Source organism: Oryza glaberrima, chromosome 3 (genome assembly GCF_000147395.1).
Source record: "Oryza glaberrima chromosome 3, OglaRS2, whole genome shotgun sequence".
NCBI classification, from domain to species: Eukaryota; Viridiplantae; Streptophyta; class Magnoliopsida; order Poales; family Poaceae; genus Oryza; species Oryza glaberrima.
The window spans coordinates 29,089,530-29,161,227 of record NC_068328.1 but is presented as its reverse complement, the minus strand read 5'-3'; the positions used below and the strand labels follow the sequence as shown (position 1 = coordinate 29,161,227).

Sequence of the window (71,698 nt, the reverse complement as noted above, 5' to 3'; positions counted from 1 at the left end):
TTTTGTGATTGATAGTGGTGGAGCCAGCATCATCATGAAGCCCGGGCGACTAATAGTATTTTTCGGTGATCGATTAATTTTTATAGGTGTTAATGGCTATCAATAGAGGTGGCGGCAATGGCGGAGCCCAGGCGGCCGCCCGACCTACCCGGGAGGTGGATCCGTCACTGATGACTGACGACTGAACGAATACAAATTGACATCGACAAACAGAATTTTTACGAAATACCATCGCACGAGTGTTTTTCTCCTTTTTTTTTTCTCAAGCATTGTCGGTTGAGCGCTAATTGACTCACGTCAACCACATAAAAAAAAATCTTTTTACCCTTATAATATATGAAGCCCTTCCTAGTAATAATTATAAAGCCATATCGAACTTGTCTCTTAATTCAGCATTCCTTTACTTTAAATCTAAAATTCGTAATTAATAATTATAGAAGATTGTAACCTATAGAGATTCTTCTTGTAGTCTAAATAAATCTAACGTACTGTAGTTAGAGAGATAACTCGCATATTTTATACTACATCCGTCCTAAAATATAAACATTTTTAATCTAGATTCATAGCTAAAAATACTTACATTTTGGAACGGATGTAGTATATGATTAGCCCTATTTTTAATGGGTAAATAGAAAATAATAGCACTTATAACACGTGGCTCGACATCTTATTTTGCTAATCGACAAATCGTTTAAAAGCCACTCGATCGATTTGTTAGTTACTACTCCCTCCGTCCCATAATATAATAATCTAGGATAAGATGTGACATTTTATAAGTATAATAAATCTGGACAGGAAGCATGTCTGAATTCGTTGTGTTTCCTCATTCGATACTAGGTTGTTATATTATGGGACGGAGGGATTATTTCTCTCGGTGCGATCGACACGCATATATCTAGTCTTGTCAAAACGTATCTACACGTACATCACATGCTCATGAGACAAGCGCCAACAGCGATGCCGTTACTCCACCAAAGAGTAGTAATTTGCGGCGGTGCATGCATGGCGGCAGGTCAGTATTGCGGTCGCCGACAGCGATGCCGCAAGATATATCTCAGATGATTTACTATTGATATGATGCCGGATCAAACATAATCCTTGTGATGGCCGGCCGATCGAGCTAGCTAGGGATGCATGCATGGTTGTTGTAGTAGCTCTCGTTGGATGGATATATGCTCATCAAACCCACAACCCGATCACAGTGATCAGATAGATAATTAACCATCCAAATCTTAGATTCCTTTAATTTAAAACAGATAATAAATTATTTCAGGATGCCCCCGCAAAAAAAAAATTATTTTAGGATGCATTCTCTCCGTAAAAAAAAAGGTTGAATCCTAAATTTCAAATTTTTTTCTAAAATAAGTTGATTCCTACTCCATCTACCCCTAACAGGGTGTTTAAAGACTTGCATCCTTCATTAATATGGGAAAAAACGAGAAGAGAAGATAATGAGGTGGAAGGAGTAATACTGGTTCTATAGCTAGCTAAAACAAGAAAAAAAAATACTCCTCCATCCCATAATATAAGGGATTTTGAGTTTTTCCTTATACCGTTTGACCACTCGTCTTATTAAAAAAATTAAAATTATTATTTACTTTTTTGTGACTTACTTTATTATCCAAAGTATTTTAAGTGTAACTTTTCGTTTTTTATATTTGCACATTTTTTTTAATAAGACAAGTGGTCAAACAGAGTAAGCAAACACTCAAAATCCCTTATATTATGGGATGGAGGGAGTAAAGTTGTATTAAAATTTTGTTGGATTGAAATCAAATAACGAACTTGCTATTATTCCATTTGGTTTACAAAAAATGCAAACACTTCACTGTTAGGTTTTTTTCTAAAACAAATTCTGTTAAGCTCTACGGTAATGCAGTGCAAGTTAATTACTGTTTTTTAAATAATAGTATGGGCTATAATTATTGTATTCTTTTTCGAGAAGAAGAATCAAGTTTGTTCTCAAGGTTTAGAAATTTTCACCTATTAATCTCTACTATTATAAAAATTTAAAATATTTTTGTCGGCACTTTGATATGCCATCTGTGTTTGAATCTTTTTTAAATTCATTCTCTTTGAAAATACAGATAAGTGGGTTTCTAAGTTTCTTTGCTTTTATAATTAAATCCCATACCATTCTTACCCAAAAAAATCTTTACCCTTATCTAATCATAGGAACAATTTAGTAATCTTTTTCTCTCTACAAGTAAATATTTCTTTCGGCATCAAGTAAGTACTTTTGAATAATAAAATATTGTGACTGGCTATACTGTATGGAAACATACTGGAATTTAAAATGTGAAACCGATTCTAGTAGATTTGTTATAAAATACTCTACAATTGTACTTTGGCTGTTTTTTTTAGTAAATTGCATCGGAGGTACACGGACTTGTCAGGTAGGTGCAATCTAGTATATAAAATTGTAAAACACTCATTTTAGTACACGAACTTGTTTGGTGCGTGTGAACAAAGTCAAAATCACATAGAAAGGTTAATCTTGTTGATTTTGTTTTTATTTTAAACTCTATGTAAACATGTGTCTAAAAAGATAAACATATAATAAGGCATAATAATTACATAAAAAAATAAAAAACCGAGTAATGATGTAAGAGATAGAACCAAAGAACGATAAAGTGGAAACTAAGTTTACAAATATAACCTTTCTACTATGTATACGCGCATCATCTACTAATTTATACTCCATAATGTTCAACGTAGAAAAGTTGATCTTGTCGTGCCATTTCAACCCTAGTTTGCATGTATCGGACAAGTTTATGCATCAAAACGAGCATTTTACAAGTTTACGCACTAAATTGCACCCATCTGACATGTTTATGTACCGCTAATACAATTTACTCTTTTTTTATTAAAGCAATGATACAATAAAACAAGAAATATAATGTGTCCACAATTAATACGGATAAAAACAACGATGTAGCTCAATTTATTGGATTTTTGTGGTTCAACCTGTTTATCTGGATTAAAGTTATAGACTTATTAGTACTCGCGTTTGTATTTACGGCTAATTAATAAAAATAATAGATAACAAATCTATCTATAGCAAGATACTTATGCGTCTGTGCACTTGTAAGAATAAGTGTGCGCGAGGTACATGCATAGTATGCGTCTAAACTAGATTTCTCAAAAATAAAAGTAAATTTCATACTTTAGCTAAATTATTCAAAACTACATATTTAACACTAATTTTTTTAAAAAAATATTATAAAACTATAAATTTAGTAATAAAGTTATCACAAAACTATATATTTTGGAGTAGAAATCCTTAGTAATAGTGTTATGTTCGAGTTATAAGTGCGTAAATATTATGATTAAGTAGACACTACACATATAGTTTGTACTCCCTCCGTCCCAGAGGGTGTGTTTAGTTCCTGAAAAAAGTTAAAAGTTTGAAGAAAGTTGGGAGTTTGGAAAAAAAGTTGGAAGTTTATGTGTGTAGAAAAGTTTTTGATGTGATATGATGTGATAGAAAGTTGGTAATAGGGGGGAAACTAAACACGGCCAGAATATAAGAAATTTTAGAATTGAACACGGTTATTAAGAAAGTAGATAGAAGTGAATGGTAGAGAGTTGTGATTGGATGAATAGTGCAAATATGTGGGAAAAGTAAAAGATGGAGTGTTGTGATTAGTTGGGAAGAGAATGTTGGTGGAGAAGTTGTTATATTTTGGGACAAATCATAAGGGGCTAAAAGTTGTTATATTTTGAGACGGAGGGAGTAATAACTTTGTTACAAAATCTATAGTTTTGTAATAATCCATATTAAATATGTAGTTCTGTGAGAAATTTAGTGTTAAATATGTAATACATCATCTTAAATTTGTAGTTTTATTTATGATAAACAGATCAAAGTATAGGAATATGTACTAGTTCTTTTTGAAATTTTACCCACAAAATAATTACTACTGCTACTGAAAGAACGCATACTCCATCACGGTTCACTGCTATTAGTACTAGTAGTACTTCAGTTTCAGTCACCATTAATAAAAACAAGCCATTCAAAATTATTACACCAGCCATTACACCAGCTGTGGCCGGCTGCTTTTATCTGATTTGACAATGGACGTGACGGCTACCCGACCTCTCTTTTCCTACTAGCTCTCCCCTACCCTACCCCTCTTTCCTTCTAGTAGTAGCCTCTCCTACAGTCTACACACCCTCTCCTATGCAAAACGCAATCTCATCTCTGTGCAGCCACTCATCCGATATTTCCCCCCATTTCTTTTCCTCTCCACAGTTTCCCTCCTCCTTTAATTATTCCCCCCCACTTCGCCTAGCTTTACGAACCCCCACAAATCGTCGTTCTAACCAAAAGAAATCAGCAGGATTAGCCCTAGCTAAGTACTCCCAGTAGCTGTGATAAACTGATAATTAGCCTTCTCTTCTTCCTTGCTGAGCTGGTCGGTGTCGTGTACCAAGAAACCCTCATCAAGCACATACGCTAATGGAGGAGCTTGAAGGCCACCGGGGTGCAGGCCGGCTGCCTCCTTCTCCTCCGTTGCTGCCGTTTCCCAAGGTCTCCGTGCAAGTCTACACCGTTCCTAGCTCGTCCACCGCCGCCTCCGCCGCCGCTGCAGGCGGAGCTCGTCAGGTTGTTGCACCGGCGACGCGGGACGGCGGCGGCCGCGCCGCCGGAGTTCTTGACGACCCTGTCAAGGCCAGGATCGTCTCCCACCCTCGCTACCACCGCCTCCTCGCCGCCTTCCTCGACTGCCACAAGGCACGATGAACACATGCGCCGCGCATGTTCTTGATTTGTGTGTGTAGATCGGGGTTTTAAATCTCCCGCTAAACTGCCGCTATCTCCCACTATAACGGTTAGAGAATGGTTCTAACTATTTACTCTCATCATGTACAATTTAGCTGTTATAACTCCATTTAGCCCGTTATAGCTGTTCAAGAAGCTAACCGCTAAATGCACATTGGTGTAGACCATAGAGATCGATGGATGTATTTGCCCATGTTGCAAACTTGCAATTCGCATGCATGTTTCTAATTAACTTGTGATATGCCTGTAGGTTGGCTGCCCGGCGGAGGCGGCCGAGGAGATCGCGGCGGCGGCGCGGGTGCGGGAGGCGCGGCAGCGGGCGGCCGCGGCGGCGAGCCGCATGCCGCCGGCGCCGGAGGACCCGGAGCTCGACCAGTTCATGGTCTGCAGCATTATGAAAGAGCTCAAATTAGTAACTGTAGTGTACATGATTACATCAACTAGACATGACATGATGCACTGTGTAATTTAGTAACTACAGTACTATAAGATGGAATAGATGATTAGAGATCTTGTTAAGGGCGGCGTTTTACTTGGGTTAATCTGCTGTGTGGTTAATCATTAACGAATAATTAATGACGTGACGTGTTGGCATCAGGAGGATTACTGCAAGCTGCTCGTGGAGTGTAAGGAGGAGCTCAGCCGGCCGCTCCAGGAGGCCGAGGAGTTCCTCAGGACGGTGGAGTCAGAGCTCAACTCCATCAATTCTGGGCCACCCCTTACAGCTTTAATCTCAGGTATTTGTAACTTAACCCCTTTTTTTTTCACTCCTACCAAAAACACACTCGCACGTACCACCACATGCATATTACGTACACAAAATATGTCTCCTAACACACGTTCAAAAATAACGAGACCAATAATACAGGTCATGCAACTGTATATATACGTCATACAAATGTGTCTCTAACACACTTAAAGAGAACCCAGTAATAAACAATAACAATGACAGAACTAGAAATTAACAAAACCTAGAGCTGAGTAGGGCTCAACTAATGAAATATTATTTTTTTTTCTCATAAAAATATATAGTGGATTAAAAGAATTTAAACATGATTATGGAAGCAAGCCTAGGGCTCAAGCCCAAACTATCCTAGGCTTATCTCCGCCCTTGTAACGAACAACCCATTTCACTAAAATCCCATCTAAAATGTATGCCCGCATGAGTAATTGTGCGGTACTAATATTTAAACATGAGGAGGAAAAACCATACATCTATGACTTTTAAATCATGAGTGCACATCGAATGTGTTTTATCTTTGCTTTGTCTTTTTCCACTTTTTCTTTTTTAGGGCTCATTTGGTGTAATTTCTGCTTTGGGATTCTTGTCCAATGGAGTTAGAATTGTACCAAACATTCTCGAGATTTTAGATAATATAGAGTGTAGTTATCGCTTTGCCTATTAAAATTACACTACGAGGGTGGATTGGCATTCACGTCGCTCCTTAACTCCGCTGCAGTCTCAAAGTAGGACGTACCAAAGAGCCCCTTAGCTAGAGGACAACATGGCTACGAGATTATGCTTAATTATTATTTGGATTCAGCAAAATAGTCACTAGGGAGGTATACGTGGTGTAAATTACTACTCCGTACAATAGAAAGGAACAAAATATATGCTTTGTGATACGGGAATTTTACATGAATTAATTTATTTGTTACATTGTTGGAGAAATAATTGTACTCTTAAGACTAAGTACATAGAGGATATAGTTTACGTAGTATGTTTATGTCAAACAAAAGATATTGAAAACCTCAATAAACTTGTTAATTTGTGTCTTAATGCTAGTAATATCCATCTGTCCAAAAATGTAGGGCGTTCCTTTTCTCATGGTCTCTAACTCAATACTAGCATGAATAATAAATTAAGCTGTATCGGAAATGTATCGAGAAACTCGTAGGATTATACATACTCTTATATCTGTACTCTTATACTACTTCCGTCCCAAAATATAGTCACTTTTAGCTATAAATCTGAACACACAGTTGTCCAGATTTATAGCTAAAAATACTTATATTTCGAGACGGAGGGAGTATGTAACAATGGCCAAATAATTAGATATTGCCGGCAACATCCATATGGAACGGTTCGATCTCGAGATTGAACTTGATTATGCTCCACGTTATGGTGTTTTTTCTTCTTTAACCCCTGTTAGTTGTACTGTTGTAGGTATTATAATTTGGGCAGCCTAACTAGGCATAACCCATGCATTCCGTAGGATTATTATGCGATTTCTATCACAAACATGTAGCGTGATTGAGGTATATGTGGGTTCATGTGCTTCCCTACTGTACGTCTGCACCTACAAGTTCTAAAGATCACTAGTGTTCTGATTGCCTGTACCCACAGCGACCTATCACCTACGTCCTTGACACACGAGAGTTACAAAATCGATGTGTTGGGGGATGTACTTGGGTTGCGTAGTTAGTGAACAGTGTCGGCATTTGTCTAGCTAATTGCTAGCTAGTTATATATGAGCTATGATCTTGTTCATGACTTGTCTCGTCCACTGTTTCTTCCTTTGAAAGTTAGCTTTACTGAATTTTAATATATGTTGAGAAGCGGATAAGCCTTTTGGGGCAACTCTTATGGGTGGATTGGTTTGGAACTTTGGAAGTTTGGATACAAGGGAATGCCACTTTTATTTGGACATGACTGAATAACTGTAGCATTCTTCCTTCTTTTGGGCATCTCTCTAGATCTTCTCTCGCTAGCCACAAAGTACTCTTTTGCGGTAAAAAATATTTAACGTTTATTAGGACAAGGTTCAGTCAAAATTGTAAATTTCGTATCATCAAAAATTTCTCAAATGAATTTTTTTAAAACAAAAGAAATGATACATGTAGATTTGTTTTGAAAAGCACTATCATAATATTATAAACTTTTTAGATTGTATCGACTTAATCTAATATAAAATTAATTTATCGGAATTTTAAATTTTTGACCGAATCTTACCCTAAACGTTAAATATTTATGATCTTCAATGATCTAGTTGTGTAAATAATTGAAATTGGTAATACAAATAATACATATACGAAAGCATTCCCCTTGCTCAAACTCATCTAGTGTCCATACTATTAAATATGGTACCAACTATGAACAAGTTTAATAGAATAGCTAACAACTATCTATAAAATTGCCACAACATATATAACTAACCTAATAGCCCATTCATACAATAATTAACTACAGATATATGCCACAAGATTAACAATTGGCCTACCTTTCTCTCTCCCACAGCTTGTTGCAATTCTTGTTACTTACAGCTGACTACAAATTAGTAGTCCTAAACACAAATATGACGTGGTAACTCTAATAGTCTACTTACTGTCATGCTCGCTCTAACTAAAACAAAAGGTGTTGTGGACTTGTGGCAGCAAATTTAATGAGGTAAGAACGACAATGTTATAAATAGAACGCACGATAACTTTTTTGTACCCTGTTCTCTCTCATTTAGCTAGACATACTAGTATGCCATTTTAAACTTGGGCATGAATTGATTTGTCAAAATGACCCTGTTCCCTATTGTTACTACCTATTGAAAATGATACCAAATTATGCATGACAGAGATAGCTGCACTCCATTAGCAAGGGCGTATATATAGAGGAAAAGAGGGACATTCACTAGAATTTCTAGAGCGTCTTGTATATAAAATTTTATGGAATATGCAGTTTCATGTGACAGTTTGTTTATTTCCTTATGTTGTTCCATGCATCTTCTTAGAAGGTTTCACCTTCTGTTTTCCCAATAATATAGGCATGGGTAAAAGCAGTTGCATATGCAGAATCATGCTTTCGATCTAACCATTTTGTACAAACTAAACTAGTGTTCATCGTTCTTCTGGACATAAAAATCGAGCTGTAGTTGTTTGTGTTATCACTTGTGCTTTATTGTAATCCTAATTGAGAACCCTCTGTTCTCTTACAGTTGTGCCTTTAGCACATAGGGACTAGTTAGTTAGGCTATGTTTAGTTTCTGAAATTGGGGAGAAGTTTGGGAAAAGTTGTTAGTTTAGAAAAAAAGTTGGAAGTTTATGTGAGTAGTAAAGTTTTGGATGTGATGTGATGTGATGGAAAGTTGAGAGTTTGGGGGAAGTTTGGTGTGAACTAAACGGGGCCTTAGAGCAGATTTTATATTGAAGAACGTGTGCATACACAGTAGCGGGAATGTAATTGAACGCCGCAGATTTTATAACAATTTTATTTCATTGACTCGTGCACTTCCAAATATTTTGTTGCCTAGTAATTCCTGCATTTGTTTAAGCAAAATGGCAGGGGGGGCACCGAGTAGTATATAACAGAGAAAATGAGAACTAGCATTCCTAGATTATTATTACAATTACAGCTATACGAATCACATTGTGCATTGTAGAAACAATTCTTGGTGCAGAACTACTTAATTATTCGCGAATTCTTAATACCTTTGGCTTGACAATGGCATGCAGAATCCAAAGCCGGCCTCGATTCGTCGGACGACGACGAACACGAAGACGGCAGCGGTATGGAGATGATGGAGGCTGCGGAAGACGAGGACCTCGGCATCATCGACCCTCGCTCCGACGACAAAGCGCTGAAGAGGCACCTGCTGAGGAAGTACAGCGGCTACCTGGGAGGCCTGAGGAAGGAGCTGTCGAAGAAGAGGAAGAAAGGGAAGCTCCCCAAGGAGGCGAGGCAGAAGCTGCTCACCTGGTGGGAGCTCCATTACCGGTGGCCGTACCCGTCGGAGATGGAGAAGATCGCCCTCGCCGAGTCGACGGGGCTGGAGCAGAAGCAGATCAACAACTGGTTCATCAACCAGCGGAAGCGCCACTGGAAGCCCACGGAGGAGATGCAGTTCGCCGTCATGGAGGCCTACCACCACCAGAGCACCGATGCCGCGGCGGCGTTCTACGTCGACGTCGACGCCCGCCTCGTCGGAGCGACGGCGGCGGCTCCGGCAGCGGCCGTGTACACCGCCAGGCCGGATCATGGCGTGTGGCGCGCATAGCCGTTGCTCGATTCGCCCGTTGCCGCCATCTGGAATTAATCTGAACTGCCCTTGCCTGTTACATATAGTAGGGTTGTTGATGATGGTTTCATATGTTTTTCCCCAAAGGTAAAGTCAGCTTGGACATTGGACCAATCAAGAAATGAAATCTCAGCATGTACCATATGTAAAGTTCTGGTCGGGAATGAATCAGACAGACACACGCTCTTGTTACTGTATATATGCAGTGAAGACAAGCAACTGAACCTAAATCATGCACTTCTGATGTTAATATTTGGTTGTACAGATCTGTGTACATGAACAGTATAGCTTTACAAAAGATGGACGAATGTTGCAATAAGAGCTGAGAAGATCTGACGTCTAACCATACTGCCATAGTATGGATGTACAGAGAGGGTACACGCTACACAGGGGGCATGGTGCAGCTACCCTTTGGAATTAGGAAATGTCAGTGTAGTTCCTTCTGATGCCTTTGATGGCGTACCAATCAGAGTATCAGACAGATTGTGTGCAATTCAGGACTGTGTTTTCGGGTCAAGTGTTTCGCTCTCTCTTGGCTCCATTTTACTAGTGGTGAAAGGTTGAACAGACGATCGCAGACTTTCTGGACCTTCAGCGGCAATTCTCTTGCACAATGCATCACAGTTACTTATTACTTCGGTTAACCTGCCCTTCAACTCACCAACTTCCACCTGCAGTGGACGGACTGCAATGTTCGGTAGAGCGAAAATTAATTAATGACCAGTGCTGCCATTGCTATGCTGAAACCATTAAAAAGAGGTAATGGTGACCAAATTTCACTTCAGTAATTGTGCTATGAGTTCCCTCGTTTTTTTTAGAAAAATAATTTGCATATCGTTTGAGACTGAATTTAGCGTCGACATATCCAACAATGTGATGCATGGCCAATTGATTCCTTTTGCTACCAGCCTAAGAGAATGATATTGTTACCTTCAGCAAGGTTGTGAGAGGTTGATCTCATGGAAGTAACAGAATAATTGAACCGCTGGAGAAGCTTAATGGACAAAGCATCTGCTGTTTCTATCTTGTTTTCTATCTCTTCCTGCACCATACGTTAAATATAAGATCTCTCCCCAATAGCCACATGACCAAAAAAAGCATCAAATTACACATTGCTAACACCATAACACCATAACTCTTTAGCTATGTTCTGATTCATCCTTTCTGAATTTAGTCTTGGCCGTGTTTAGTTGTTTTGGCCAAATTTTTTTAACGTATACAGACACACATTTGAAGTATTAAACGTAGACTAATAATAAAACAAATTATAGATTCCGCCTGTAAACTGCGAGACGAATCTATTAAGCCTAATTAATCCGTTATTAGCAAATGTTTACTGTAGCACTACATTATCAAATCATGGCGTAATTAGGCTCAAAAGATTCGTCTCGCAATTTACATGCAAACTGTGTAATTGGTCTTTTTTTCGTCCACATTTAATGCTCCATGCATGTATCCAAATATTTGATGTGATGGAAAAGTTTGAAGTTTGAAGGGAACTAAACACAGCCCTTGATATTTGCCTTAAAATTCGTCAGTTAAGTTCTGTATCACACTTCATCAGGACACCCTAGATAACTACTTGAGGCACTAGATATTCATTATGATGCCAGGGGTTCCGTGAAGTCAACATTAACGGGTTGCTATAAATAATTGTTGGTTCAATGTATATCAGTGCTAAGATTTGCATTGGTCTGAAGTGTAAAGCACACATGCTATATGGTAAACCCTGATCGAAATACTATCTTTTCTACTTGTGACATTACTGATGAAAAATTTAGAAGACAAAAAATTAAGTTGCAGCAGCAGAAGGAATTTCACCGATTATTTGGCACTACAAAACATGTACCATTCCTTATGATCCTACCATTCTCTCTATCATGGTGAGTCCAAAATCAGCATAAGGATCTATCAACAGCATCAAGCAATGAGATATACCTGTGTTTCACTAATTTTCTTGGCCTTCTCTTCTTGCCATTCACGGTACAGAGAGAAAAGCTCGAACATCACATTTGGATTCAAGTTGCCTACAAATAATTACCAAAACAGATAAGCTATTATACAATTTATATCACACACTAAATACAATAACTATTGCTGCACAATTAGGAGCACAGATGGCCAATCAAACATACCCAAAACCAACAATTGCCACAAATTCTTCTGTGTAATACAGTAATTAACTCACCAGAGGTGGCGGAGGAGGAGGATGGCTTCCGGACGAGGATGTCGGTGAGGCTGCTCTCCGCCTCCGAGCTCGCCGCCGACTGGCCGCTCAACAGCGGCGGGGCCTTCAGAAACCCCAACCCCCACACCCAAACGAACGATTAGCGGCTGAAGAGGAAGCGGAGAGAGGAGGGGAAGAAGAGGAGGACGAGGTAGTCAGGTCCGTACGATGGTGAGTGACTTGATGAGGTGGAGGAGGGGGTCTCCGTCCCCGGCGTCGCGCCGGCCCTCGGACACCGTCGTGATCTCGTCCGCCCACGGCGGCCGCCGCTGCTGCTGCGGCCTGGAGAGGATAGACTCGGAAGCCCCCATGTGATGGGGGGAGGGGGGGAGCTCCTGCCGACGCCGCCGGAGAGACTACGGAGAGAGGAAGCCGACGGGGGATCGCCGGAGTCGCCGCCGCCGCCGGAGATGTGGTTGCTGCTGCAGAGGCAGAGCCGCCGCCTTTTCTCCGGGCCTCAGGGACAAGGTCAGGCCCTGACAAGTTGGGCCTCGTGTTCCTTGCTCTTGGGCTCAATTTTGTTGGGCCTTACGGCCCAAACCAAATGTCTCCAGAAACCGCTTCAGATCTGGCCCAATGCAATGGTGTCTGATGTTCTTTTTTCCATTTTTTTTTGGATTATGGAGCACGTTGTTTCGCTTATTCAGATGCTTTATTAGTAAATAAAATATTATTTATATATAAAATTTTTATATGTGTGTCCTTAACAACTCAAAAGCAGATGTTATAAAATAAATAACAATGAAAAACAAAAATCAAAATTAAGTTCTAAAATTTAAATTTTGACTTATAAAAATAAGCATAACCAAAACAACGAGCCTTTATCACTTTGAAGACACTCACCATGATGGGCGTGCACAGCACTTCACGCGAAACCTCCTTTTAAGCATGATCAACAGATGGAGGCCGCAAATAAATCTATAATCTCACTAAATTTCTACTTGGAAAAAATATTTTTTCGAGGCGTAAGAATAATTCTGCAAGCTAGGGAGTAAGATCGGAGTATGTTTTATTTTGTGGCCGTGGATATCAATTATCAAGCATAACTTCATGTACACGTACGTAGCTTCTCCCTCTTCTTTAGCTATAAACAAACAAAATTCTCCGCTCCGTTTATAGCAATCCCTACGTGTGGTTAGGAAGTTTTCTTGTAGATTTCCACTAGATGTTGGGTGTAGCCATTGGAATCCTACGTGTTTTTCATTCCCAGCGATCAATTTTTCCTGTCTACCTTTGTACTTGCAAATTAGCGTGAAATGTAAGCTCCAATAGGCAAAGAGAGCCTCTTTAGAGCATATAATTTTTTTTTTCTTGTTTAATAGGAATTAGATTGATATTTACGTGAACATTCAACCAGCTTAGTTCGAACATGAGATTCTAACGCACAATCTCATGAACACAGCACAACAGCAATATTGTCAACTTCATTGTTCAAGAAAGAGTAAAATGTTGTTTGGGCGAGGTTTTCTAACCAAAGTTTCATTTTTTTATTACCCTCGATCTAACTTTTAACATAAAACCATGTATTCTAATTTCGCCGAGGACTTTGGAAAAGAGTGACGGAGAGAAGATGGTTCAAAGTGCAAAATTATATGCATACAACATACAGCCCAATTTAGCTAGAATTTTTTTAGCAACTCGCACAACATAAGCGCCGCAGCCGCCACACTATTGTAGAAATGGCAACCGAACATGCCCTATATTGAGGAGGATAGTTGAAAGTGAAACATTTATTTTGAAAAATAACTGGAAACTTATCCTATGCATTAACTAATTTACTCCAAGAAACGATCAAACTTAAATTAACTAATCTAGACACAAGCACCCTAAACTAGATAGACCAATGGTAAAAGATGGCGTCGTCCTCTATCACCATTAAGAAGAAAAAAATAATGCAGATGGGGTTCCAAGATGGAGGAGAGAACTTTAGGGGACACATTAGCAAACATGAGGTGTATGGACAAAGTGTCATGTCAAAATAATCCACTTAGATTCTTCACCATCATCATGTCCCCCCAAACTTTATTCCAGTCCTCCTCTGTTCCCATCGACGTAGTACTATACATCCCGTCTTCTCACCTCATCTCTCTCTCTATCAGAGTTTCCCAAACCGCCGGGGCTTTACCTAGCTCCGGCGGTAAGCACGGTTACCACGCGGTAACTGTGAAAAACCGTTCGAAACCGTATAAAATGTATCAAAAATTTAAATTATTTTTTAAATTTATTTAAATTTAAGGAGGTTGCCGTGATTTTTCTATTACCGTACCCCGCGGTAAGGCATGTAACCGCGGTAACCGCGTGGTTACCAACGATAAGTCGAACCCTGCTCTATCATGTACATGTACGTGTGTGTGTATATATATATATCATGCGTACCGAAGTGTACTGCCACGGCCTACGTACGTACGTCGTCGTACGTACACCATACATATACATTTGACTGGAATATTATACCGTCGTTTTCCTCTTGTTTTCGTCCAGGTCGATTGACTGGACCGACCGACATAAACCGACAAATGGATGGAGTTACACCATCTTTGATTTCTAACTTCCTGATTAGTTTACGTTAAAATTGAAAGTTTGGTTAAAATTGTAACGATGTGATAGAAAAGTTGGAAGTTTGTATTTGTAGGAAAGTTTTGATGTGACAGAAAAGTTGGAAGTTTTAAAAAAAAAAATTGGAACTAAACAAGGGCTTCATGTGTTATATATGCACTTCAATTTGAGGTTGATTTGATTCTTTGGAGTATTGTGTATTTCAAACAAGCATATACTTCTAGTAAAAGTGGGCCCAGCTCTTAAACAGAATATCTATAGTGGAACGCATAAATTTGGAAAAAAAATAGAAAAAAAAACATAAGATTAGAATATCACGTGTTACTAAATACTATTCCACAAAAATCTATAAAACACAGAAATATAAAATGTCCCTTGTTTGGATGGTTAAAGAAAACTTCCGTAGGAATTTGGAGGATTGTATAGGGAGAGATCAGACTATCAGAGGCAAAGATTAGTTGCGTTATTAGACTTCTCGTTAGAAAAGGAAAAGATGTCTGAGCTTATTATCTAGTTTTCTATGAAATTGGTGTATAGGAATTCAATCCATAAGAACTTGGTGAGTACAAATCCTTTGTTACAAATGATGTATGTAGCAAAATTTTCTACGGATTTCAATCCTCCATTTCTCCTATGAAAATTATACAATCTAAGGAGGCCGTATTTACAAGTTCATGAAGAAACCATTATTAGAAAAACTCCCTCTGTTTCATATATATTTTTTTAGTCAAAGCGACTTATAATATGAAACGATGGGGTAATTGATTTAGTTAGCTGTTTGACGCGTTCGTAATTAAGACGCAAAGAGGCTATTTTTGTTCCATTGTTTTAGAAAATAAATTAATTTAGCATAAAATATACAAAACACTTTAAAACAAGCCTAAAAATGTACTGTTTTAGTGCATGTAACTTCTCAACGCATGGCATGTGCGAATTTACCAATTTTATTGGCTAGTTAGCAAACCAAATTACCCTTGTCAAATACTATTACTCTACCAAAAATTTGAGAATACCCATCTAACTTTGATACCAAACTAAAAGATGCATTTTCATCACTACTACAATCCAAACCCCTCCATCAATAAACACAACGGATTTTAGGTTTTTTTAGCGCAGTTTAAGATTTGGATAAAATTACTTTAATGTCCTTAAAAGTTTACTTGAGAAAAGATCACGCATAATACAACTACTAGTAGTGAATAATAAATACAATGGTTAGATTGAAAAAGAAGTCCTCCAAAACCCTTTGTATCTATAGATAGATGGGGTATATATCTCACTCCCTCCATCCTAGAAAGAGAAGATTTTTAGCGTTTAAATTTGTAGCTTGATTCCTAAGGTTTACAACCAATTAAGCTAAGACATATCGTCTGCATTTAATAAGAGCTAGAAAATAAAATGTATTAATGAGTAGGCAAAATTTGTTATATAACACTCAAAGTTTATGTTTTTTACTCTGGACATTGCAAAAACATGATATGGCTCGAGGATACCTAAAAGAATGATAATTTCCTAGAGAGCACCAGAACTATTATTTGGCTTGAGGAGTATCATTTTTAGCAAATAGAGAGAGACCTTAAAGAAAAGACAAATTTGCCCATCGAGCCAACGACATATAATTCAGCTAGGTCTGGTTCAAACCACACCTGAGCCCCACTCCATCTCCCGATCCCCCTTCAAATTAAACCCTACAATGACCCTTTGAACCAAACCCAACCATGTTACAGGTTTCTGACTGAGAAGCAATTTTGTTTTCTCTAATCGTTTCTCTCTATTTGACCTAAAAATAATAAAATAATATTGTGGTGCTTTTTTAGCAAATTATTAATTTTTAAAAGTCTCCTTGAGCCATTTCATGTTTTTTTTTTCCAAAAGTAAAGAACATAGCTTTAAGTGTTTTATAGCAAATTTTATCCAACAAATGGTATTACAGTAATTTCTGTGAAGTAGGAGTATTTGTGAGGCGGAGGAGCAACCATGCAAAGCTCTAGGCTTCCCCTGGCACACCAGTAGTAGTACTTAAAAACCGGGTTGCACAGTCTCCTACAAAATATCATCGCATACTCTACTACGCATGCACGCTGTTCAGGGAGGCGAGTAACTGTACTGTCATGTCTCTGTCGGAACTCGATCAAAGAACTCATCGAGTGCTACTTAATTAACTACTACTCCTATGGTAACTACTAGTGTCTGACCTTTCTCACGCCAATCAGGTCTTAACAATATAATACAAGTAGCAACTAATTAACAGATCAAATCGGCAACATATCCTATGCACACATGCCCTCACGTGTACACACGTGCACACCAACTAAAAAATATCACCAAAAAATCTAGAAAAAATCATACACATACTTTCAATTGTATTACACCTAGGGTTAAAATCTTAACGTCAAATTCATTATATTTTAGCCGTAACAAAAAAAACAAAAAATCTGACAGTTTTAAGGTTGCAATTTTGTCAGAATTTTATCTTTTTTGTTATTCTCTATGTAGAATGAATTTGAAGATGCGACTTTGCACGTAGATGTAATACTATTGAAAGTACATGTATGAATTTTCCTAGAATTTTTTGTGATAATTTTTAGTTGGTGTACATGGTGTGTACACGCGAGGGCCTGTGTGCATAGGATACGCTCCCGATCAAATCATGACCAATACTGATATATAATGCTCCTCCTTTATCTCCAAGGATTAAGACCTTTCTGCGTGCTTTGTTGATCCGATACAATAATTAACATGATCCTAAGACAGCTAAAGATGGAGTAGTACTAAAAAGATATCTCATTGTACTTAGTCACCTAAATCTCCCATTACTTAAAGACCACTAGCCCTCATGGATGGCGATAGCACAAGGATTACGTTAGTCGGAGGCCAACCTAGTTAATGAATTGTTTTATACTAAAGACTGCAAAATAGTTACTATGGATCACAAAAAACTACTTTTGGTGACATTTAGAATCCTGCAGGTTGATTAACAATTATTATTACTAACTAATCATTGCATGACATTTTCTCGGTTAACAATAATGTTACCATCGTCTAAGCAATAAGGTATTTAATTGATAATTAAAAAAGCTCATGCAATACATATTTTCATTTTTATTGTTTTATAGGCAATACATCATGCAATAGATATGTTGTATTGGAAATAGTATTGACATGATTTCATCATGAACTGTTAACCTAAATATAATCATACTCCTACTAATTACGCCATCATAGCATACATGAAATATTAATAAAAGCAAGGATAATAATATAGCCAGCTGCCGGCTCTGTACTAGTACCATGTCACCTATAGCCATCACTAATATAATAGACTGGCTGTTAGGTTAGCTGTTTATTTACCTCTATTGAAGATTCAGATATTTAACATTCACATGTATACCTAATCTCCTCGCATCTGGTTGGAAGAAATCAGTTTTTTCTTCTCGCATCCGGACGATAAACGAAACGCCCGCTCCATTCTTTTCCTTCCCTTCTCACTCCTCCACGTCAGATTTGGCTGACGCGAAACGTGCTAGCGCCGGCTGATTCGGATCTATTAAACCTGCTCTAATGGTACTTGCATCTGTGCTTGCGAGGATAAATTAGTTTGAGAGGACGTTTGATTAACTGTACTTCCATTTGGGCGCACGGGCGACCGGACAGATATGGTGCACGCGGCCTGTCATTGGATCTATTGGGGTGGAGTATAAGTATGAAGCTTAATCTTTACTGCTCCCTCCGTCCCATAATATAGCAACGTAAAACTGGATGGGATATTTTATAGTACAACGAATCTAGACAGGAGTGTGTCTAAATTTATTCTACTATGAAATGTCCCATCCAATCATAGGTTGCTATATTATAGGACAGAGGGAGTAGTAAATTTTGCTGTTTGACGTAGACTAATGACGTCTTGATAGATATAGGTGGTGTTTGGATCAGGGACTTAGCTTTAGTCCCTGTATTTAGACACTAATTTAGAGTATTAAATATAGACTACTTACAAAACTAATTATATAAATGAAAGCTAATTTGCGAGACAAATTTTTTAAGCCTAGTTAATCCATAATTAGAGAATGTTTACTGTAGCATCACATAGGCTAATCATGGATTAATTAGGCTCAATAGATTCATCTCGCGAATTAGTCCAAGATTATGGATGGGTTTTATTAATAGTCTACGTTTAATATTTATAATTAGTGTCCAAACATCCAATGTGATAAGTTTTAGTCCCATCTAAATAGCTAGCGCAGATATATAAGCGCCTAATCAAGCGAGTAATTGGTTCTCCTTTTAAGAGTAGGAACTTACCAAGAGACTCGGTTGTCCTTTTACTTGTGAGCTAGGCGGCTCTTATATTAATTTGTGAACAATTATGTAAACAATTTATACCTATTATAGAGTAGGGCATATATATATATATATATATATATATATATATATATATATATATATATATATATATATATATATATATATATATATATATATATATATATATATATATATATGTATATATGCTAGATTTATGGTAAATTTGCTATAGTACACTTAAAAAATTTATATAATTTGCTAGTAGATATCGTAAAAACGTGTCATGACTGAAAGACACCTAGAAAATTGATAATTTGCTACAGGACATTTTTGGCTCAATTGGATAGAGAAATTCTTAAAAAGACAATAATGTCCATATGATCAAAAACTTTTGAGCTAAGAATAGAGTGAAGATGAGACACGATGTATCCAGCTTGGCAGTCAGCCGACGAAATAATTAACTTTGGTGATTTTTATGTTATACTTCGTGGTTTTGACTGCCAATAAAATTACGGATTCTTGTAGTGAGTGATATAGTTGAAGTGATTGTAAATTTAGAGTTGCATAGGAGTAATTTTTAAATTTTGAGTTATATTGAAGCATGTGGTTTTAAGGACATTAATTCTTGTTTTTCTTAAGAATTTATATTTGTCTCTATTCCATGAGGCGGAGTATGCAAACATGCATGACTCAGGCCCTGTTTGTTTCAGTTTAAGATTATTATAATCTAGATTATTGAATCAGATTACTATAAACTGGATTATAATAAATCGATATAGAATAAGCTGTTAGTTGTTTGTTTCTCTGGATTATTAGATGTTATTCACCTAATAATATAGAAAAAGCATCTTTAGAGTGGATTATCAGATTATAGTAATTTGGCTTATAGATTATAATAATCTATCATAATAAGCTATCTGTTTGTTTCAACTTACTTCTAATAATCCAGATTATCATAATCCTAATCTGAATCAAACAGAGCCTCAATCGTACATGCATATAGAAATAGGGCCTGTTTAGATCCCACCCTAAAAATTTACACCCTGCCACATCGAACGTTTGCACACCTACATGAAGTAGAAAATATAGGTTAAAAATAGCTAATTGCACGGATTGCGACTACTCTGCGAGACGAATATTTTAAGCCTAATTACTACATGATTTGACAATGTGATGCTACAGTAAACATGTGCTAATAACGGATTAATTAGGCTTAATAAACTCGTCTCGTGGTTTACTGACAGATACTGTAATTAGTTTTTTTATTAGTGCCTAAGCATACCATGCGACACCCTATATAATATCCGATATAACACGCTAAAACTTTAACTGGATATAAACACACCCCATAGTGCCCTAATAGTAGAGTATGGTAGCCATGGTTCGCAGCTAAGCTACTCTGCGAATCCTTGTCGATCTTGCTGCATGTACGTACATGGAGGAGTAGCCATGCGTGACCAGACCTGTGCCAAGGAGCCGTAAGAGCAAGTTCAATAGTATAGCTAACTACTGCCTCTAATTTATCTATAATCAATCTAATAGCTCATTTATACAATATTTATATACTACATTATTAATATATGATCCCATTTGTCATACACACACTGTGTTTTGGAGTCCGTGCTACAGCTAGCTACAAATCTGTAGCCCGCTGCCCTTCTTTCTCCTCATTTATCTTCTTAAAATATATTTTCAGCTGGCTTATAGCCTGCTATTGTACCTGCTCTAAGTCCAAAAGAAGTCCTTGACAAGAAGCTTGTACCGGTGGCGTTTGTTTGACCATGGATAGAGTAGATGGATGTGCATATGCACTAGCTTGCGCATATATGCATGGGGAATGATCGATCTCCGGGTTATTTTAAGCTGGCAACACCGGCCTCCTTTCCTTCCCGAGAGATGATACTACTCCTACAAACCAGCAGGAAAGAGTCATGCACAGCCAGTCTTTGTCAGAAGGCCTCCACAACAACAAGTGAAATGATCCCTGCCTGCCTGCGAGCTGAGAGCACCTGCAGTCCCCAGCCTTCACCATCTTTTTTATACTACTTGCTACTAGGACTAGCTAGTGCTGGAGTAATGTTTGGTATACATGAGTGCATCAAGGAAATCATCAAAACTAAATCTCAACTCATGTAATACAATTCTTTCATCTCTTCATTTATAGGAGTATGTAATGAAAATTAATTTTGCTACTACACGAGTTTTATATGGGTTGTGCGTGAGAAAGGTAAGTATATATACACACACCGCAGCAAATAAAGCCGCATGCTGACCAGTACTGGGGATGCATGCATGACTAGAGAGGCTAGCAGTAAGCACTAGTGGCACTGCACAGATCCAGGACTTAACTTTAGTATCTATGTTTAGACACTAATTTAGTGTATTAAATATAGACTACCTACAAAACCAATTACATAAATAAAAGCTAATTTGAGAAACAAATTTTTTAAGCCAATTAATCTATCATTAGTGAATATTTACTGTAGCATCACATAGGCTAATCATGGATTAATTAGGCTCAATAGATTCGTCTCGCGAATTAGTTCAAGATTATGGATGGATTTTATTAATAATCTACGTTTAATATTTATAATTAGTATCTAAATATCTGGTATGATAGAGGCTTAAAAGTTTTTAGTCCCATCTAAAAAGGGTCTTAGGCAGCTGGAGCCTGGAGTACTACAAAGCACGGAGGAGCAGCAGCTGGGTCCAACTCCACTCCAAGTGATGATCGTCCGCGCGCGCTGCATGTGCTCGCGACGCAGGCTAGTAGAGGCTACGAAACCCAAGACTGGACTCGACTACCACCACCAGTCACCATTCACCACTGCTAAGCTAGCTGCCGCAGCGCGACGTCCCAGCTGTGCCTGGGTGTCGCGTCTACGGAGTACTAGGCTTGGCTAGACCGGCCCGCCGGCCCGGAACGGCAATACGGAGTACTCTCGATCATGCCCCAGCCTGGTTTACTGCTTCCCCCGACGTTATATTCTGTCTCGCTAGCTGCTGCATGCTGCCGAGCTGGGCGACCTCTCTCCTCTCCTGTCCAGCTCCCCGGGTTTTCGGGCGCAAAAATATTACTGTATCATACTCGTGTCATTGCTGCCGGCCCATCCCCATCCCCTCTGCCTCTGCTTTGCAGGGAGACGCGTACGTACGCGGCCGGGAGCACGGGATCCTCTCAGGGCTCAGATACAGTGCGATCACGACGCCTTGCTAGTTGCTGCTCCTGTGTCCCAATACGTAGCAAGCTAGACGGAGGGAGTATTTACGGTTTAAATAGTTATATAAAAGATTTTGTAAAGAGTAAATTGTACTTACGGTGTATCAACTTGGTAGGTGGGTGTAATTTAGTGTAAAAACTTGATTAATGAGCGTTCTAGTACAATAAATTGATAGATAAGTGTAATTTAGTAAAAAAAACTTTATAAGTGATCGTATAAATGCAATAACTTGCAAGATATGTACGATTTTGATACAACTTAATTATTTGGAGCACTTTTTTATACATATTAAATTTTTAAGTGCTTATTTAATTTTGACAATATACTAGCGTGGATTTGTATATAAGCGTATTTATATCTTTATACTAATATCTAATAACTAAAAGTCAATTAAACTGGATGTAGAAATTATTATACTTCGGTTGAGATTTGGGAAGGTGAAGAAAACAAAAATTCTTAAAGGTAATTGGATGTACCGTATAAATTAAATTCAATATTATAAAATAATATCCTTAGGATTGCTATGTAATGGCGTATCGACATCGTGAAAAGAAAACTCACCTAGCATATACTTAGCTAAGTTGATGTACCAAAATACTAAATTATCAAGTTATTGTACTAGAACACACCCACTTGTTAAGTTATTGCACTCGAACCTTCAATTCTCAAGCTCTTGCACTATATCGTATCCACTAGCCAAGTTCTTGTACCGTGGGTGCAATTTACTCTAAATTGTAAATTTTGAGTAGATTATGAATGAGTGCTTATATTTGCAGCACACCCGTATTCGGAATTGCAAAACATATGATCGATCTACATGAGGAAATATCATAAGGACGTGTATAGGGAAGCTAGTACTCTCTCCATCCATTAGGGTTGGGCAAAATGAATAAAAACCCGAAGGACAAACTAAAAATATCAAGATAGAGACCATCAAATTTGGTCCTAAAATTTATTTCGATCGATTTAGGTTCACTATTTTAGTCATGGTGGAACCAGCTCGGAGCTACACTAGGCTTCATTCTATTATCTTATTGTAGTTCTCCACAAGTTCAACTTTTTTTATGAAAAAATATATGAAGTTTGCATGGAGTTTGGATTCTAGGCTTAGGGCTTGAACCTTAGCTACCTAGGAATCCGCCTCTGCTCTTGATTAACCTAATTGATCGAAAGTACTATAAAAATATAGTAAAAATACACAAACCAATCCTTAATTAGATATATAAAAACCCATTGCCCTAACCTCACCTCTCGTAGTAATGCACCATAACTTCACCCAACCCTCCCATCCACCTCCATCATCGCCTATACCTCATCGTGGCTGTCAGCTGATGCTTGTGCTACGATCGTCCTATCGCGTTGTTCCCCACGCATATGTGCCCTCCCACTCCCACTGCTCTAAGCTGCTCGGCGGTGATACCTCGTCCATTAAACAACCTTGATGTATTAAGGTGGTCACAAGGTATAGATCAAGCGACGCCAAAGACGGGTGCACGTGCTGGCAACCGGCGGAAGCTACGACGTGAAGACCTGGAGCAGGCTATCCAACGTCGCGCTAACAATCGTGGCCTCGACACCTCTATTGCACCTCCACCTCACTTGGGTGACTTGGTTGGGTCACCATATTTGTAGGAGAACACGACAATACCGATGTTTTTGTGATTGTTTTATATATCTGAAATTATTACTCACAACTGAAACCATGAAATACAAACGATCTTTTTCTCTCCATGGTAATATTCCTACAATTTAAATTTAAGAACCTCGTTTATTTTTCTCATCTTACCTGTAACATCCCTCATTTAGTAAGGAATATTAAAGTCTTTTTTCTCCACCGGTGGTTAAGCTCTGAAAAAATGTCAAGGAATGCTTAGGGCAGTTATAGACTCACAGTACAAGACACCACTAGTAGTACCAGTCTCCTCAAAATTACTTATACTTGATTTCATTAGTAGGACAAAATTTGCTTGTGCTTGTCGTCAGCAGGTTTACCTTTTCGTCAATCAGTATCATCATTGGCTAAGGTTTGTTTTGGTTTGCTACACTATCAAAGGGTTTTGCCACTTCTAATTAATTTCTGATATAGTTACCTTGAGCTGTGTTTAGTCTGCTATCTATTAATTGATTTAAATTGTGAGATGGTAAAGTAATATTTCGAATTGTTAGCAAGAAACTAGGAAGGAAAACTACTGAAAAAAGTCATATATCATCATAAAAAAACATATATTACCTCATAACCTTACCGTAAAAGAAGAAAATATTTATACCATGAAATAAACCATAGATTTTGATATACTAAATGATAATGTCTATCATATTCAAACAAAAATCGCTTTGTTTTGGTTATATGTAAACTTACCTATTATCATCCTTTGTAAATATAATATGAGTGTTGTTTTTTTCTTTTATTGTACATCTAATTCACCTATACATGTTCATGGGTAATATATAAAGGAATACTTTATATTGTCAAAAAAAAATTGTACTAACTGTTAACACAATTTATATGAGAATAACATAATTAAAAAATATATAATATGGTTCCATATGACATTTTCGATTGTATGTATGTATGTATGTAAGTTTTTTTTTTTTGGCGAATGGTAGTCGCTCGTATGTACATATATACCTTTTCATGTTTTTTGGACAAATATTTCTCTCATAGGAGGTGGGGTTTGTGTATGTACATTCATAGGGTGGGTGTGCACACCTTCATATGACCGCTTATGATTGCCTTTTACATTGTTAGTTAAAGAAAATACTTTCAAGAAAATTGGTGAGGGTGGCATGAAGTAGCGTCATGGCAGCGTGGCTTCTTCGTCAACCTCACAAAGAGTGGTCACTACATATATGCATATTTTGAAAAAAAAAACCTTAGGACTACAAAGAAAGAGACAGAAAACTACCAGACGGGGTGGACCATATATGCACTCTTCTTTTTTTTTTGGCATCTCTTATGCATATACGTGCGAGAGGGATTAGTTGCTTCTTAGGAGCGAGGGCTTACATGAATCAATCTAATTTAATGGTTGAAAATAATAGATTCACCGGTTTAAGTGCACATCGATGGCTAATTGTTTTGTTTTCCCTTATTTTTTTTCTTAAATTGTCTCTTATTTATTAGAGCACCATATGGCATCTTATGAGTGTTTGTAGGAGCATAGGAACACTATTACTCATACTCACAATCTACTTGTAGTCAACTATTATTTATTATTTATTGTGATTTTGTGGCATCCTCGACTTACCTATGATTTATTGTTAATAGTTGCCCACTTAGTATCTTCCTTTATTTTTGGTGTTTGATGTCAACTAATTATTAAGTGCATTGTGTATGGATATATCATAAGCAATATAACTAACTTGACGATTGGTGACACTTGTTTGTATATAGAACTTATTACATAGGATTTAGCGGGGACATACGATTGATATATTATGTACTATTCATGATTCACAAAGTATATTATATAGTACATATTTACTTTTAGTATATAAGTAATAAATTTATGGTTAAAGTTCTAAAGTATTTATCGGATTGGCTACTCCGTTATTTATCGTGACCACGTTTACCGAATTGCTAAATGGTGTGTATTTTACAAAGTATTTTTTATTATAGAAGTTTTCTAAAAAAATAAAATCCATTTTCAAGTTTGTAATATTTAATACTCGATTAATCTTGTGCTAATGACTTGTGTCTTTTCGCGTGCCCAGGATAAGCTAAGTCAATGAGCCAGATTGAACGAAAGCAAAGTAGCAGAAAAAGGATATTGATATGGTGTCAAAAGAATATATTTGATATTCAAATTTTAAATAATATATGAATAGAGTAAACACATAATACACGAAAATACATTTATGATAAATTTAGTAACATCCTTTTGCCATATCAGTATTTTTTACAGTTCGGAATGAGTAATTTTTGAAAATTCTACCCACAGTCGAAGTTGTTTTTATTTTGTAAAATGTAAGTCTAATTTAACTATCACATAATCTATACTTTTAATTTATTTATATTTTTATGGATGTTTCGATGACATGCGCCTAATTTGAGTATTACTCGAAGTAGCATATATTTTTTACAACTTAAAGCATAGTTAATATGGGTTTAAATTATTAGTTTGGTTTTCCATTAATCTAAATGAGAAGAAAAAATAAAGAGGTGGGATCCGACGTGTGTATGTACCATACATAGGAACATATTTTTTCTTAAGTAGGAATGCCTGTGTGTATGTACTGTACGTATGTACATACTTTTCTTAAGGAGGAATACCAACGTACCTACCTGCATGTATATTTGCCAGTAGTGACATTACGATGTGGGCCTTTTTACAGATAAATTTAATTAGTAATTTTTAAGATAGATCAAATGGTTGAAAATAATAGATCCATCAAATTAAATGAAATCGATGGTCGAATGTTTTGCTTTTTTCTTGTAATTTCTATGACTTATTAGAGCACCACATGACGATCTAGGAGCATTTACAGGGTACTATGTGGTGGATTAGAAGGGTTTGTAGGAAGTTTATCCTCTTGATTACTTTTTATCCCTTTTCTCTTTATGAAAATATTTGCAACAATAATTTTTAAATAACCACAACGTTCTAAATTATATATTTATTTGTAACAATATATTTTAGGTCGTCATAATTTTTAACTTTTAAATCGTACGTTCATTTTTTATCTATTTGGACCATTGTGTTATTTATGATAAAATCACAATTGGAATTTTGACGTATGTTATCTACTTTACTTGTAAAATGTATATTCTTCTAATTTCTATTTACTATCCCTTGAATGACATTCAAACATGTATGAAAAATTATAAAAAGAAAGTGACTATATATTATTTCATCTTGTACCACTTCACTGGCATATATAAATAAAATAGAAAGACACTATATACTGTTATTGTTAGATCAACTTTTTAAAGCATAAAAAATAAGAAGAATGCTCGCGCAGCTGAAAACGTATATTTTTAAATCATATATTTTTTATTGCAAGTTTTTTTACCATATTTGTGGAGTAATAAATTTTGTTTTTCTACTATAGAAAATACTATTTTTAAACAATCATATATTTTTTTCTACCGACGTACATATATATATATTTTAGGTGTTATAGTTTTTCTTTTTACTCGCATACGTACGTAATTTTTTTTCACCTTTTTAATAGTTTTTTATCGTACATATGTATGATTTTTTTAATGAACAGTACCTTTTTTTCCAATTGTGAACGTACGTGAGATTTTCACAATTAAACTTTATGACATATGTTGTCTACTTCACTTGCAAAATGTATATTATTCTAACTTCTATTTACTATCCCTTGAATATCATTGAAATATATATGAAAAATTATAAAAAGGAAGTGACTATATATTATTTCATATCGTACCACTTCATTGGCCGGCATACATAAATAAAATAAAATAGAAAGTGACTATATATTGTTATTGTTAGATCGACTTTTTAAAGCGTCACCAATAAGAAGAATGCTCGCGCAGCTGAAAGCATATATTTTTATTGTAAGTTCTTTTTACCATATTTGTGGAGTAATAAATTTTGTTTCTCTACTATAGAAAATACTATTAATCATCTATTTTTTTCTACCGACGTACATATATATATATTTTAGGTGTTATAGTTTTTCTTTTTACTCGCATACGTACGTAATTTTATTTCACCTTTTTAATATTTTTTTATCGTACATATGTATATTTCTTTAATGAACAGTAACTTTTTTTTTTTCCAATTGTGCACGTACGTGAGATTTTCTCTTTTTTTCCATGGTGAGTACTTACGTGAGATTTTTCCCTTTTTTTTTCCATTGTGCGTTCGTACGTGACGTGATATTTTTTCTTTTTTTTCATTGTGTGTGCGAAGGAAATAGATCTAATCTAATGGTCTAAAATAACGGGTCCACCAATTTAAACGAAAATCGACGGTGAGATTATAAAATGCCACGTGGCAATCTTAGAGCATTTGTAGGAACGCCACATGGCGGCTTAGGAGCGTTTGTAGAAAGATTAATGCACTTTTAGTATATAATAGATAGATAGATAGATGTGCGTGCAAAGTAAATAGATCTAATCTAATGGTCTAAAATAACGGGTCCAACAATTTAAACGAAAATCGACGGTGAAATTATAAAATGCCACGTGGCAATCTTAGAGCATTTGTAGAAACGCCACATGGCGGTTTATGAGCGTTTATAGAAAGATTAATGCACTTTTAGAATATAATAATAGATAGATAGATAGATAGATAGATAGATGTTACGGACGATTTGGCTTCAAATTAACCAAACACTTAGAGGTACTATCGATGCTTAAAAAAAATCAATGACGCAAATTTGGTATCAGTCCGCTCATCATCACCTCGAAATGCAGCGTTACAATTTGTGCTAAGCTCCATTAACCATCTTTCTACAGTAGGCAATAGTGTATGAGCATGTTCAGCTGCCGGGGGCTGCGGTTGCGCCGCAGCCAACCGGAATTGTGCCGTAGGCAGCCGACAACAGCGCGCGGCTGCAGCCGGCCGTAGCTGTAGCATCGGCTGTCGAACAACATGCCCTGTGATATACCTTATCAGCGGCTCCACGGGAGTAATTAGATAGATGTGAAGGCATATAATTGAGCTAATAATTAGTTATACGTAGCTCTTGAGTAAAGACGAGAATGTTTAATTTCATTATCTAAAAAAATTCATCGAGAAGGAGATTGGACTTAAACACACCAGAACAAAGAAGATCTAGCTAGGAGCACCTTGCCTAATGCAAATAACCTATATATATATGTATATGTTCCAATCAAGAAAACGATGGGTAGAATTATTATTATTCGGGAGGTCTGAAAGCCTTATGTGCTTGTTAAGTGCTGAAATCGTGCGATCGCAACCTAATCAGACCTGTCATCGAACATCGGGTTCCTGATCTTCTTCGGCTGACTAACACATATTGATAAATATTTTCTCATTAGTGAGGACTATATACACTAGCTCCTTTGAAAATAAATTTACGGTGAGGTAGAAAATAAATTAATATTTAATTTTGAAAATAAATTTATGGTGATATTAGTTTTTCAACCTCACCATAAATTTATTTGTAAAATTAAATATTAAGAGCCATTGATCAAAGTTTTATTTTTTTACCGAATAAAGACAGCATCCTATAATATAAAAAGGATTGAGATCCACCAATATTTTTTATGCTATTTAGGCCACACGCAAGTAACATAAATCCACGTCTGGGACTGGTGTCAATCCTTACTATCCAAATCTTTTACACGAGAGTAATATATATTTTTCATAAATGACTGGACGAACCTTGTGTATTTTTACCTTAAAATGGCTTTTGCTCATTACATTTAGAGAAAATCAAAGAAATGCTATCAACGAATGCAATTTTCAGGAAATAAGTATCATCGCTATTAGGGTTCCGTCTATTCTACTCCATTAAATTTATCTTATTTTAATGGAGATTAACTTATATAATCTTAACGGCAATGGTATTTATAGGATAAACAAACTTGTATGATGATATTTCATAAAACTTCCTCTTTAGAAACATGTGGAATGGGGTGCTTGTTGATAGTATTACTTAGAATTTCTCTTAATTTACTCTAAAGTATGAAATCACTATTGTTTTTAAACGTACGTTTGACATGATGTTTGATGGTTTGTTTTATTGAAAGAAAATGTAAATATCAGTTGTTTTACTGTGATTTGTTTTGCCATGGAAATTTTAGATATGACTTCGTATATTCTTTTTATATATATCTGCACTAAAGTTTTAAATCAGAAGAATGGTTTAACATTGTCATGCATTCAAAACAGAGGAAGTAATTTTCAGCATTAGAAACTCAATGATTTTCTTTTCGCCATCTCCTGCCATCCTGTGCTTCGCAAAAGAAAAAAAGTCATGCAACTATTCTCACTTCATGTTTTTTTTACTAACTTTTGTAGGGCTAAAAAGTTAAGTTACAAATCTTGCTACCCACATTAAACATGTCTCTTCTTATCATAAGAAATTTTATTGTTGTAACTTAAGAAACTAGATGTTTATCCGCAAAAAAAGAAAAGGTATTTCTTTCCATCCAAAAACAATAGGTCTTCCCCACTACTCTCTTATCTCAATTCATCACAATCATCCCCATTTAATTTTATCTATTTTTAGTGACCATAAATATTGTAAAAAATAATAGAGATAGTTTTTTTTAACTACAAGTCAAAAGTGCACGTCACTACTGGAGAAACCATCTTTGGTCGGTTGCCAAAAACCACAATAGTCCCGGTTGCTCAAAAATCCGGTGCTTAAAAGTATTTTTAGTCTCGATTTAAAAGCACAATGGGACTATGTGATATAGTCCCCGTTGATTCCATGTCAGGATGTGTCAGAGCCACCCGGGATATTTAGTACCGGTTGGTAACACCAATCGACACTAAAGATCCTAAGTTTAGTCTCGGTTGGTATTACCAACCAGGATTAAAAATCAAAACGCTCTATATAATCCCTAGTACTTATCCTCTTCCCCTCGTCCTCACAAACTCCTCCTCTTCCATCTATCTCTTTTTCCTCTATCTCCTTATCTCTCTTTCATCTATCTGTTTCTCAGCGCGGCGGAGGGCGGGCTGAGTGGGTGGCAACCGGGCGCACGAGGAGGAGCCCAGGCGGCCGGCGGCGGAGGGCCAGCTAGCCGGGCGCACGGGGAGGAGGTGGGGGCGGCAGCGGCAGCCACCGGGCGGGGTATGCGGCGGCTAGGTGGGGGCGGCGACAGCCATGCTTGGGATGCAGTTGGGAGGAAGAATTTGTTGTTTTTTGGATTTGTGGTGAATTTTTTGTTGAGAATTTGTGATGTATTTGACTGTGATGTGAATATGTGATTTTTTTTTTAGAATTTGTGATTTATGATCTATGATTTGGAGATGATTTAGGGATTTCATGATTTGGAGATGATTTGGGGATTTCACGACTTGGGGATGATTTGGGAATGGAGTGAAATCAATATGCAAGGAGTTAAAAACAATGAAAAAAAACTAAAAAAATCTACCAATCAGGACTTGTCCTCTTCCATCTTTAGTACTGGTTGATAACCGGGACTAATTTTACCCGAATTCGTCGTCCCGGTTGTATACGAACCGGGGTTAAAAAGACTTTCTCCAACAGTGCGTGTAGGCACAATGCACTTACGTCTACACGCACGTACACCTACATGGTTAAACCAGGTCTGAGGCTAGCCACGTTCTAGCTTAAGTATACACTTTAACCACTAAATGTACCGTGCGTGTAGATAACTTCATGAGATAAATTTCAAGAGAATACGAGTATAAGTATATAGGTGCTGTTTGGACGAGGGCCACAGTACTTTGCCACACCTGTAGCATGCATCGACCTAGTCTAGTGTTTAGTTTGCGTCAAATTTATAGTGTTAGTGTGACCAATATTTATTAAGTAAATGGTTGTCTAAATTGATAAATGAGTAAGGTGTTTTATGTGGACATTTATTAGCTTGTTTCCTTTAGCCCTTGATGGTGTGTTTTTCTAAGACTTGATTTAATGTGCTAATCTGTGTGAATTTGTGCAATAATTGGTTGTAACTTCTTGAGCAAAGCCTGTATTTTGTTCCATTATAGAAAATAGCGTGCCACACTTTTTTTAAAAACGGGCCCAATCTTCATACACTCATTTTTAACATAACTGTTACAAGTGTGACTAACAAAGTATAGTCTACAAGACGTTTGATTTGTCACACTTTGCCAAAAAAAATTTTTTGGCAAAGTGGAGGTGTGATCTAAACGGCCTCATACTCTGTCCATTTTAAAATTGTTTGGCAAATCTTAGGCTCTATTCGTTTGGCTGGGCTGTGAACCCATTCTCTGGCACGAAAAACGAAACAATCCATTAGTGCGTAATTAATTAATTATTTGCTACTTTTTAAAAAAAAGATCAATATGATTTTTTAAACAACTTTCATATATAAAATTTTTTTAAAAAATACACCGTTTAGCATTTGAAAAGCATACTCGCGAAAAACGAGGAGGGAAGTTAGGAACCTTGACATACAACCAATGATACCATTTTTTTTCAAGCAGCTAGAGGTACAGAGGTTCATATTTTTTAGATGGCTCATTAGTGATATTTTAGTCAAAAATTTCAGAAGTACGGCCACGGGTGATGGCCTGAACTAATATTTTATTCGAGGTGCCGCTACATTTTGTCTAAAGTACACGCAAGATTCAACGGAAAAAAGAAACCGATCGATCGAGATCAGTTAGTTAATGAAATAACAAGATCAACTCATGTCGTCAAAAACAAAAGATGCTCATCTATGGACAACACAAGCTGATGATTCGATCATCAAACAAAGGTGGTAGTAGTAGTAAAGCGTATCGTGTTTCTCATCAGAAAGAAGAATTAAAGAAAAAACTAATCCCCTCTCGCGAGCCAGAGAAAATTCCCTACAAAAGCCACTCCTTTGATTTGACATGCAAAAGCAAGGCTCCACTCCTCTACTACCCTACAACTACACAACACTGTCTCTCTATCTCCAAAGGCAGTAGCTGTATTGGCTTCCAGCTTTTCCTCTCTACCTCTAATGATAGCTTGGAGCAAGTTAAATAGTATAGCTAACTACTAGCTTTAATTTATCTATAGTCAATCTAATAGCTTATTCATACAATAGTTACATACTACATTATTAATATCTGATCCCATCTATCATATACACACTGAGTCCGTGCTATAGCTGACTACAAATCTGTAGCCCGCTGCTCTTCTCTCTCCTAATTTATCTTCTTAAAATATATTTACAGCTGGCTTATAACATGATATTGTACCTGCTCTTAGAGAGGGAGAGGAGTGAGAGCTAGCTCAGCTCAGCTCAAGGTAAACAACAACAAGGCACACTCTTCCTACCTCTTCTCCGGTTCTTCCTGTTTCCTCTTTCTCTTCGTCCAAGAACTTCACCTCAATAGCTCGAGCTGCGGCCTAACTTTTGCGTTGCGCAGGAGAGCTCGATCGCTGCACCAATACTTCACTGGAGATCGCCTAGCTGCAGCTAGCTAGCTTATCCTGCGTGTCTTGAGCTTCTCTCATGGAGGAGATCTCCCACCACTTCGGGGTCGTCGGAGCCAGCGGCGTCCATGGCGGCCACCAGCATCAGCATCAGCATCACCACCACCCGTGGGGTTCTTCCCTGAGCACCATCGTCGCGCCGCCGCCGCCGCCGCAGCCGCAGCAGCAGCAGACGCAGGCCGGCGGCATGGCGCACACGCCGCTCACGCTGAACACGGCGGCGGCGGCGGTCGGCAACCCGGTGCTGCAGCTGGCGAACGGCAGCCTGCTCGACGCGTGCGGCAAGGCGAAGGAGGCGTCGGCGTCGGCGTCGGCGTCGTACGCCGCCGACGTGGAGGCCATCAAGGCCAAGATCATCTCCCACCCCCACTACTCCTCCCTCCTCGCCGCCTACCTCGACTGCCAGAAGGCAAGTCCCACACACATGTGGTAGCCTAGCTAGCTACCTCCATGCATGCATGCTCTCGCCGCCGCGCGCATCTCCTACATGATCTCATGTCAAGCTCGCTCTCAGCTTACATAGAGTATGTGTCGTGGTGGGTTGCAGGTTGGGGCGCCGCCGGAGGTGGCGGCGAGGCTGACGGCGGTGGCGCAGGACCTGGAGCTTCGCCAGCGCACGGCGCTCGGCGGCCTCGGCGCCGCCACGGAGCCGGAGCTGGACCAGTTCATGGTGAGCTCGCAATCTCTCACTCTCTTTGTTGCTCGCCTTCCTCTTCGATATCTTGAGCTCGCTCGCCGGCGGCGTGCGTGTGCAGGAGGCGTACCACGAGATGCTGGTGAAGTACAGGGAGGAGCTGACGAGGCCGCTGCAGGAGGCCATGGAGTTCTTGAGGAGGGTGGAGACGCAGCTCAACACGCTCTCCATCTCCGGCAGATCGCTTCGCAATATCCTTTCCTCCGGTAACACAACACATCCATCCATCCTTCCATCTTCTTCTATCCATGTACTAATCCATTGCATGTCATCTTCTTCGATCGATCTGCTGGTTTATATCACGGTTTCATCGGCTTTGTTCTTGCTGTCCCTTTTGTCCATTTGATTCGATCTATTTGCTGGTTCGCTGACGGTTTGATTTGGTCTATTTCTTGCATCTACCATGTGTGATTTCTGGGCCAGGAAAAACGCATCTGTGTGTTCATGTCTTTTTTTCCTCGTACATGCATGCGTGTCAGTGAGCCCTGCAGATGATCTGGTCTGCTGGCTCGGTGTTTGGTGCTCTAAATCCCGCAAGTTCTCATCAGGGTTTCCAAAAGATTCTTTTCCCCTGATTGCTTTTCTTGGCCATGCATGTGGGATTCTTCCATCTGGGCTTCTACCGCTGATCATTTCTTCTGTTGGGAAGGAATAGTAGTCACCGGCACATGTGCATCTCAGTGTTCAGTGCAGCTACTAGCACACTGACGATTTTGTGGTCTGGCTCTTCAGATATCTCCTGATGTTTTTGCTATATTTAAAATCGATACCCTGATTAGAAAAAGATTAAGCTAAAGAGTTTAAGTACATTTCGCAAAACCTGGGGATTCGGGACATTCGTAACATTATCTGGGGTAGTGCTAAACATTTTTGCCCCAAATCTTAAGTTTCTTGAAATAAACTGCAGAACCTTGGGGTTTTTACATTATAGATATCCCAATACCTAGGGTTTTCGGAAATTAATAAATCTACTGTAAGCTAAATCATTCTAAAATCATAGTACATCTCCATCTTCATCTTGAGGAATAATATGTCCCTAATATCATTGAGGTTCTCCCTTGGGTTCTCTTGGCGTTTATGCAACTCTTTTATTTTTTTTAGATAATGGAAAATTTTATATACTATGCCTCTCATGCCGGCAGCTGGTTGAGTTTCGATTCCCTTTCTGAAAGAACATGTGCATGTGACTCTCCCGAGTAGAGAGAAGAAGTTCTTTGGCTCAGCCACATCTTTTCCCCGGGATGGAAACAAAGGCGGTGGTGATGAGAGGAGTCCGTCCTTACCATGTTCTTCTTCTAGGGTTTTGGGGGTAAAGGCTTTAGCTCACTGTGCAAGCAAACAGTGCGTAGCCGAGGAGTCTCACTGCCGTATGTCAGTGGAGCAAGGACACACATGTTGTGTGTTTTACTGATCCCTCTGCACAAACATCTCACATAGAGAGAGAGAGAGAGAGAGAGAGAGATGTACATGTTCAGAGATGCATCCCCCATCTGTCACGCAAGGCCAGAACAACATTCTTGTCATCTTTCACTCCCCCTGGAGAAACGAAGTGGCTACCTGTTGTCCTAGAATCTCTCTTCTCTTGGTTATGTGAGGTGGTGTTGTTGCTGTGGTCTTCCAGATTGTTGTGTGGATACACAGTGCCTGCCTGTGTTCTTGTGGTGTTCTTCTTTTAGTCTCTGCTAAATTTTAAAATGTAGACATCAGGTGGTTCCAGATAGGCCTTCTCTAATGACCTGTCACGAGAGCATAGTAAGTAGCAGGACCAGTACACAGTTGACACTCTCAGTGTGCAGGGTTTTTCGCTCATCAGGAGCTGTATCCATGCATGCACAGGTGCTGCTACTACTATGCCACACAATCACTTCATTATTGGAGCATGTAGTAGGGTAGAAGCTGCCATCTCATGTGTGTTGCATGCACAGAAGCAGGATATCAATAGTGAATTCAGATGCATATGTGTAGAAATTGATTAAAACCCTGAACAAGTTTGTTGAAATAGGAAACCTGAACAGGTAGTGAGGTCAGTCTTGTGTAGAAATCCAATGGTCAGATAGATGTATTCCTACACACTCTACTATATACGTAGTAGGTAGACAGATGAGTAAATGGGATAGTATACTATACAGTAGGTCAGTCTTGTGTAGAAATCCAATGTACAGCAGTATACTCCATGACTTGGTATTCTGTGTTTTCTGACCAGTGAAGTCGCATGGACAGAACGGTCAGAGCTAGCCTCGAGAAAGATACAGTTAAGCAAGAGCATAGCCTATTATTTGATGTGAGATCTCCTTGCAATGTTTTGGGTGATCTCCTTGGCTATACTAGTAGTACCAGTATTATATACTCCACTATAGAGTACTACTCGTGTATTTTTTGCCAGTCTTCTTCTAGTTCTCTTCATTCTCTCTCATAGATGTAATGGCGGTCAAGAAACATTGGATGCTTTCCAAGGCTAGTCCGAGTTCAAATGCGTCTGTATTTTTCAGCTGTCAACTCATTTCTTCTCAGGTTCAATTGTTCTTTGTCCTACTTCTTGGACCTAGGTAGACGCACATCTACTCTATATGCGTTCTCTTTTCCAAAAAATATGACTGGCTTACCTGATTCACGAGGCAACCTGAATATCACCCGGGCAAGGTTGCAGGTGATCATTCCTAATTGTGTTTAGGACCATAGCTTGATTTTAATCACAAAACAACACTGCATTTTTCTGACTGATGTTGCACCTGATGTACTCCAAGATTCTTCGTTGCATGCATTCTTTCAAGGCCATGCAAAAGCAGGGGACACAGATATCACGAGTTTCCGTTTGTCTCGAGGCAACACCAAAAGAGATACTGAAACTTTGCTTGCTAAAAAGCAAACAAAAGAAAACAATGGGATGGAAAAGAGCTGACTGATTTTGCAATGGAACGTCACTAGAAAAGACAATGCATGCAACTGGAGGACAGTAGTATGACTCGACAAATTGAGTTAACAAAAATCTTTTGGATGATAATTGTTCCCCTCATGTCTTTTTGTGATTGCCAAATCGATAGTGTTGGTTCTTCCATTTCTAAATTCCGGAGTTTCTGTGTCTGGCATTCCTTTTTCTTGATGTGTCAGACATCTTCTGTACATTTAGTCTGAGGTTCTGCTGGGTAATGATGGTCCTCTTCGTTTGCTTCTGCTCTTAATTTTATTAGCTGTAGTTTTTGGTTAATGCAAGTTAAAACAAAAATATCTCTTTAATTAACTTAGTTCTTCAAAATTGAGTCTTAAAAATCCTACAAATATTGCAACTTGCATGATGCATTCCATCAATATTTTGTTTGCATGCGAGTGCAGCTCCTAGAACGCTCTCTTGCTTTTCTTTCTCCTTTTTTAATGTAAAGCTGCTATATTCAATAATATATATTTTCATCTATTTAGTGAACACAAAGAAACTATTTAGGCAGTGATTCGGCTACCTCTCCCAGTTGATTGTTCTGTTTTTTCCTTGGCATTATTTTCGCATAGATACTAATGTTTCTTATTTATTTATGAAAAATTAAGTTGCGCATTATTTTTATACATGATTCATGTTATATTGACCAAATAAAGTCTTATAGAAGTGCAATATTTTGTGCTACACAATACAAGATGTGCTGTGGTAGAATTTACCCATGACTCATATTGTCATTTTTGAAAATTTTCCCGTGGGTTACATGAAATAATTGTCTTGCTCCTGTGAATATTTGGATGTGTCTGACCTTTTTATAGATGTTTTACAGGGAGTCCGACCAAGAATGCCTGAGTCAAAATTAGCTTCTGTATTATCTTTCCCTGTTTTTCTTCATTTTGCAGAGTAAACCAATGTTCTCTGCTCCTTACATAAGCAGTAATTCTTCACAAGTTGGGAACAAATGTGGGGAAAATCGTCTAACCCTTCATTTATTGATCCTTGTTTTCCCCCTAATGTGGCCTTATGTTTTAGAACTTCATGCAAGTAACCGATATGCATGATTACATGAATATGCTAGCACCATAATCCATGAGTTGCAATTGATCATAACTAAATATATATTAAATATTTAAAACATGAATTTTTTAAATAAATGATAAATAATTGTGCTGAAATGTTGAACATACACAAGTATGCTACTAGTATATTGTTTTAAAGCAAATCGTTACAAAAAAAAGACACACATACCTCCAAATTTACGGCTGCAAAAGTTCCAGAGTAAGGATGGGTGTAGAACCTGGCTTCGCCCTGCACTTCTTTTAAAGAGCAAGATGAGATGATGAAGCAATGCCACAAGTTCAAAAGCTGTTTGACAAGTACAAATAATTCTTCTTTATATTCTGTAGAAATGCACAAATACAAAATTATGGATGTTGTACCAGGCCTTTGTATCCTACATTTAACTAGAAACACATCTTTTCTTAGATAGGAGAATGCCGAGGTTTTGTGGCTTTGAAAAATACTCGTAGGGTAGAGAATTTAACATACAGGTGGCAATTGAACAACCATTGTGTCCAAAGCGAAGTTATCTTCTTCTCATTTCTAGGATATCAGCTGATTTTCAGTAGTCTTGTATGTACCAATTAATCTAGCGTAGTAGAGGAGAGAATACCCGGTTCACCCAAGCTACAAAAACAATTAAAAAGTTGTGAATTTTCACAGCAAAATTGATACCATAGAAGCAGACTCCACAAAATTTCAAATGAACAGACTACTTATATAAGATATTAACCATTAAGATAAATAGTTTACTGGTGAGATATTGACTTGCTACACATAAAAAGAAAAAAAAACTAGCACCACAGATTATCCAATGCACCAATTTAGCCAATTTATGGCATCAGTAACTACGTGCATACACGCTAAATAAACGACCTTTTATAGTATTTAGCGCTACATTTAGCATTGTTCTTTGCATGTAGTAAATAAATTAAAAGTACTAAATTATTTTCCTAACAACTCTACTGAAACTGTTTTGAGTGCAATCAATCTATATAATTTGCCTTGGAATAAAATTTAATAGGCCTGTCAACCTAGATATCACTAGGACCTGTATTATCCTTGCATAATTAGTTGATATTTACTCCACAGGAAGAAAAAAATGTTATTCCTTACTAAAGCTAAGTAAACTTGTCGTAGAACTATCGTAGTACTCATCACACTCTTATCCAAATCAGGACTGTTTATATCAGAGAAACTATCTCATCTTTGCACTAAAAGAGCGCAAAGGGTTAACTACACTTTGACAGTTGTAATTATTTAATCCAAGACATTATTTAAGAGATTTATATACTGCATTTCTTGTACCTAATATGCCTGATAATTCACTAAAACAGAATTAGTCCTCTTATGGTTATTTGTAGGGTTCATTTCTCATGCAGTGCTCTGTTATCCTTGAACATGGTTATTATTTTGTTTAATTAATTTTATACGCCCTCTGTTTTAAATTAGTTGTTGTTCTAGGTTTGTCCTAAGTCAAACATTTTTATCTTTGACCATCAATTTTTTTTTTTAGAAATTCTTGTAGTTTAAGAGCATGCGAATTATATATGTTGAGAAAATATTTTCTTATGGTGAATCCGAAAACATAATTCTAATGATGTTAAACTATATGAATTTCTAGAAAATAATAGTCAAAAGATAAAAATGTTTGACTTAGGACAACAAAGCTAGAACAAGTGATTTGAAATGGAGGGAGTAATTCTTTTCAGATGCTACTCCTTTGGTCATAAATATTTGATGTTTAGGACAAGATTTGGTCTAAACTTTTAAAATTCCGACAATGAATTTTATATTGGAATAACTGAATCAAATCTAATACATTTATGGTATTATAACTTTACTTTTGGAGGTAAATCTACAAAAAGCATTTCTTTTGTTTTGAATATAAGCATTTGAGAAATTGTTGATGGTTGAAATTTCAAGAGTTTGAAGAAATCTTGCGCTTGCAAATGGTTTTGATCAGAGGAAGTAATTGAATGGTTCTTTTTCTGAAAAAAAAATTCTAACGATGAAAGATAAGCATATTCAACTGGTCATAGTCTTACCATTTTATTTCGTTGTGTCAGAATGTTTTTAAGATCTAGCTATTGAATACTCCCTTTGTCCCTAAATATAAGGGATTTTGGTTGGATGTGACGCACATCCAACCAAAATCCCTTATATTTAGGGACGGAGGGAGTAGATAATGGCTAGACAAGGATGTGTTGAGAATATTGTGTGCTTGCTTTGTACGCTGTTTTACAAACACTAACTTATTATGGATGGGTTTTCTTAACACTACTCCTGTACAATAAGTTTTTTTTTCTTTTTTTCCCCTCGAGAGAATGAGGAAAGATACTTACCATTTATGTGAGGAAAAGTTTACAAGTTACTATCACCTGACATTTTACACTAGCGGATAAATTCTACTATAAGATGTAGACCTTCTTCTTTATATAAAATGTAGGCAACGGCCTGACTGTTCAAAAAAAAAAACTTCTATTCTAAGAGCAACTACTGTGTTGCCAGTATCTTCATTTTCGTAGACCATCATCTGATTTTGTTAAGCACAGTGTTCTTATATATATTTTCTGCTGCAACTTAAATTCTCTCGTTTGAATTCATAGCAAAATAGGTTGCCTGTTTTGTCGATTTCGATAGGTACAGCGCCAGCTACATATATTGTAAAGCTAATATTTAGTTTACATGTTATTCTCGTCCACCCTTGTAATCAAATATTTATCGTTTATCTGACTGCATTCTTTGGTCTACTTAATTTAATTTGAATAACTACTGAAGAGATCTACACGTTTTTCCTGATTTCTTTTGAATTAGTCTACCTATGTGAACCATAATCAATTTCTTGTCTTTGCTAACTATTTCGTGTGACATGTTTGAAGGCTCTTCTGAGGAGGACCAAGAAGGTAGCGGAGGAGAGACAGAGCTACCTGAGATTGATGCACATGGTGTGGATCAGGAGCTCAAGCACCATTTGCTGAAGAAGTACAGTGGATACCTGAGCTCCCTGAAGCAAGAACTGTCAAAGAAGAAGAAAAAAGGGAAGCTCCCCAAGGATGCTCGTCAACAGCTCCTCAACTGGTGGGAGCTGCACTACAAATGGCCTTACCCCTCGGTAAGATTCATCATCTTCTTAATTTTCCATATTGATCTTATGATCTATATGACTAGGGATGCTGAACATTAAATATAAGTTACTTCTAGTTTTGGTACAGGCGTACAGCACAGCCAACACCTGTGATGTTTGCACTGTAGATTCAGGTCAGATACTCAGATGTAGGCGCATATAGTTAGTTGGTGCATCATCCATCCCTTTGAAATCTATCGTTATGTAATTACTGAAGCTAAAGTAAACCATCCTGAGAATCGGAACATATGTTGCATGACATACGCATGTTTGGTGTATTCAAATATTTGTAGATTCTATGCTATATATATATTTGCAAGCTATGACCACCTATTTGGAATGATTTTTGAAAATTTCTATAGCTAGATTGGAAGTCAGTCATGGTAGGCTTCTGGTCAACCAAGCCATTAGTTCTTGGACATGATTTTTATTAATTATTTGTTTTTGGTGCGCTGTAGTCATTAGCATCAAGGTTTGCATCGAAACTAGCAGGATATTCCTTCAAAAAAAAACTAGAAGGATAAGTAACTCTGTATTTTACCCAGGCTATATATATCAAACTTTTGCTCTTGTATTTTCTTATCATTTTCCCCCTAAAACCGTCCTAATTTTGTAGAGGCATCGAACGCACCAAACAGTACTCTTTCTGTTTATCTAGCATTTCTGTGCTATTTTTTTTCTTTTTTGCTGGGATGACCGAAGAAAGGTCATCTAAATGTTATTAAAATAGAAGGAAAAAATGGTTACAAGAAAGTTTTTCATTGACAGACTATGACATTATTATGCAATGCCAACAAACTATTGCAAGCTATATCACCATGCAGCTTTTCTATTACTCATGCAGCTTTTCTATTACTCCCACCGTTCCAAAATACAAGAATCTAGGTACGAATAGGGCACGTTCTGGTTTACGAATCTGGATAAGTCGTAGTACTACGATGTGTTTCTTCCTTGTCCTAAGTTCTTATATTGACGGAGGTAGTGCTAGTTATCTACTACCATTTCTGTGCTATAAAATATAATGCAAGCTATCGCCATGCAGATTTCCTGATCATGGTTATGTATCTATTTTACATGTGGAGCAGGAGAGTCAGAAGGTGGCACTGGCGGAGTCGACGGGGCTGGACCTGAAGCAGATCAACAACTGGTTCATCAACCAGAGGAAGCGGCACTGGAAGCCCTCCGACGAGATGCAGTTCGTGATGATGGACGGCTACCACCCGACCAACGCCGCCGCCTTCTACATGGACGGCCACTTCATCAACGACGGCGGCCTCTACAGGCTCGGCTAGCTAGCTAGCCTACTCCTTATCCCCTGCTACCATGACCTAGATCGATCTCGACCCCAAATCAATGGTCGCTAAGCTACTGAAAAGTTTGTGATGAGAATTGAAGAACCTAGGTTAGTCTTCCTGGTAATTTAATGCTCGCGCGTACGCACGCCATGGATGGCTGCGTGCTTATTTTGTTTCTTGCCGCAATATGTAATGCAATTGCCTTAGCTAATGCATCAACTCGGGTCGGTTTTAGCTGCTGCTGCTGCGCCACAATGTGGTGGTTGTGGTTATGCTTTTGTGTGGTTTAATACGCCAAGACGTACACATTGCTTCGAAATGTCGCTACTCTTGCTGCTGCTAATTAAGTGCGTGTTTGAATAATTCGGATCTATATACTACCTGGTTAATTCCTATTTCTGATTATATAATTTGCTGATCGTTCGAGTTTTTCCTTGGTGAGATTTTTTTGCATGCGTGTGTTCTTTCAGATGATCGATCTGCTGTTTCGAATTCGTTGTGATTTACATACGATTTGATTCCATAGGTTAGATGATGATGATTATCACGATATTCTACCTCGCTCTCATGGGCTAGATCACCAGGAGAGGAGATAACAGCGGAGGGGAAACGAAAGGGATATACTCGAAAGAGGAAGACGGCGTACGTACCCGGGCTCTCGCGGCGTCGGCGATGGCGGCGCCGCCACCGGCCGCCGCCGCGCCGGGACGCGCGCCTCCGTTGCGGCGGAGGGCGAGGGGGATCACGAGCCGTCGCGGCGGCGCGGCGCGGCGCGTGTGGCGTTGGTAACCCAACCGGCAAGGAACGCAACCAAGCGCGAGATGGCCCGTTTGGGCCACGTATAGTATCTTCTCGGGCCTAACCGGATTGAGACGGCCCATTAGTCCATGGGCCTTTATTTGGCCATCGCGGATATGGGCTCATGGGCTTATATGGGCCGAGCACTGAAACCACTTCCGCCCTAAGGTAGTTGGGTCAAGTAGGCGGCGCTGGTCGAGCTCCGGCGAGCCGCCGGCGAGGTCGCCGCCCAAGAATTCCTCTCGACACCTCTGCTTCTGGCGAACGGTGAGTCTCCGGTAAACGGAAGCGATCGAAGAAGTGGGGGGGAGGGGGGGAGTCGCCGCGTGGTTGCTTTGTCGCCTCCCCCGCCGGTGGGGATCCCTTGGCGCTCTCGAGCCACAGCCATGGCGCTGCACGCGACGTCCTCGCGCGACTCCGTGCGCGCGGCGGCGGAAGGAGAGCCGGAATGGGCGGGCGACGCGTCGCGGCGGCCGGCCGCGTTCTACAGCGCGGTGTTCGCGCAGGTACGCCAGCTGCTCGACGAAATGCCGCAACCAGGTGGTGTCACACTGCGTCGGTCGTGTGTTTGATAAGGATTGCCTGTCGTTTTCGTGTGGTTGCAGATCGAAGAGGTCGGGTGGGAGCGGCTGGTGAGCGGCAAGGGCGACGGCGGCGTGTCGTGCCTGGTCTTCCGCATCCTGTAAGGATCTCTGGTCTCCTATGTTTACCGGCATGTGTGGTGTTTGACCTGTGGCTCTGTGGTTTATCATTCATCACTAGCATGCGTGGCTCATGGAATCGCAAACCAGATTTTATAATCAGGACACCCAGAGAGGAAATTGACAGTAGAAGTTGCTTCAGAAGCAAAGCTTTTTTTTTTCGAGGAGTAGCAATGTTATTTGCTATAGATTGGAGGAGAAACTGCAAGATGTCTTGCTGTTTGATAAATTGTTCGGCAAACATCTTCTTATTAAGCTAATGAAGAGATTAGAATGGAAACAGTTCAGAACTATATGAGGAAATATCCAAACAACTATATGAGGAAATATCCAAACACTTCACCTATGTGATATTCTTAACTTTTGTACTTCATGTAAACTTTTAGTTTATGGTTTGTAATATTCTTCCTGGTTTCAGGGATGATCAGGGACGAAACCATTTACTGGAGATCACGCTGCCCATGAACTACCCTTCAAGTCCTCCTTGCCTTGTGGCAGTATATCCCGCCCGACTTGCGATGCTTCTTTCTCATGTTTCATGTCATGAGTGGAATGGTAATGCACGTTATGGCATTTAACTTGTTTTCTTCTTACAGGATGTTCCTTATCTACCAGAATTACAGTGGTCAAAAGGCTCAAGACTAAAAGATGTTGTCTGCCAATTCCAAGAGGTATGTGAAGAGTTTTTTTTTTTCTCAAAAAAGTCTGTTATGAATTCAGTCTTATGAACTTCTTATTCACGTGCAACCCGTATTGAGTTGTTACATTGTGTGGTGTGATCTTGCCCGCTGTAAACAACTAGCACCTGAAGATATTGCAAGATTACTGGTCTATAATGGATGACATTGATAAGGTCCTTTGGGTTGTTGATCCAACAAAGCCAACCTTTGCTATGTCTCATCGCCGTATAGCTTTAGGTAATGCACTTTGGTTTTTTACCAAATAATTGTTTTGCTCGTTTGGTGGTCTTCACTTAAAGCGTGTGTTGCCATGCACTGCTAGGTGATGATTGCTATCTTTTACTACATGTTAATGCGCGAAAGCCCAGATCATTACCAGAGTAAGTTCAATTTCATTACAGACTCACAGTACTTCAAACACATCATCGTTGATGGTCAGTTTTTCTCAGGGTTCGCTTCCTGGGAACAGATGGGAAACTGGACAGACTGATAACTAATTGGAGAAAATATTGCAAAAAGTGGTATATCCTTAGATTTCTTACATTACATGCTGTACATATGTCCCATACAAAATTTTATACTGACATGCTTAGCCATGCTTAATGTAATATCTTCTTTCCTGAACACCAATGTGTATTTTGCTTCCTGAACACCAGGACTTGCAGGATAGTTCATTATGTATTTCCAGTACTAATAAAGTAGGATTGCAGCAAAGTGTAATAAATATCCTATTATTTAGCATATTTTTCTATTATTAGGAGTGCAGACAAGAAATTCCATGAAAACCTGTCAACTGTCTTGGATTTCGCTTTGCCTCCACCACCTTCAGTCAACATCGAAGATGACGAGCAAGTTGATTGTGGAATATGTTATGCCAAGCATCTGCCAATTGGTGAGCAGATTTATTCTGTCCGTTTGTGCAACCTTTCTGTCTGACGTAGCTCCTGAATCCTGACCCTAATCCTTGAGTCTTTGCTTCTGAAGATGATGAACTTGGGACTCACAGCGGGGGCACGACAGATTACACATGTGAAAACCCGAGCTGCAGCAGAGCTTTCCATTCTGTCTGCCTGAGAGACTGGTTACGCGCGATTACTACAACAAGGCAGTACGTCAAAATGATCAATACCCAAGAGGCCAAGACTATATTTTTACCACCTCCATATGAACTTGTGTATTCTATGATCTTATATTTTCTCACAATTTATCCATTCTCACCTGATGGCACTTCACAGGTCGTTCGACGTTCTGTTTGGGAACTGCCCCTACTGCAGCGACCCTGTTGCCGTGAAGATCACCGACCGCTAAAACAGTCTTCAGAGGCAGATTTCAGCTGATTCTAACCACTCGTGAGACCATTACTAACTTGTCAGTTGCCATGTACAGTGTTATGTTTCAGTTTTCTCAAAGAAAGCTCTAGAGCGCAACGTGGAATGATGCTCTCATCAGTTTTTTTTTTTAATTCAGAAAATGATGATTTAGCATATAGTCGAGTCTCGAGACATCATCGATGGAGCGGCATGAGGTCTTCGCCGTCCGCTTCTAGAGAGATGAGAATCAAATTGTCCTGGTGACCGAGTCAGTTAATCAGTTGAAAATGTGCAGCCTGTTTCCGAACACGCCCTTCTAGATTTGGAAGGATGAGGGCGATGGACTCTGAATTTCTCGTTGCCGTGCCTGTTTCCCCTACTGTCAAACCTCCAATTAGTTTACCAACAACTTTCCACATTATAGTATATGTGAAAAAATCGTTTCAAATAATTGAAAAAAGGGGCAGTCCAGTGATGCAAAGTCAAACACCCCGTTTTGATTAAGCCCTTGTTTAGTTCCAAACTTTTTCTTCAAACTTCCAACTTTTTCATCACATCAAAACTTTCCTACACACATAAACTTTTATCTTTTCCGTCACATCGTTACAATTTCAACCAAACTTCCAATTTTAACGTAAACTAAACACACCAAATGACCCAAAGTTTTGTAAACCTAGGACGACAACCAGTATCATCAGTACTATCTAGAACCAAAGGAAAATGGGTTATTAGTCCTTATTCTCTATGCATATGAGAATGGAGGCACTAAAAGGAGTACCTATCGATCTAGGACAATTGGCATCATTCTTTGTGCAAAAGATTGTGAACCACAAGAAACACTCGTTTTGTTGTGTTGGCGTGTGCATTTTCACATAATCACAGCTTGATACCAAAGACACAAACACATCCACACATGACATGTTAGAGGCAAGGGGAAAAAAAACAATGCAAGTGGAGTTTGGGCATCCGAGAGAATTTCTCACAGAGTCACAGTAGCTCTAGATTCATCTCTCCGCTGTTACGTGCTGACGATGCGTCCATTATCGATCCAGCCTCCAAAGGCAAGAAAAATACTATACTAAAAAGAAAAGGAAAACAAAAAGAACAAAAGAAAAATGAAAATTCTATATGTACTTAAATTTTGTCCTCTTACTAATTCTATCTTACTATAAAGTTATCCCTGACTAACTCCTTAAGCTTAACATGCAAAGATGCCACATCACCATTCACTAACAAGATGCCACATCATCATCCACTAATTAACAAGATACCACATCATCATCCACTAACAATCATCACATTTAAACATTATGCAAACATGCTATATCTTTATAGTTTTTATAATTTAAGAGATTTTCAAATACAAACATGTTAAATTATCATCCAACATAATTCACATAATGTTTCAATGTATATCTTATATAGTTTATCCTCACTTAGTTAGTGATTAAATGATTAATCTATGATCTAAATTATCTTTCTCATTTTTTCCTCTAATTAAGTCATATCACATCAATTATTTTTAGCCTTTAGATGATTAATCTACGGTCCAAATTATCTCCCTACTTTTCTTCTTCCATAAAGTCATACCACCTTACTTTTTACATTTGAATTATCATTCTACATACTATTTTAATTTAAATTATCATAAACCACATTAATTTACTTAATCTGATATTATCTAGCTATCTTACACGTTATTTTTTTTATTGTTATCATACTAAATTCCCGTAGCAATGCGCGGAGTTTCACATAGTATTATATATGTCACGCTACAATTACATCTAGATCTTTTGCAACTTTTATTTAATTAAATTAATCTGTTGAGATTATCATTTTCTTTTTGTAAGAACGTGTAGCACTGCAGCGCTCAAAAAGCTGCTGCTTTTCTTCCCGGCACAGCACAAAACCAACAGAAAAACCCCACGAAACCTGGGCGAGCGCGCGCACGCGACCACGGCGGCGCGAGGCGGAAGCAGCCGCCGCCGCTGCCTCCTTCCCGCGCAGCGCAGCGCGCGGTTCGGTTGAATTCTCGCGCCACGCCACGCCACGCCTCACCTCACCACCACCAGGCACCAGCGACCAGCAGCTATAAGAGGAGGGAGACCAAGGACAAGCAAACCCGTGTGTCCGGGTCAGAGTTTCTTGAGAGTAAAAAATGGCAGAGGGGGAGGGAGAGGGCGGGGAGAAGAAGAGTCAGCGTCGGCGGCTGAGGGCGGCGTGCCTGCCGCGCCCCGGGTGCTTCACGGTGTCCGCCGCCGACGAGGGGCCGTCGGGCTCCGGCGGCGGAGGAGGGGGGAGTAGGCCGGCGCCGACGCATCTGGTCGTGACGGTCAATGGGATCGTCGGCAGGTGATCCGTCTTCCTCGACCCTCTTTCGCTTCGTGTCTTTTCTTTTGCGTTTCGCTTCACCAACCGTAGCTTCAAACTATATTCGCTCAATGATTAATCTCGTTAATTTCAATGTTAATATAGTTTTAGGATTGTATTTAATATTTCAATGTATCGATTCCGTTAGCTTTGTTACTGTACCATTTGCTATAATAAAGGAATTAGGGAGGATGCACAGTCAGACAAAATTTATACTCTTGGGACTGAAAGTGTCAATCAGGCTGGGTGGTTTCAGATGGGTATCCACACTTTGGTGTAGTGGATGTGGTAGATCCCAAGACAACACCTTGGGAATTGTCGAGTTGAGGAATTAGCAGCATTCTCTGATTAATTTTGGATTTGAAAAATCATCTGCGGCTAGTGGTGCTTTCACATTTCAAAACTTGCTCTGAATCTTTTCGATGCTTCACCTGTAACAAATGTGAAGTCGTGACTTGTGAGTTGTGAGCACTTGCATCGTCAATGGCATCAAGAAAATGGAAACACTTTTCTCCACTAAAGGTTCTTATAACAGTCACTAACTCACTATAGTGCTCGTGCCACCTACTAGTGCTCGTGACATGTATTTTGGGACGGAGGTAGTAGTATTCAGTAAGACGAACATTAGATATATAATAACTACATGATAATGTGATTCATGCGGCTGCAGTCTTGGCACATGCTCCTTGAGGGTACAACATGAATCCATGTGCAATGCTGGCAACCAGCTGTGTACACATGTAAACCCCCAAAATGACTTTTTAGGTTATAACCTTCTTAGCTATCATCCAAATTTCAGTGTTTAGTAGTATTTATTTTAGTAAATGCGCCACACCTTTATGTTCTTGTTTACCCACAAACACAAAAGGTGCTTCTAAGTATTCAAGGAATGCAGAATGGTACAGATTAATCCATTCTACCTTAGATTCTTTGCAAGTTAACAATCTGGCTGCAATTTTCATTAATAAAACGTCTAGCTCCAAGATATAGTTCCTAGAATACTTTTGTGAGGACCAATTCACATCCATTTCCAAATTTCACAAAGGTTTTCCCTTTCAATAACTGTGCAGTGCAGAAAATTGGCGTTACGCAGCAAAACATTTCATCAAAAAACATCCTGAGGATGTGGTTGTTCACTGTAAGTTCAATTCGCCAGGCACTGTAAGTTCAGTTCATATTTTCTACTGTTTTTGGGCTGCTAATTTGGATAAGTAAACTGAGAAGTAGGTAGTTTACATGTTTGGTTGGTGTTCAACAATCCCCTCTTAGATAAAAGGATCCATAATCATTATGGTGTGACCTTTTTTTGTTGCCCTATTAGGCAGTGGATGCAACGGGGCAGTTCGAACTTTCGATGGAGTTGATGTGATGGGAACAAGATTAGCAGAGGAGGTAGGTATTGAACTATTCATGAGTTATGCTTCAAAGCTATGCTAGATTGAACACTCTATGACTGATAATTTTACTGCCTTTTAAAATAAGTAACACTTTTTAATGACATGATTATTAACCCTTAAAGTTTTCTTCATCACGCTCCCTTTAATTGACCTCTGCCTTTACTTGTTTGTATTAAGGTGCTCTCACTTGTTCAGCGTAGACCAGAGCTTCAAAAGATCTCCTTTGTTGCCCATTCATTGGGTGGATTAATTGCAAGATATGCTATTGCATTGCTATATAAGAGTGCTACAGAAATAGATTCTCATGAAGAGCATGAGAAGCAAATCACTGATGTTTCCAGCAACCAACTTATTGATCGAGGCAAAATTGCTGGTTTGGAGCCTATTAATTTCATAACTTTTGCAACACCACACCTTGGAACAAGATCACATAAGCAGGTTACGTTCAAAATCTTGAACCTGTATCTTTGTTGCACATATTGGGATCTTTCCATCTTGTACCATATAAATAGTCACGCATGACAGTAAGGACCATATATGAAGTGAGTTTCCAATAAATGCCATCAGTTTTATGGAAAATCAGTTTATGGTCATTTTGTATGTTTATGTTATGATTAAGATGTTTTCCTCAGTTTTGCTCCTGAGTTTGCTCGGTACTGCAGTATTATTTATGCTTATTTTTCTTTGTTCAATATGTGCTGCTATCTTGTTCATAGTAATACTCACCAAGTTACCATCTATCATTACCATTTAGTAGATTAATGATTGTAGTGGACTATTGACTGCAACTGGTCTGGCGTGGTTGTGTGGCAATGAATGATGGGATTCTTAGACAATGCCTTTACTAAGTTATTTATTTTCACATGCAGATACCCCTTCTCCGTGGTTCCTATAAACTGGAAAAGATGGCATATCGCATATCATGGATTGCTGGGAGAAGCGGAAAACATCTTTTCCTAAAGGACATTGAAGATGGGAAACCACCACTCCTTCTCCAAATGGTTACTGATTACGGTGATCTCCATTTCATGTATGCCATTTAAATGTTTTTGTGTAAAAACAACTGTACAAATCGTTCTCCTTGTGTTTCACTAGAAGAAATTTATGCTGATTATTTTGCATACCTTATAAGCTGTTCTATGTGCAGGTCGGCTCTGCGTTCTTTCAAACGTCGTGTTGCTTACTCAAACATCTGTAACGATTGTATCCTTCTCTCATAAATACATATAATTAGTAGATTCGTTGACCTATTGCTTTTTTATCTCTCATAAATACATATAATTAGTAGATTCGTTGACCTATTGCTTTTTTATGGATTAATTGAGAGACTGTCAACCTTGACAACAAGTTCAGTCATTGTTGGCTGGAGAACATCATCAATACGCCATCAACATGAACTTCCCAAGGTAGTAATATATTTTCTATAAGTTCATACTGGGCTTTTAACAGAGTTCTTACGTTTGAATATTCCCCTGCATCAGCCCCAAAATTTTATAAATCATGTTAAATATCCACATGTTGTATATGTGGAAAAGCCGAAGGTTCAGGATACTGATTTTTCAGATTCAATGATATATCAGGCGAAAAATACAAGTGAAATGGAAGGTGTGTAAACTTTTCTCTGTTTGTCTGTAATCAAGTTATTGAATTCATAACTCTTTATGTTCTTATCCATGAATTTTAGAAGGAGGGATCATTTCTTGAAGTGGTTTATTTGATGCCATATGCCCATGTCCACACATTTTTGGTCTTACATGAACAATAATTACTAAACAGGAAGATCTGAAATGGAGCGATGATAGCTTCAAACGTTTCATAATAGTATACTTGTCTTCCAGAAATCAGCAGAAACCATAATTTCATGTTTTAACAACTACTCCACCGAATAGAATCAGGGCTGTATGACTTTGTTCCTTACGCTTTTTATAATTTTTATTTTACAAAAAGCTGAGGTCAAGTTGCTGAATAAGAGAGAGCCCCAAGATGTGGCTTCAACCATTTCTTTATGGAACTTTATGCAACTGGAATTTATAAGAACTGTAGTATTATAGGAGTATCTTTAAGAGAATAATTGACAAATCTAGTGCATAGTATTCATATATCCAGGTTCAATAAGCTTAAATATATCCAGGATTGTTTGTTTTGTTGCGTTGGACTGAAACAATTGTTATTTGTGTGTGCTACATCATCTGAATTATTCCGTCCTTCATGTGGGTTATGTTGGTTATCATAACTGAATTATCTCATGTATTCAACCGCAGAACTGATGCTCAAAGGTCTGAACAGAATTCCATGGGAAAGGGTAGATGTTAGCTTCAAGAAAAGTAGACAAAGGATTTTTGCTCATAGCACCATTCAGGTATGTTGTAAATCCCTTTGTCTTCTGTTCCTTATTTCTTACTCTGTTCCTTTCTGTTGGAGAAAACTTTCTACACTTGGATTTCCGTGCTCATTAGGCAAAAACAAATAATCCCCTTTTGAATGGCTACCATCTCAATTTTTATTAGTACCTGTTTACTGAAAACTCTCTGAGTAGGCTTCGTTTAAGCTTTATTACTTGTTTTACAAATATGCACCATCAAGAGCTTTGTTTATGGTCTAGGGGAAAAATGGGCATTCTGTTATGCTTAAATAGTTAAATGTAAGTCTGGCCAACTGCTTTGCTTGCCGATTTCCCAAATGCTACAGACGGCTCAGATGATGCATCAGCAGACTACTATTTAAATTGGTAGGTTGTCACGGACCAACACAGATGAAATCCTGGTTGTCCATAATAGCAGCAGGCCTCCATTTGATGCCTATTCAAGATAGTTTGGCGCCTATCCGTTTAACCTAAGAAATTCTGAAGCTAAGGTTTTGTTCAACTTGCACAAGCTGGATAGCCTTTATTCATAGTACTTGTTTCTGGGGGCAGAAAGGCATACGAGTTAGTAGCTACTTCCACAGTGCCTACCTTTGGTCATGTATATTCTGTGGGCGGCAATAACTTAAAAATTCAGTTATATTTGTCGAAAATTCAAAGCTGCAATGCAAAAATTTGCAAGAGGCATCATTCAAGATTATTCTATATCACTGGGTTAAAGCAAAGATACAAAGTTGTCACCGTCTGAAAATTGTGCAATTCTTCTCTTTTGTGTTGCAGGTCAAGACCTATTTCTTCAACTCTGATGGGGCTGATGTGATTTTTCACATGATCGACCATTTTCTTTATTAACATTGGTCGGGATGGGAGGGTGGCGGTAACGAGGAAGCTCCCCCACTTTGTTTTTATCCCATCTGGAGTTTACTTTCACTTTGACACGAAAAAATGTGAAGAAATGTTTTTTCAGGATAACTAGAATTGTTACCGGAAGAAGTACAGTAGATCCCCATAGTAAAGATAGGTGTTGGATGTAGTGGAGTATGTGTCTTGTAAACTTTGGGTCTCCGAGGTTGGTTTTTTTTTTTTTTTCCTTCTCTCTGTCTCTTCCGGGCTTCAGTGGCTCAGTGACAGTGTACATGCATGTAATGGACCACATTCTGCTGCTCTAATAATAAAATCTACTGTGTGTTGCATCTCGAACAGACAACACATAAGCGAGAATTACGGCTATTGACTTCTTTGCCGTGCATGCTGCTGTACCAAAAGCTTCCAGATTGACCTGAATCCTCTTTTACCACCTCTTCCCAGTTGCCCTCTGCAACGATCATTTACACCAGTGAGAAAAGTACTGTACAGTCCTTTGACTGCCTATGTGCTCAAGGCCTGAAGCTATATGATCATGGCATTTGTTTCTTGTTAGCATGTACAGTGCATGGCTCATCAAATAGGTAATCTTCTTGAAATATACTCCTACTGGGGCAAAGAAGCAACAATGCCAACAAAGATGCTTTGCAACCTGCGTGACTATTCAAGGGTACTCGTCAGCAGAGGCTTTTTTTTTCATTTTATGTATTCAGTAATAACTCCTTTCTTCATCATTATTCAGTTGTCTCTTGAATTCTTGGACCCTATTTCTGATCCCCTTTTGCAGGGAAGAATCTGCAAGGGAAACAGTGCTGGACCCCTCCTTATTTTGGCATCAAGGCTAGTTCCATGTAAGTTGCTTTTGCTCTTGTTGCATCTCCCCAGCTTTCTTTCTCTCAAGCTTTCTCATCAGTGTGCACCAAATAATTTCACCCCTTTTTTTTCACTGAATAGTGATTCCAGGACCTCATTAATCTGTGCCCCTGCTGAGCATGCAAGCATGCAAATGCATTGGCTTGTGTCATTTTTGCATTGCCATGCATGCTAGCCTCTGCACCCCAGCCCTTGTGTCCTGCTGCTGCTTCTCTCTCCTCCCAACTTTTGTGCCTCTGTCTCGCTCTGATCTCACTGATGCCAAAGCCTTTATGGCTTCAGAACTCAGATGCATTCAATGGCCTCATCCGTAGCTACTCGTACACCACTGTAGACACAGCCTCCTCCTCTCTCTCTCTCTCAACATCTCTCTCTTCTTTCTCACATTAACTTCCAGCACCAAAGTTGCAAGAAACCCCTCCTGCACATGTGAACAGTGAGCATATGTTGGCAATGCGACCTCTGAATCTGATATATATAAGCAGAGGTAGCATCGTACTGTTTTCTCTCCTCATCATCCACCGATTAGCAAACATTCAGTTCGTTTACTCGCTCGAGCTCGCCATGGAACTTCTGCTGCTTTGCTCCTCATCGCTGCTGCTCCTTCTGCTCTCCTCTCATGGCATGCAGTCCACCGAAGGTACGTGAAAAATGAAATCTTCTTTTTTGCACACATGATCGAGCTGAACCTACCTAAGCAAAGCTGCCTAGCTCTCCCTGAATTCTGATGCAGCCATCACTTCTGCTGCTGCTGCAGGTGGAGAGTTGCATCATCACCAGATCAAGGAGCCTCCTCCAGAGGTAAAAAGATCGATGGAGGACTCCTTTTGCTCTTTCAAGTCTTTTTCTCTCTTTGTGGCGCATATGAACGAACACCTGAGCTGCATTGGTCGGTGCAGGTGGAGCAGACGGGCGGGAAGGGGTGGGCGGCGATGTCGGAGGCGCTGATCGGGTCGCGGCCGCCGCGGTGCGAGGGCAAGTGCGCGCCGTGCGGGCGGTGCGAGGCGGTGCAGGTGCCCGTGGCGCCGCATGCCGGCCGCCTCCGCGCCTTCTTCTTCTCCAGAGCCGCCGCCGCCGCCGACGACGACGAGAGCTCCACCAACTACAAGCCGTTGAACTGGAAGTGCAGGTGCGCAGACACCAGGAGGGCGCTGGATCCATGATCAAGAAATGCTTGAGATTTTTCGCTCCCGGAGATGGTGAAATTAAAGTTTCTGAATTCCGGTAGCTTAGTAGTTGTTGTTTTGGCTTTAGGTGCAGAGATTCAGAGAACGATTCTGAAGGTGTTATTATACTCTGAATCCATTGTGTTCTAATTTTGTAGTACTACTATGTTTAGTTTGTGGTGTAATTAAGTGTGTTATGTCCATTTTCCATCAAGAGTTGGATGGATCAAAAAATTCCAAGCCTGCATTTCATAATTGAGTGGTATTTTTTTTAATCCCTTCAAAATTCAAAACCAAAAGTTGTCAAGATACTTGCATTGTCTTTGCTACCAAGCTTAATGTTTGGTTATCTCGTTCTTTATTAGCGAGTTAACATCTTAACAACTGCACTTGTGTTTGGAGGTGGGTGTTGGGAACCCATCTCCCGTAACACGGAAAACGGAGCGGTTCATTAACACGTGATTAATTAAGTATTAGCTAATTTTTTTTCAAAAATGAATCAATATTAATTTTTTTAACAACTTTTGTTTAGAAACTTTTTGCAAAAAACGCAACATTTAGCAGTTTAAAAAGCGTGCACACGGAAAATAAGAGGGGAGTGTTGTAAACTGCTCTTGCAAACACACCCTTATATTGTCTTTTCTACCAAGTTTAAGGGGGTGTTTAGACCTTTTAGCCCATGTCACATCGGATGTTTGGACGTTAATTTAGAGTATTAAACATAGACTAATAAAAAAACTAATTTCATAAATGAGAGCTAATCCGTGGGATGAATTTTTTAAGCCTAATTAATCCACAATTATCAAAGGTTTACTGTAGCATCACATTGTCAAAATCATGTCATAATTAGACTCAAAAGATTCGTCTCGCGAATTAGTCCAAGCTTATGGAATGAGTTTTATAATTAGTAGATGTTTAATACTCCAAATTAGTGTCCAAACATCCGATGTGACAGGGACTTGGAATAAATCCCTGGACCAAACAGCCCCTAAGCTGTGCACATATTTTCCAAGAAGATGTGCAAAAGCAATGCAGCATCGCATTGTCCGGTAGTAAGACAAGAAAAACTTTTGTAGTACTGGACTTGGATGTATGCTCATCATTGCTAGTGCGTCTCTTTTGTTTTGAAGGAAGCCGTAAGCATTTGATACACTACCAGGGCATGTCCTTTCAGGATTCGCTTCTGAAAACTCGGTGAAAAAAGTTGCACCTACTATACACTTCACACTACTACCACTAGTACTAGTAGTACCTTGGTAGGCAAACATGAACAGTTGCACAGTACAATCTGTTTCAAATGAAATTGCACGGTAGTAGTACAGGTTTTTGGCTCACATTCAAGGCTAAACGTACAGCTATGCATCATCTCTCTACAGTTTTGCACAAATTCAGCTATTGCCTCGGCGCCACTACTGAAATTTAGCACCAAGGTTGGTAGCAGTAGAAATGCGTGCGTGACTAACTCAACAGGTACTCGATTCAGCAATGGCCACTGCATTCAACTCGGATGCTATCACATGCAGATCAATCTTTGCCTACCTCCATGGGTGCAAGAAAATGACAGTGCTGAATCCCCATTGAATACTTACCCATGGGAGGGCATCCACGGACCACGGTTTAAGGACGTTCACAGTGCGACACAAAACATTGCTGATAGAAAACGAGAGAGTAACCCAGCTGATAATTGAGTTGATCAGAATGGTGCCTAAGTTGTTCTTGTATTTTAGTTCTCTATTTCTTCCGTTTGCAGCATCTTGTGTTGTCTCGTATTTTTTAATATATATATATAGGCTAAATTTTAGTCACTAGATTAACAAGATCGATCATTTTAACAACTCTTACATTTAAGGGTAGGCGAAACCTCTTCACATAGACAACTCTAAAATAACCTAAATTTGGAACTAAGAGGAGTACTCCCTCCGTTTCACAATGTAAGTCATTATAGTATTTCCCACATTCATATTGATGTTAATGAATCTAGACATATATATCTATTTAGATTCATTAACGTCACTATGAAAATAGGAAATGCTAAAATGACTTACATTATAAAACGGAGGAAGTATATGTTAGTGGCAAATTATTGTCCACCGCGGCGGCTAAAAATTGTAACCCTACAAGTATCCTGATCAAACAAAGCCAAGAATATCGGTACTGTAGCCAAAGCAGTACCCACAAAACAACAGTTGGAGTTGCCGGGCCAAATATCGACCGTAATCGACCCCAGCGGCCCAACCTCAGGCCGTATCGCCTCCATAATCATCATCGTTCATGCATCTGTCGTCTCGCTTAATTGCCATCAACTTCACCTCACAAAAGTGAGCATCAAGAACTCTGCATTTATGCGATGAAACGGCCGCATTCGAGTTTTCCATCGGTAACAACTATACTATGTGAGGCCTGAGTTGAGCTCTATCTTCTCCCAAATAATAAGATTACTATTCATCACCTTTCTAGTACGCGGAGCAGCAGACTACAACCATGCCACCATGGCGGAGTCACTGCAGTAGCACGTTCCAGATCATCATTCTATAGCAATTTTTCCAGCGAATAAAAGGAAATGCGGCAAATTACATCGTTATCTTCATTAACTACATTTGGATTATTTCCCAAAGCAACATTAAATCTAATTAATTGACAGTTGTATGGCTGGTTGGCTGGATGAAAAGTGGAGATGTAAGGTCACCTCTAAAAATGTTTTGGTACGTCGGGAATGATGAGTATTTTGATAAAACAAAAATATATGCTACTCCCTCCATTCCATGGCGCACCACTTTTTTTTAATGTTACATAATATAAAGCATGCATGCAAGTATACAATTAACTATGGCACCTTCTCCATTAAATTATTACTTTTTAAATCATCCACTCTCATGTTATTTAATCCTATTGGATGCATACATTATATTTATTAGAATGATTCAAACTACAATATGATAATAATTATTTCTTGGTCTTTGGGTTAAGGGTAGTTGTGCATTATATTTTAGAATGTAGGGAGTATAACCTTAATCTGCAATGGATGGAGCCAAGCACTGCGTACTTAGAAAAAGTTCAACTCGATTTCCACAAAAACATATTGAACCTGACATGTATCTCTCAATTGCAAAACCAGGTGTAAGAGTTTTCTCAAGTATTAGGATCAGTACCAAATGACTCCCAAGACTAATAATGGTTTTCACTGACGTGACGCCTACACAATACATTGATATGGTTTTCGTGCTACGTGACAGGTACATGGTGCTAGAGTCAGCAAACAAAAAAAATGGTGGTCTCACATGTCAGTCTCATAAAAATAAAAAATGGTGGGCCCCACATATCATCCTCTCTCTCTTCCTCCCTCCCTCTATTTTCTCTCCCCTTCATATCTAGCGCCAGTGTCAATCCCTATCTCCGTCATCGGTGACTAGTCGCGTCACCAAACATGGAGTGAAGGTGGTAGTGCAGAAAAAACAGAGGAAAACATATCCTACATTGACAGTGGTGTCGATTACCTTCTATCTCACAGGCACTAGATTCGGTGAGGAGGCGTGCTCTGAGCGATGTGGTCCTAGCGGTGAGCTCGAGGTAGAGGCCGACAGAAGGGCGACAACGGACATAGGTGGTCGGGGTGCTCGAGGCAACAATGGGTTGCGCCACCAACTATCAGGCCTCTTTTCCCCGCCTCCCCTCGCCTCATCGCTGACCGCATGGCTACTAGGATCTATCACGACTAAAGATGGCAATGGGTCCCGTTCCCCATTTTACCGTGTGTCTGCACAACCGGATCTGCCAGCACGGATTCTTAGCCTCCTTATGCGTATGTCCGGAGAGTTGTGGTGAGCCCAATGAAGACGACCGCCCAACTTCCAACGAGCTCCCCTCGCCATCTTCTTCTCTCCACCGCCCGAAGCCTCTCTAGCTTACCGTCGCGCCATTTGATTGTCTTGTGGAACTTTTCACCTCCCTAAGCACACCAATAAGCTCGCCTCCCTCTTCTCTCCATCTTGCCGTCAGTGGCATCCCTAGTCACAGTGGTCGGCTGTAGTGGAGGTGGAGCGCTAGTAACGGCCTATCTTTATTCGCCGGTGAGAGAGAGGAGGAAGAGAACAAGGGATGAAAGGAGAGAGAATGACATGTGGGTCCCTAACTTTTTCTCTTGAGAGACTTACACGTGGGTCCCCCTATCTTTTAATTTCTTTTTTTTTTGGGGATTGGAATGGCTTGTAAGTGCCAAGTCACATAAAAGACAAGGCTAAAATGGTATGCAGATGCTATGTAGGATAAAACCACCATGAAAACCGTCCAAAGAGTTGAATTGAACGGTTTTAACAATTGAGGGGCCTATGGGCTTGTTTGGTTTGCAACCATGCCAAACTATTGACAATGCCAAATCATGGGCAAGATTTTGCCAATGCCAATATTTTGGCAACATTTGTGTGGTATTGGTAAGTATTGGTAGCAAACCAAACATTGCCAAAATTACTGTTCAAAATACCAATATTTTGGTATGGCAAGTTTTGGCTTCAAACCAAATCAGCCCTATATTTGAGGGAGTCACAAAGGACTTTTTTCGCGTACATACTACTCAGCAGTCAGCAAGTGTATGAAATGAAATCAGAGTGATGGGCCAGGCTCTTCGAATTCGGGACTTCTCTCCGTGTTGGGCCAATCGATCCAACACACATCCCTACTCATCATCATGGGCTGCAGGTTGATGCGACGCGCATGCGGCTTGGAATGAGAGAACAGCCCAGTCTTGTACTCTTGTGATGGTGGCTTCTTCTGGCTAAAACTCCGCTGCTGACCGCGTTTTTCCCACGCCGCACAGAGAAGCATCAGCAGCATGGGCTGCATCTGCATCTGCATGCATGGCTACCTCCCGCTTCCGGACGACGACGATGTTTGCTCTTCTGATGATATATTTTCCGTTCTTTTCCCGTGTCGTGTACAGGCGCTGGCGCTAGCTCCAGGTCACCAGATGTGCCATGCGTGATCGATGCGCCTGCATGAACGTCGCGATGAGGGACCCGTCCTCACGTGGGCGGTGGGGCGGCACGGCATATATACATCCTCCAAAGAAAAAAGGTAGCTAGGCGGGGCTACCACGGTGGACGGAACGTGGGCATGTTCCGCCATGCTAGTTCAGTACGTCCACAGTCATCACACTACTGCGCGCGCGCGCGCGCGCGCGCGCGTGTGTGTGTGTGTGTGGGGGGGGGGGGGGGGGGGGGGGGCGGGCGCGCATAGGCTTAATTTCGTCGCGTTCCCCTTGCTCGTTCACGGTTCAGCTGTATGCATCTCCGTGCTAGTGCTACGCAGGGTTGTGTGATGGACTGATGGTGTCGTCGTGGTACTGGTCCGGCCGGGGCCTCGCTGGCCCACGCTGGGCTGGGACCAGAGGCGCGTACGCGGGCTTTTGTCAGGCCGGACGGAGGCAACGCACACATGCAGCGGAGGGCATGAATAATAATAATGCTGTGAAACTAGTATCAGATTTGCAGTACTCCATCTGTCTTTAAAAAAAAAAATCAACCTGCTGATACTAAATATTGGCATATTCTGATACAACGATCTGAACCATTCACATTCGGATTAAGCTTAAAGTAACACGATAGATAGATCAAAATCAGAGAGAAAGGACAAAGCTGATTATAATGGCTTATTAACGAAATAAATAATTTAGATGTAAAATTTGCATATATGTGTTTTTAGTGACTTATAAGCTAGTGTTGAAAAAGAAATCACATTGAAAGTATGTTAAAAACAACTTTAAAATTTGAATTTTCACTTTGGCTTAGCAAAGGATAGGGCTGATTGATTGGCTAAAACTAGCTATAAGTGACTATTGAATGTTACCTTTGTCTCAAAATATAAGGAACACGGTTAAAATATCTTATGGTAGGATTATAGAAGTGTACATGTCTGGCTAATAATATAGTCTGTCTACATCCCCAGCTGCATAGCACAGCTCAGCATCGCCGGTACGTGCGGCGTACCACCCGGGGGCGTGCATGTATACATAGTGCTCCTAGATCGGAAAAGAAATTGATGCACCAGCAACAGAGGCCATGTGCTGACGTGCATACGGTCGCCGCTACAGTCCAGGGCCCCCATCCTTACGCTAGCTTAGCTAACTAGCCCCCCCCGTGCGACGTGCAGTACAGTACTACACTTCGTAGATCTAGTACACGATGATACTACTGTCTACACCCTCCATTCTATAATAAATTTACTTACTTTATACTACATATAAATTCAGAGATAGTTATCCATCGTGAAATTTATATATCTGGTTTCGCAAAAAGGAAAAACTAAATATACCTAGAACAATTCAAGAATATCCAAAATAATCCCGGACGACTGATCCGATCGAGCCCTGGACCATTGATCCACACAAACTGATCGATCGAACGAATGAATGGTCCAGCCAGAGCCGGCCTGCGTGTGTATGGTCGATCAATCGGAAGTCTACGTCGACGGGGCGGCTAGCTGCAGCTACCACCAATCATTACATGCATCCGGGTGGATTAGCTCGAACACCAGCGTATATCTTGGTAATTAATCATGCGCCTGTTCACGAGTGACGTCAGGTCTGACGTGTTAGTGTATGGGAGGATCCGATACGAGTAGGTAGTAGGATCAGAGGAGTATCTCAACGGATGGATACTGCATGCCATACAGCCATAGTGGACAGCGAAGCAGATATATACTCTCTCCGTCTCTAAATAAGATTTTTTTTTCTAGATGTGATATATCCTATTACAGAAAAATCTAAACATGAAGTCTGTCTAGATTCGTTATAATAGAATACGTCACATTCAACCAAAATCCCTTCTATTTAGGGACGGAGGGAGTACTTCATTTGTCCTACAATAACGTTAATTTTTCATATAATGTCTGATAATTCACCTTATTTAAAATTTCAGTGTAGATATGTAAAAATATAAATTAAAATTATAGTTTCTTTCGCAATCAAAACAAATCACAATAAAATAAATACTCCCTCCGGGCTGATAGTACTTGTCGTTTTACACAAGAATGAGGTCAAAATTAAAGAATCTTTGATTATGAATCATTTTTAAAATATTTATCTTTTAAATAGGGCGATTACATATATAGATTAGTCTTAAAAAATACTTTAATAAGATCATATATTTGTTAATATTTTTACAAATATTATAATAAAAATAATAGTCAAAGTTGTTTTTTGGAGACCGTGCCTGTGTTCAAAACGATAAGTATTATCAACCAGAAGGGAGTAATATATACCTATTTTTATAAGATAAACTGATAAACATTATGAAAAAAGTTAAAAGTATTATACATTTTAAGATGAAACGAGTGATATAGAGTTGTACCAGATAGGAATCCAAACATGTGTGCGTGGTTCGATCTATCATATTGTGGCTGGGCTGTCAGGCAAGTGACGAGTCTAAGTCTTAGTCCCCTGAAAACATGAAAAGATCTCCATCGACTCGGCTCGGTTGGATCGATGTATATCCCTGTGTTTATATGGAATCCTATATGTGGTCCATGGAATAAACGATCTCGATTAGCTAGCTAACCGGGTGCGTTCGTTTGTGGTGCGTTCGATGGCGACGGAGTGATGGAATACCCTAGGAATACCGTGAAAAGACGATCGTGAAGTATGGCGACAGTTTGGGAGCTGAACGCACGCATATTATTCGACCGGCCAGACAAATTAATTGAAGGACGAGCGAGAGTACTGAATTAGTACTACTGATTATTGGAAGATATCTCTATGAAATGGTGGCAAGAGTACAGTGGTCACTGGTCAGCAAGAGCTAGCGCGCTGTAGGAAGAAAGCTATGCCAGCTAGCTGACGTGAATACGTGATCCACGTGGAGAAATAAAATCCCAAAGACAAATTAGCAGGACAACCTGGCACTGGGATATAATAAAGGACGCCGTAATATTTCTGGCACGACAGACCAGCGTCCGGAGAGACAAAATAAAGGTCGACACTCGACCGGCTGGTTGGTTGATGGTCGTACAAGTACCACTACTGCAAAAAGGGTTTTTTTATGTGGGTCTAGAGACTTTTTTCTGTGTAGAAGGGCTAACCGCACACATCAAAAGGTCTGGAAAAATCGCTATTTTTGTGTGCGGGTGACACAACCGCAGATTTTCACGTGCAGGTGCTTATGTCGTCCGCACGCAAAAATAAAAAACCGAAAAAAAATAAAATTCAAACCCAAACCCTAGCCGCCATCCGCTCACCGTCGCTCCTGATCCTGTCTCCACCGCTACTAAGCCCTCCACAGCTCCCGACCGTGTCACCGCCGCCCACCGCCGAATCCGGGCGAGAGAGGGGCGCCGCCGCCGGGGAGCACAAGGCCGCTCCTGATCACCGCCCACCCGGCGCCCGTGAGGTGTAAGGATGGAGAGGGAAAAGAGATGGAGAGAGAGGGAAACAAGGATAAGGATGAGGAGAGAGGAAAATGAGGATAAAGATGAGAAGGTGAGAGAGATGGAGAGAGAGGATAAGGATGAAATTTTTGAAGTGGTTGAGAGGGAAAAGATGTTTGTGGAGGGAGGGAGAGTATTTTCACGTGCGATTTTCTTAAGAGGTCTGTATGTAACAATAGGCTATTTTTGCATGCGGAACTTAAGAATCCCGCCTGCGAAAATCGATTTGCGCGTGCGGTTCTCTTAAGTGTCTGCACACAAAAACAGAATAACGATTTTTACAGACGTAATCAGTTACGGTCCGTTTACAATCTAAATAGCTTCTTATACAGAAAAAAGCGTTTTTTAAGTAATGTACTATATACTTTGTACAACACCCACTAACGTTATGTGTCGGTAGAGTGGATACACCTGGTCCCCAGTCCAACGTACAGCCCAACTTAGATCTATGTCACGTACTCTCTAATCATGAAAGGTTAATTAGCCAGATCGATCGGTCCACGTTGTTCGTTTCGTCGTTCATACCGCGGATCTGCAGGGTCGTTAATTACGTGTAACGCGTGTGCGTATTGCCGCCCCGCGCGCGCGCGCGCGACCCGGCCCCCGGCCCGCCCGACAACCACGCCCGCTCGCGCGTCGACCCTACGTAATTCCCCGCACACATCACACGCACGCGCGCCCTCTCCCACGCGCGCCGCTAGCTCGATCGCTCTCGAGATCCACCGAGAGAGCGAGAGAGAGAGAGAGATGCCGGCCGCCGCCAGGGGAGACGCCACTACTGCATATGCCGGTCTCGGGCCTCTCGATCGGCAGCGCGGAGCAGGGATCACCGGGAGCCGGGAGTGCATGACGACGCGCGATGAGGAGGCGGCCGCGGCATCATCGGCTTGCTCCTCCTCCTGCTGCCGCCGCTGCCGCCGCCACCGCCGCCGGTAAGCCACCACCACGCGCCGATCCTAATCCGATTAATATGCACCACTAATATATTGCCATACAATTCTTTTTTTACCCTGTGGCCAGCCCAGCCCTATAGACTTTTCCTAGACTTATGCAACCGTACGTACAGCTGGACGGGAGTAATTAATTAACTAGGATTGCAGATCGATCGGGATATCTGAGAGCGACATGATTAAAGCCGTTTCTTGACTCTAAACACTGGAGTATATAAATCCTTCATTTCTTCCCCATATCTATCAGCGAACAGAAACACTACTGATCACGCATGAAAAAAAGTAGCCATCTCGTTTTTCGCGTTAGTATTTTAGTTAACTGAAAAAGGCAAGCTCGATGGAACGATGGATCCACTTGACAGTTGACACCACACGATTGGCCGAGCTCGGTCGCTAGTTGGCGCCCCTATCAAACCAACAAATGCGACGGACTCATTTACGATACGAATTACGAGTACGCCACGATAATACAAAGATTTCTTTCCGTCTCCCGCCACGCAAAACTCGTCGCCGGAAATCTGGGCCGAGATGTGCGGTGCGAACGACGATGGCGACTGGCGAGATATCATCTGAGCGGAGCCTGAAGCCTGCGATGTGGCGCGCGCCTGGCCGGCCATCCGCTCCGGCCACGGGGCGCGGACAGCGACGGCTTTCGCCACATGGATCACTGATCGCTTGGCTACCCAGCAACCCAGAAAGCTAAAGCCAAGCCACACCAGACAGCTGAACCTGGATGAAGATCGATGTCAAGTCGAATATCATCTCTCTCAGTCTGTGATACATATAATCCCTCCATCGATCGATCGATCGCCATGCAAATTATGAGAGCATGAGCTATAAGCCTACTATATACTTATGTGAAAGATAGAGGTAACAAAAAAAAATCAAGGGGGTTGGCTCTCATGTAAGAGCACCCACAATGATAAAGTAAGGTGCTATCTATAAAACATGTACGTCTCAGCAATAGATTAGATTAATAGTAAACCACTTTAATGGTATGTTTATATGGGTATCTATAGCTCTCTAATCTATTGTCTTGTTTTTCTCTATAGACTATCTCCAGGTTAGTAGATAGCTTTGCTCTTTCTCTTCATTTAATCTCTTCCAAGTAGAAAAATATGCTGACATGGATTTCTTGTAGAGAGCCTATAGATAACTATTGTGGCTGTCCTAAGAGCTAGCTTAACAGAATCTCCAAGACAAATACATTAAATGTGTAAGTGAGAGATAGAGAGAGGAGAAGAAAATTATAGCTAATTTTATAGCTAATCTATTATATACTGTATGTTAGTTTAAGATAGGCTAATATATAATAGAAAATGAGCTGTACTATCTCTTAAATAGTGCTAACTACTAATACATGATCGATGCATGATTGAAGACAAAACTTTTAATAAAACTGAATGCGACGCGTCCTATTGACAATCTCTCCACCTCCACAGAATCCTTTGCAATTTACAACGACCCAAAGATTTTCTTTTTTTACTCTCAATTATTACTGACATCATCATCCCAATTCGATCTCGATCACCTTGTGGTTCACGAAACTAGCTAGACCTTGCGTCGTCAACCGTGCTAACAAGCCAATATATATGTGCGTTGATAGACATGGGGGCCTTCTTGGCTTATAAACTGATGATGGATAATGCTTGCTGGGTGAATTGATAAATGCCCTGCACTGCTGGACCATTTTGGCAGCAAATAAGTAGCTATAAGTGATACATGTACATTGATGCGTACTACTAGCTAACAAGTTATAGTCAATTAGCCAACCCTTTGATTTTCATTCCTACTACCTCCATATTTTTAATGTATAACGCCGTTGACTTTTTGTTTAACGTTTGACTATTCGTCTTATTTAAAAAATTTATGTAATTATTATTTCTTTTATTGTGACTTGATTCATCATCAAATGTTCTTTAAGCATGACATAAATATTTTCATATTTGCAAAAAAATTTAAATAAAACGAATGGTCAAACGTTAGTTAAAAAGTCAACAGCGTCATACATTAGAATACATTAGAATACGGAGGGAGTAGTATTTTGGTCCCATGTGAATAGCAGGATTCCAGCACGTTACTAATGTCAGGACTCAGGAGAGGGGGACGTGTCGTATTATGCAAACTGGCAGTCACTTTTTGTTGATGGTTAAACCGCGATTACGTATCAGGATGGGAATGGTTAGTTAGGGTCGATCCATTTATCCACTAAACCTATCCGTAAATTTGTCCTAATGAACTTGTAGGGTCGCTCCAAAAATATAAATAGATCAAACGGATCAAACCATTAGAACCTAAGCTTCAAGGGGTTCGACCCAAAATGACTTCACATGTATAAATGTTCCAAAAATTTGTATAAAGTTGCTTTGGTATATAATAATTCATTCCTACAAAATTCAACTAAATTTAACAAGTTTTCATAGTGTGAACGCGAGTTTAAAAATTTTAGGTCCGAGTTTTACATGTAACTAGAATTTTTGGGTCTTAGCAACGCATCGTGGGCCCCACATGTATAAAAGGCTCAAAATTTACACAAAGTTGCTTCTCTGTGCAATAAATTATCCCACCAAAATTCAACTGAATTCGATAAGTTTTTATAGTGTGAACGCGAGTTTAAAAATTTTGGGTCCTAGTTTTACACACATATAACTAGAATTTTTGGGTCCTAGTAATGTATCGTGGGCCCCACTTGTATAAAGGGTTCAAAATTTATACAAAGTTGCTTCTCTGTGCAATAAATTATCCCACCAAAATTCAACCGAATTCGTTAAGTTTTTATAGTGTGAACGCGAGTTTAAAAATTTTGGGTCCGAGTTTTACCAACACGTAATAAGAGTAGCCGATCCATTTGGATATCTATGGATAACCTATTGATATAATGGACTCATGGTGGATCGACCCTATTAAACCATGGATCAACGAACTCACTTAAAACGGTTTAGGTTCAATCCATATCCTAACCATTCCCATCCTGAATTACGTATTCGGGAGTATCGGGGTACGATCGTTGCTAAGGTTATACGAAATTGTGTCAAGCAAAGCGAAAACAAGGATTTATACTAGTTTAGGCCCCTCATAAATGCCATAATCCAGTTTATATGGCATTACCAGAAAGATTACACGGGGAATAGATTGAGTACCCTAATCCGCCGATTAGGACTTGCCGAGAACGACTTGACGAGATCTACTCGACGAATATGGCTTCTGTTATCTTCCTCTGGCATATCTCGATCTAGCTAGCTTGTGGCTACGGCTTGTGTTGGTCTGTCCTCATGGAACCAGGGGTCCTGTATTTATAGCATAGACTGTCCCCTTCTTCAAGTAGAACTTAGGGAACCACCATAACTGAACCGGTGATAAAGAGACCTTATCCCCTCCTAGTCGAACTCTGATACCTTCTACTCGGGGAGACAATTTCGTTTCGTACCACCATATTTCTTTATCACAAAGTCACATTCCAGAATACTGATTGATATATGGTATCCGTATAATACCATAAACCCTCGTATAGGAGGTATGCCTTATCCATTACTCTGACACTTTTATTACCCGTTTTTAGAAATAAAGAGAAAAAAATATGCTTAAAGCTAACCTTCTATTACAACTCATGTCCCAAAATATAATAACTTTTAGTCATTAACCTAGACAAGATTTTGTTTAGATTTAGAGCTAAAATTTGTTATATTTTGAAATGGAAGGAGCTAGTACTATTATGTTTGGTTACCATTACCGCAATAATTATGCTTAGTGCAGAGATATGATAACGGTAAAGGACCTTATTATTATCTGAGATTTGCTCTGGTTTAACAAGTGATACCTCAAGGTACCAAATTAAATTTAATTGTTCGTTTGTGATGGGCAAAATGGGTAGCATTGGCAGTCATCAACCCCATCGTCATTCTCCAAGGGCTTCGCTGGTGCCGTGTCTACAAGGGAAACATCTTTCCACCTCCTCGGCAAGGTCCACTTTGCCAACAGGCTCGTCAGCGTAGAGACGGGTGATGAGGTCCGTGGTACCACTGTAGCGAGAAGAGCGCCGCTAGGATGGCGGTAGCGATATTGGTGAAGATACGAGCGATGAGCTCTGTGGCATCGAGGACTGCCATGGTGAGAAAAACTCCGTCGAGGAGTGCGGAAGGGTAGTGGCAGCAAGGTATTGCAGCGATGAGGAGAAGGACGAGCACGGTCAATAGCGATGACCTAGGTTTCAGATTTTTGCGGTCGCAACACTCAGGCCGATCCAGTCTATACTCCCATACGAAATTACTTTCTTGTCCTTGGATGTACTTGTCTAGATGTGGTACGACTCATTGGTCTCAATGGTACCTCGCAGTACTACCTTTTTTCATCCGTTCGATTAAGCATTGGGGAGGTTCAACGGTCCATATTAGGTACCGCACAACCCTGTTGGACCTAGGGGTGCAAGCGGGCCGATCTACGAGTTTAAATAAATAATAATTTATGGGTTTTCGCGTCGTGGCCCGGCTTGCCGCATCTAAATATACAACTAGATCGATATATAAACCCATCTATAAGTCAAATTTATAGTTAACCCGCTAGTCAAACCGGCGGGTTACACACTATTTTTATTTATAAGCGGGTTCGCGAGTAAACCCACTTGCACCCCTAGTTGAACCATAAAAAATATATTAGTGTCTGAATATTTACCGGAGTACTAGGCTTACGTCTAGGTGGGATAAGCCAATAGCTCCTCCTCCCGTCCTCTTGGCAAGGTAAACCCAGCTATTTGACGAGGAACAGTGGATCTCAGTATTTATCTTCTTCTGAAGCATGGACCTCTTCCTTTTTTTTTGAGAAACTTCGAAGCAGCTGCAACTAGCAAGCATATGCTGTTAAAGAAAAGAAATAAAATGATCACGATCAGTGGCGTTTTACCGCTGATCCAATCATTGTCAGCATTTTCGGTTGAACATGCATGACACTTTGACTGCATTTCTTTTGTCGGGGAGAATGCATTTTTGTTCACATGGCAAACAGCATCGTCACATGAGGTCGACGCAATTTTTTTCTCTTCCTTTTTGGGTGGTTCTAACCATTATTCTGAAAAGCGACATAGAGTGGTGGCCTACAAAAAGTTACATGTGGTATGTAGCGTTAATCTAGCTTGATTTGCTTTTGTGCCGTTGAGGTTGGTAGCTATTGCTAGCTCTCAACTCTCATGCATGCAGCGTGTTCATTTATATATCTATAGAGCCTTTTCCCTGCCACTACCCTGTCTTGGGTTACCTAATCCTAATGTGTCCTTTTTCTTAATCCATATATACATATTTTGAAATGAGAGGGATTGAACTGGCTTCAAAACATGAGTTGGACTTCGAACATTCAACAATTCCATTTTACATTTCTTTTTAACCTTTGAAAGAAGTAATATACTGGGGGTTTTAAAGTATTTCCCTTTAATTCTTACTGGAGAGCTATTTTTTAAAGTAGTTAGAACATGCAACAATTCCCATTTCAAACATGAGCTAGACTTAGAACATGAAACAATTATGAGTAAAGCAGTTTTAAAGTAATAATCTTTAATTCTTAGTAGTACAAAGTTCAGAACTAGAATTCATTCACAGAAAGGAGCTTAGCTTTGCATATATAATGCATAGTCTTTTTTTAATACGCAAGCATCGATCTCTAGGCTGTTTTTAATTTCTTATTTGTCCAAACGTGGTAAATGAACTACCCGGATCACCCTGTACTCTTTGAAATAGTACTATGCATTTTTCTTCTCGATTAACGAAGGATTTAAATTGCTTAATGTGAAACCCTGCACCCTAAGCATCTCCCAATGAAAAACAAAAAGCAGAGCCAAGAAGTCGCCTCGCTCGTGTTAAACCTGGCACGTATAGTTGTGATTGTGACCTTAAAATAAATCCATTTTACCCTTGATTGGTGAAGATAAAATTAAGAACAAACTGACAAATTATAGCGCGCGCCTACACAATAGTATATGATACACAGTAATGTTCATGAATCGTGCATGGCTGGTTCTTTCTCTGATCACACTGGCCAGCAAATAATAAGTAGCTGTGGCCACCGGCTCACAGCCTCGCACCTTATTTGTCCAGTAAATGAATAATTAATCATGGGTTAGTGTCCCGTACACGACTATCATTTTGATAACATATATGGTCAATGCCATTTCTCACCTGCCACCAAATGGTGGTTTGGTGTAGGTATTCCCATGTACAAGTAGGTTCATTTCTTAATATTTTAGCGGATCTACGCCTCGGCCATATATTTGATTATTTGGGGATCAACACAATCATATTTAAACGATCTTGACTATTTTTGCAAGGCAAGAAAGTACATCAACTGGTACCTAAAACAAGGACAACAAATACTCTTTACGGAAATTTTTATCCGGATAAACACCTCCAAAAATGGTTCTATTTGGAAAAATTGTACACACTATAATTTAATATAGCGATATCTTGTTGACAATTTATTTTAAAATATATGTAGGCCATGTGGCAACTTCTCTCCCACCAACCACAAACTCCGGTATTACATGCTAATATTGCAATATTCATTATTGTGGGGGTACTATGTTTTGGGGACGATGATTTGTAGAGTAATTTTTATGCAAATTGGACTCTAATCTTCTATAACACCCTCTCTGATAAGAGGACTAGATCAAAAGACTAGATACATTTAGGGCTTGTTTAGTTCGCGAAAAGAAAATTTTTGGGTATCACATTGGACGTTTGATCGGATGTCGGAAGGGGTTTTCGGACACGAATGAAAAAAACTAATTGCATAACTCGTCTGGAAACTGCGAGACGAATCTTTTGAGCCTAATTAATCCGTCATTAGCACATGTGGGTTACTGTAGCACTTATGACTAATCATGGGCTAATTAGGCTCAAAAGATTCGTCTCGTGATTTCTCCCTAACTGTACAATTAGTTTTTAAATTTATCTATATTTAATACTCCATACATGTGTCCAAAGATTTGATGTGATGTTTTTGAAAAAAAGTTTTTGGGAACTAACATGGCCTATACAATTTTGAGAGGTGATAATGTGTCTTTTCTATCCTTCTTAATGAAACTGGCACAGCTCCTTCCCTTTCCTGAAAAAACATTTATAATTTCCTCATGTTCCATCCGAGATGCACCCAAACGCCTTCGCTGCAGCATTACTCTGTTGTTTTGTCTTGTCATGTTGTTGCAGAGCCATCCAAACCGCCCTTTGGTTTGTTCCTCGAATTTTAAACTCTCCCTTCAAACATGAATTTTTTTACTACTCCCTCCATCTCATAATACGAGGGATTTTAAGTTTTTTTCTCACTGTTTCACTACTCATATTATTCAAAAATTTTTAGAATTATTATTTTTTGACTTACTTTTATTATCAAAAGTACTTTAAACACAACTTTTCGTTTTTTATATTTGCACAAATTTTTTTTAATAAGAAGAGTAATCAACCAATACAAATCAAAACTCAAAATCTTTTATATTATGGGACGAAGGGAGAATTTAATAATCGCACACGAAAATGTCACCTTGGATCCCTTCCAAACATTC

General features: G+C 39.4%; 5 protein-coding genes across 6 annotated transcripts; 4 read left to right on the top strand and 1 right to left on the bottom strand.

Moving 5' to 3' along the window:
- The first annotated feature begins 4,181 nt into the window (after window positions 1–4,181).
- LOC127768183 (homeobox protein knotted-1-like 7) lies at window positions 4,182–9,970 on the top strand. The gene is made up of 4 exons (XM_052293722.1): window positions 4,182–4,738; window positions 5,037–5,168; window positions 5,385–5,523; window positions 9,230–9,970. The coding sequence occupies exons 1-4, from the start codon at window positions 4,463–4,465 to the stop codon at window positions 9,769–9,771; spliced, it is 1,089 nt and encodes a 362-aa protein (XP_052149682.1). The 5' UTR covers window positions 4,182–4,462; the 3' UTR covers window positions 9,772–9,970.
- Window positions 9,971–10,012: 42 nt separating this feature from the next.
- Window positions 10,013–12,485, bottom strand: LOC127768182 (uncharacterized). The gene is made up of 5 exons (XM_052293721.1): window positions 12,187–12,485; window positions 11,981–12,083; window positions 11,731–11,819; window positions 10,723–10,834; window positions 10,013–10,477 (listed from the first exon to the last, which is right to left on the bottom strand). Exons 1-5 carry the CDS (start codon window positions 12,328–12,330, stop codon window positions 10,287–10,289), a joined length of 639 nt encoding a protein of 212 aa, XP_052149681.1. The 5' UTR covers window positions 12,331–12,485; the 3' UTR covers window positions 10,013–10,286.
- A 20,546-nt stretch (window positions 12,486–33,031) lies between these two features.
- LOC127766957 (homeobox protein knotted-1-like 6) lies at window positions 33,032–42,662 on the top strand. Its single transcript, XM_052292142.1, has 5 exons — window positions 33,032–33,583; window positions 33,722–33,844; window positions 33,930–34,074; window positions 40,736–40,968; window positions 42,066–42,662. Exons 1-5 carry the CDS (start codon window positions 33,194–33,196, stop codon window positions 42,270–42,272), a joined length of 1,098 nt encoding a protein of 365 aa, XP_052148102.1. The 5' UTR covers window positions 33,032–33,193; the 3' UTR covers window positions 42,273–42,662.
- A 565-nt stretch (window positions 42,663–43,227) lies between these two features.
- LOC127766397 (uncharacterized) lies at window positions 43,228–53,123 on the top strand. Its single transcript, XM_052291447.1, has 20 exons — window positions 43,228–43,579; window positions 43,679–43,755; window positions 44,193–44,271; window positions 44,371–44,445; window positions 44,577–44,691; window positions 44,777–44,834; window positions 44,904–44,975; window positions 45,213–45,346; window positions 45,439–45,562; window positions 45,690–45,757; window positions 47,930–48,116; window positions 49,205–49,272; window positions 49,456–49,526; window positions 49,709–49,969; window positions 50,401–50,561; window positions 50,679–50,734; window positions 50,885–50,937; window positions 51,013–51,136; window positions 51,793–51,890; window positions 52,674–53,123. Exons 1-20 carry the CDS (start codon window positions 43,460–43,462, stop codon window positions 52,743–52,745), a joined length of 2,073 nt encoding a protein of 690 aa, XP_052147407.1. The 5' UTR covers window positions 43,228–43,459; the 3' UTR covers window positions 52,746–53,123.
- Window positions 53,124–53,544: 421 nt separating this feature from the next.
- LOC127767516 (EPIDERMAL PATTERNING FACTOR-like protein 2) lies at window positions 53,545–55,093 on the top strand. Of its 2 annotated transcripts, none has more exons than XM_052292870.1 (3): window positions 53,545–54,270; window positions 54,364–54,431; window positions 54,530–55,093. In XM_052292870.1, the coding sequence occupies exons 1-3, from the start codon at window positions 54,075–54,077 to the stop codon at window positions 54,791–54,793; spliced, it is 528 nt and encodes a 175-aa protein (XP_052148830.1). In that variant the 5' UTR covers window positions 53,545–54,074; the 3' UTR covers window positions 54,794–55,093. The 2 variants fall into 2 exon arrangements, with proteins under 2 accessions (XP_052148830.1, XP_052148831.1); XM_052292871.1 differs by having other exon boundaries at window positions 53,555–54,270; window positions 54,388–54,431.
- Window positions 55,094–71,698: the final 16,605 nt, after the last annotated feature.

Bases quoted from the DNA above. Each gene is read 5' to 3' on its own strand.
- LOC127768182 (XM_052293721.1), bottom strand. From the start codon at position 12,330: ATGGGGGCTTCCGAGTCTATCCTCTCCAGGCCGCAGCAGCAGCGGCGG. The intron at 11,820-11,980 runs GTGAGTTAATTA...AATTATTTGTAG, and splicing joins CTCCTCCTCCGCCACCTCTG to GCAACTTGAATCCAAATGTG. The intron at 10,478-10,722 runs GTAACAATATCA...CGAACATTGCAG, and splicing joins CTCTCACAACCTTGCTGAAG to TCCGTCCACTGCAGGTGGAA.
- LOC127766397 (XM_052291447.1), top strand. From the start codon at position 43,460: ATGGCGCTGCACGCGACGTCCTCGCGCGACTCCGTGCGCGCGGCGGCG. The intron at 44,835-44,903 runs GTAAGTTCAATT...AGTTTTTCTCAG, and splicing joins AAGCCCAGATCATTACCAGA to GGTTCGCTTCCTGGGAACAG. The intron at 50,938-51,012 runs GTAGTAATATAT...CCCCTGCATCAG, and splicing joins ATCAACATGAACTTCCCAAG to CCCCAAAATTTTATAAATCA.
- LOC127768183 (XM_052293722.1), top strand. From the start codon at position 4,463: ATGGAGGAGCTTGAAGGCCACCGGGGTGCAGGCCGGCTGCCTCCTTCT. The intron at 4,739-5,036 runs GCACGATGAACA...ATATGCCTGTAG, and splicing joins CCTTCCTCGACTGCCACAAG to GTTGGCTGCCCGGCGGAGGC. The intron at 5,524-9,229 runs GTATTTGTAACT...AATGGCATGCAG, and splicing joins CCTTACAGCTTTAATCTCAG to AATCCAAAGCCGGCCTCGAT.
- LOC127766957 (XM_052292142.1), top strand. From the start codon at position 33,194: ATGGAGGAGATCTCCCACCACTTCGGGGTCGTCGGAGCCAGCGGCGTC. The intron at 33,845-33,929 runs GTGAGCTCGCAA...GTGCGTGTGCAG, and splicing joins CGGAGCTGGACCAGTTCATG to GAGGCGTACCACGAGATGCT. The intron at 40,969-42,065 runs GTAAGATTCATC...CATGTGGAGCAG, and splicing joins ACAAATGGCCTTACCCCTCG to GAGAGTCAGAAGGTGGCACT.
- LOC127767516 (XM_052292870.1), top strand. From the start codon at position 54,075: ATGTTGGCAATGCGACCTCTGAATCTGATATATATAAGCAGAGGTAGC. The intron at 54,271-54,363 runs GTACGTGAAAAA...ATTCTGATGCAG, and splicing joins TGGCATGCAGTCCACCGAAG to CCATCACTTCTGCTGCTGCT. The intron at 54,432-54,529 runs GTAAAAAGATCG...TGGTCGGTGCAG, and splicing joins TCAAGGAGCCTCCTCCAGAG to GTGGAGCAGACGGGCGGGAA.